At 34.8% G+C, this 64235-nt stretch overlaps 1 protein-coding gene across 1 annotated transcript; it reads left to right on the forward strand.

Moving 5' to 3' along the window:
* The first annotated feature begins 15697 nt into the window (after positions 1-15697).
* ARIA (ARM repeat protein interacting with ABF2) lies at positions 15698-48029 on the forward strand. The gene is made up of 19 exons (XM_089826451.1): positions 15698-16079; positions 26713-26867; positions 27456-27628; positions 27730-27850; positions 27993-28067; positions 29982-30076; positions 31658-31733; positions 32200-32307; positions 32582-32710; positions 32891-32959; positions 33175-33234; positions 35286-35409; positions 35580-35722; positions 45473-45536; positions 45662-45741; positions 46743-46807; positions 46939-47056; positions 47142-47266; positions 47348-48029. The coding sequence occupies exons 1-19, from the start codon at positions 15830-15832 to the stop codon at positions 47436-47438; spliced, it is 2121 nt and encodes a 706-aa protein (XP_089682577.1). The 5' UTR covers positions 15698-15829; the 3' UTR covers positions 47439-48029.
* The last annotated feature ends 16206 nt before the right edge of the window (positions 48030-64235 follow it).

Here is a 64235-nt window from a genome sequence, read left to right on the forward strand (position 1 = left end):
TTCATAGTGGACCAAGTTAAAATGTATCAAGTCAAACTTGATGTCAAAGGAATTGAAGATGATGGGCATAATATGTATAGTAATACATATTTAACAAAGATAAGAAATACCCCTATTAGTTCAGAGCCCTATCAAGATGTTGGGGATGATCTAGATATTATGATGGCCCGAATTGTTTAAAGGACCAAGAAGTGGGTAGAGTGGACTACAACGAGAAGAAGACGAAGTAAGAGCACCCCCACTCAAGCTCCTTCAACATCTCTTCCAACCTCCTCAAAAGCTGACACATTAGGTGTGACCCTGGCCATCACTCAAGGACCAGCTCAACCGGCGGGTGGAGGTGATCAACCTCTAGACAAGAACATTCCTTTGACAAAAACTTGTCAAGATGGCTCTTCTCTAGTGATTGGTGCTCAACTAGAAGTTGAGAAGAAAGCATAGGAGCCCAAAGATAGTGTTGTTACTCCAGCTCCTTAACCTCATAGTAGTCCTATTCCAACTACAAGTGCTACACTTCTCCAACCAAGTAGCCCTCAAGTGCAAGTAGTAGATTTGGGAGATGGAGGAAGCAGCGATAATGAGTCCACCAAGTCAGATGAAGCAACTAAGAAGACTATAGAAATGGAGAAAGGCCAAGAGTCTTCAAAGCTTGTCTCTTAAGCCCAAAAGAATCCATTCTCCTCAACCACAAAAATAATTACTCTAGTCAAGAGGAAAATGTTTAGTATAGATTCACTTGGGACGACTTCCAAAGTGATAGGCACCGATTCCTGGTTGGAGGACACTCTAGAGAGAAAGAGAAAGAGAAAGAGAAAGAGAAAGAGAAAGAGAAAGAGAAAGAGAAAGGATGAAGGGGCTCCCAGTAAGGACACCTTATCTTTTGCGGTTCACTTTGGATCTGCATTGAGTAAGGTCAAGAAGCAGAAGACCTTGTCTATCCTAGGACAAGATCCAGAAACAGGGCACCTAACAATGGAGATTGTGAAATCCACCAAAGACGAGAGAATTGAAGATATGCCTATCAATGACTTTACTCTACATTCAATAGATCTTGGGGAAGCTAGACATGACACCAAGGTTGGCTTGTCAAAGTCGACAAATGAAGTAATTGAAGGATAGTTAGAGAGCCTTAAATTATCAAAGGTTAGGATGAAGGTAGAGATAGAAGAGTTGAACAAATTTATCAGATAATTGGTTAGTCCGTTGGCGAGTATCTCTAGAATGCCCATGACTAGTAATCCTACTGTCATCGATGTTCAAGCACTTATCTCCCAGCTTTAGGAAGATAAGCATTTTGGCCAGATTGGTAAAGAATGGAGTGACAAGCTTAAATCAGAAGGGCTCTCCATTATAGAGAAAATTGGAAATGTTGTCTTAAGACTAGAAACAGAGAAAGATAACATTTCATCTAATAGAAATACCCTTGTTGTGGAGAGGACTAAAAGTGATAATTATGTATCCTTATTGAAGATGATTATTCAAATGAAATCAAGGGAAGTTGTCGAAACTAAGATTTTGCTCAAAGGAGATGAGCCTTTGTTCGAATGGTTACAAAGCATGCAGGTCAAGTCAGAAAAGATCTTGGAGGTAGAGAAAGGTTTAAAGGAGACTAAGGAGAAGGTAAAGAAAGATCAAGACATAGATAATAAAGTTCTAAAAGGACTACACATAGATTCACAGACTAGTGGGCAAGGAAAAGGAGTAATTAGAGTCCCTGTCATGCAAAACAATTTCTCCAATTTTATAGATAGCCTGACAAGCATATCTTCAAGCACCAGAACAGAGTTTTCGAGCTTCAAAAACTTGGCAAATGTATACATGTGACCATGGAGGAATTGCAAGATAGACTAAATGTCGTCAAAGATTTGGCTAAGGAACACTCCAGATGGCTCTTGAGATATACTAATGTTCATGTACAAAGACATGAAGAGCTGATTCTAATTATTGTTGCCACCAAGGCCTATAGGGAAAAATTAGAGAAAGGAAAGAAGGTGAAGTGATTCATATTTCACCCTTTCCATATTTATTTTGTTATCTTTGTAATAGACAAACTAGCTCTTTGTCATTTGCCAGTTTTGAGAAGATGAACCAATTAAACTTCTTTTGTAATGGTCATCTTGGAATCCTATATGTATGATAATGAAAGATAAATAAAAGGTTGACAAATTTTTGGAATGAAAGACTTGATGCTGCAAAGTCAATTGAATGGTATTTTTGTATCAATCATTTTCTATTCCATTTAAAATAGTTGTTATTAGCTTATTGTTTCTCTTGATCTGGAATTGAAGCGGGGAATAAACAAAGTTTTGTTTCCCCTGTTTTAATATAGCAAGTTGAATGTGATAGGAATTGTCACGTAAAACTCAAAGAGATTCTTTAGATGTTTTAATTCAATATAATATTTTTCTACAGATTAATTCCTAGATAGATCAATTGATTTCAGTATGAATTCATAAGATGTGTGAGTTCATTAGATTTGACTAACCCTCAAAACATTACTTCTTGCCTAAGTTGAATTCCTTATATGTTTGACTTAGTTTTGATCTCTTGTTCTTTGGTTAAGAGCATACCCTGTTAGATATAGGAATAAATAAAATTCATTGCAAATTCATAATAGGGAGTTACACCTAACGATTCAGAGGAAAGTAAATCTTCAAGAACCCACTTTCCAAACTGTTGTAATCAGAGTTTGTTCATAAATTAAGGCATTTGTGAGTTAGAGCTGGAGAGAACAAACATGTTTACCAACATGGCCCAAACATTTATCGGTATCTATGCACTATAGTCCCAATATAATGAAATCACTAATTCCAATACAATATTAACATTGTCTTGAATCTAACATATTTTTTATAGCTTTGGTCAACATTCTTATTTGGTATTTGGTATCATATACACATTTTTATAATGAGTAATTATAATTTTAAAATTTCTAATATATAAATTATAAAAAGTTTAAATTCTATAAGATTTCTACAAATTATTAGATTAATTCTTAACTTTTAATTGTTACTAAAAACATATACAACAATATTATAAATAATTATGAGAAAGTATGTGTTAGTCTCGTTTGCTAAATAAATTTTAAATCCAAACTAGATTATATAATATTATAAATTGTAAAGTAATTCTATTTGTATTCTATTGGCATTCATATAGGTTTACTTTTTAGTCTATTATTGTATTAATTTGACTGATATCTGTTTGAGCATTACATTATTCTATAAATTTGGAGATCTATATTTATGAAATTTAGCAAGTTATTTATGAATTATATTACACATATATGTATGCATTTGAAACATATAAAGATGTCATTAAAAAGCAACTAAATGAATAAATATCTGGATAGATTCAAACTATAAATAAAAATAAGACTACAAGAGTAAGAAATAACTTGATCATTTTAGTGGTGATTCTATAAAAAATTATTGAAAAATATATAAAACTGATGAGAATAAGCTTTAATTTCACATATGATGTCATGTCAATATATCCGTAGTTGCTAGATTGAAGAGACTTATCAACTATTTCCACAATAAAGGCAAGTCTATTATATACATCTCGGTAAAGGATCAAGGATACTTAAAAATTACTTACTCACCAAATGATAATTTGTTTTGGACCATCTATCCAACCTTTGTACTTTTGTCATGATGGTTTGAAATTGAATTGCCTTCCTTAACCTAAAATATAGAAATGAATAGTTAGAAGCATTTGAGTTGTGAACCATTATGTAAAAAAGGAGTAGGTCTAGGAATGAGAGGAGAATCTTAAAGTGATTGGTGTTGGAAGAAAAAGTAAAATGAAAGCTTGATTGAAAGTACATAGAAAAATCAAGGAATAAGATAATGTTAGAATCCAACATTCAAACAATTGTTATTCGAATTCAATATTCTAAATAAAACATTTCATTCTCCATGTTGTTGTGAACTTAAGTTTTCATTGTGTGATTAATAGTTGTGTGTTCTAGCAATATCCCCAAAGCTTTACTACATAACAGAGCAAGTTTCAAGATTACAGGTGTCAAGAGATACATAGTTTTGAAGGAGATTCTGGGAAATGAGATAATTATTGAAATTGTAGAGAACCTACATATAATGTAACACAGATAATTTGACAGAGGAAGAGGGGTGCAAAGAGAACAAATCCTCCATAATTTTGGAGATGTTGAGAGGAATGGATACTGGGTTTGAATAGATTGAGACAACACAATGTAGAGGAGATCATGTTATGGATCTAATTTCATGATTAGCTATTTAAATTCTTTACACACAAGGTCATGTTATGCTTTAAATATGGAGAGGGGGGGATCTAGATAGAAATAGAAATATGTAAATTTACTGGGAAAAGAGTTAGAGAGAAAGAGGTAAGGACATGGTGATGGAGTGGGAGATAGAGCTGGAAATGGATATGGAGCAAAAGGATGTATAGAGAATAAAAGGAATAGATAAAGAGAGAGGACAAAGGGGTAAATAGACATGGAAGAGATAAATATACATAGAGGAGAAATAAGGAAGGAATGAGAGAGCGAGAAATAGAAAAATGCAGACAGAGATAGGAAGTGATCTATAAAGACAGATAAAGAGGTAGGGGTATAAGGATGAGACAAATACAAAGATAATGTGTTTGTATGTACATGTGTGTGTGTGTGTGCACATGCATGTGTGCGTGTGCGTGTGCATGTTCATGTGCGTGTGTGTGCGTGCATGCGTGCGTGCGTGCGTGCGTGCGTGCGTGTGTGTGTGTGTGTGTGTGTGTGTGTGTGTGTGTGAGAGAGAGAGAGAGAGAGAGAGAGAGAGAGAGAGAGAGAGAGAGAGAGAGAGAGAGAGAGAGAGAGAGAGAGAGAGAGAGAGATGACTTGGGAGAGGGATACGTAGAGAAGAAAAGGATTAAATAAAGATAGAAGAGAAAGGGTCTAGATAGAGATTGTGTGTGTGCGTGGGCCTATGTGTGCATGTGTATGAGACATAAGGAAACAATGTGAAATATAGAGAGAGGGGGGCAGGGAGATATCAAGGAAGACAATGGGCATGGAAGATATAAACATACAAATAAGAAATAATGTGAGAGAGAGAGAGAGAGAGAGAGAGAGAGAGAGAGAGAGAGAGAGAGAGAGAGAGAGAGAGAGAGAGAGAGAGAGAGAGAGAGAGGATTCTAGGGAAATACAAAGAGATACATGTAGAGAGAGATGAAGACATAAAAATCGATATGGATTGATAGAGGCATATGAAAATATATAGAGAGGATGAGAGGGAGGGACAAAAAAAGAGACAAATGCTTAGTTGACCTTCCATGCCTTTATGGTGTACCCATTGCACACTAAGGTGCAATCACTAGTTACCACAGTTTGAGCCACCCTATACCAACTTGTCAATCCTATTACTATATATCATTTTTTATATAGTATAAATATTAATTGGCAGTTGCACACTTTTGTGTTTGCAATGATAAGTTGTTAGGTGCTTAATAATAAAATATATATTTTAAATATAATCTCATACAATAAATTAAATTATAAATATTTTTTAGTTTAAATATTATTTTTTAAATGGCCTATTAATGGGCCTTTAAGGGTTGATCCTAAACAAAAAAGGGAAAAAGGCGTGTTGGCTACCACTAGAGGAAGGATGGGTAAAATCAACTTTGATGGGGCAACTCGAGGAAATCTGGGGGTCTCTGATTGTGTATGTATAGCAAGAGATCATCAGGGAAACACCCTTTCTTTTATGGCCAAATGACTAAGGGACATAATGAATAATGTGGTAGAATGTGAAGCAGCTAAAGAGGCTTTAGTCTTAGGTGTTAAATTGAGCATCTGTCAAGTGCATCTAGAAGGAGATTCAGAGATAATCACTAATGGAATTAAGAAAGGGAAGCTGGAAGTGTGGTATCTCGACAATCACATAAAGCAGATTAGATGCCTGTTACTGGAGTTTGAGGACTTTAAGGTTTCCCATGTATATAGAGAAGCAAATAAGGTGGCAAACAAACTAGCTAACATGGGTGCGAATGCAATTTTGAAAATTCACAACGAACTTTTTGAAGACCTTAGGCTTCTCAACTTGGAATAAAGATTGGAAAAAAATAATGAAAAGGCCAAAAAAGTGCTTTACCCGATTATTATGGGAGTACAACTAAAATCATGAATCAATAGTCCTAGCGGCATTCAGGAAATATCAATTCCTTGCGTGTGACAGAGATTATAATTTTTAAATGGCACCTTAAGATGAGAAAGCTTCCAGATTGTTCAAAGTGTCTAATTTCAAGGAGAAAGGGAAGGGCTTTTCACAGGATTTTCAGTAGAGAGATGGATATGGAGGCTAACTTTGCACTTGAATCAGATAACTAGATGCAATTGTATGAAGGGAAGATTATGGTTAAGCATTTGAAGAATATTTTCTTGTTTGAAGACTAGGAGTTCTTGGATGGCATTCAACAAATGTATGGAGTGGAATATCTGGAATCCTACTAGAGGAGATGCTCCAATTTGGATGTTGCTTTGCTCTTTGTGGTGTTGGCTCTACTAGTTGGCAAGACCAAGGAGGAAGTTCGTAGGGTTGTGGAAGCATGCATTGACCCACAATGGTTGCAAGGACTAGAGGATATTGTGGGTAAAGTTGTTATGGGTGTGGGTTTGAAAATGGGACTAGAACCATGGAGGATGATTAGGGGAAGGGATTCCTCGGTTCAACCCCTAATTGTTTGGTCATTGCCAAATCCACAAGGGGTGCAAGTATCATAGGTAGAGAAAGGGTGGAAGAAGAATGTGAAATCCTTGCAGGAGAAGATATGGGTTTCAAGTGAGGAAAGGTAGGGATTCATGAAGGCGATGCCTCATAAGAGTGTGACAACACCAGGTTTTCCCCTATGACACCAGATTGAGAGGAGAGTTCAGAATGATGCTGGGGATTCCATGATGAAAGTAATGTGGTTGGACATCTCATTGACCAAAGAGACAGGGACAAGTGAAATGGGTGGAAAGCGTCACCAAGGAACCAAGCCTCTCAGCATGCCAAAGTCAGTTCAAGATGACCGTGTCATTCCAAATTTCATGAGGGAGGAGACAACATAATGGTTTAAGGATTTATCACAGATTGTTGTTGTTGGTTTACTATGTCATTGCCTTTGGCATCTACCACTTCTCTTTTTTGTGGGATAGGGTGTTGTTTCCTTTTGAGTGGGTGTTAATGCCCTTTTCTTTTAATATCTATTTATTTACGTGGGGTAGGGAAGATAGAAGTTTGTAAAGCTTTTGGCCAACTTATGCTAATGGCAATCCAATGTAATACCTCTTTTAATCAATGAAAAATAAAAATGTTACCTATAAAAAATAAACTAATAATAATAATAAGAATAAGAAATATTATTTCTTTATAGTCAATTTATCATATATGAATAAAATAATATTTAAAAAAAATCTTCACTAAAATAATATGTTGTGAAAAAGTAATAGGAGGAAAAACATATTACAAAAAGTAACAACCCAAAAAATTACATCCTCCCATAAATATTCTATTGGCTAAATAAAAACTATAAAATAATATTAAAATTGAAAAACTTAGGCAAGAGCTTACAACAAAATGGTAAACTGTGAGCCTCTTATTTGGGAGGTATTGGGTTCGAGTCTATCCAAACTTAATAAATAATAATAATAATTAATCACAACACATAATAATAATAATAATAAATCTTGGCTTCGACTTCTTACCTAAAAAATAAAAAGATTAAAAGTGTAAAATTAAACTAATTTTAAGAATATATTTATAATAATTAAAAACTAAAACTTAAAGCAATTTAAGCCTACAACACAAGGTGAATTATGAGTCTCTTATCTGGGAGGTCTTCATTTCAAATTTTCTCGAGTCGAATAAATAAATAATAACAATCCATTAAAATCACATAATAGGCTAGGGTTTCATGTGATCTTTGAGTTTCCTTGTGTACGACTCTCTGTTTGAGCTCTCCTTATGTGTTTACCACCTATCAAACCACATTTACAATGGGAGTTTTTAGGCTAGTTTATAATGGCCCCAGCTAGCGGTGACCCAATTGTTGATATTGGTGTTCGTGCTATTGCTTCGAAAAGCTATGGTGCCTCCATTGAACAAATGTTCTTGCAAATTCTCCTGAAGATCTTTCACAAGGTAATCCTGATATTATCCTTCCTTTACAAGAATTTGAAGTTGCTTGTGATTGGTTAGAACAACGTACCTTGATGAGGTATTTTGTGGGTAGGACTCTTCCTAAAGCTATGCTTCGAGAATGGATTAACAAGAGTTGGACTCCTCATGGAGTTCGCCTTGACGCTATGCAAAACCTTACAAAAGGTTTTTTAATTTCGTTTTGCCAACCTGTCTTAGGCATACATGGTTTTTATCAATGGTCCTTGGTCAGTGCATTCCTCCCTGTTAGTTTTTCAAAGATAGTCGAGAGATTTCATTGTCTCTGATGACAAAAAGCTTAGGGTTCCTGTACGGGTTGAGTTCTTGGGTTTACCCTAGCTATGTTGGCCTTTTATTGAGTCTATTACCAACACTCTTGGCAAAGTTATTACAAAGGAACATGAAAAGTTTTTCAATGCTCATCCTCATAAACACATATGGGTTGAGGTTGATCTCTCCAAGGATCTAAAGGATTATGTGGAGATACAGATTGGTTCTCAAACCTTCTCTCAAAAGGTGCTTTATTTGAACCTACCCAACACTTGTTATAGGTGTTAGTCAATGGAACACAATATTACGGATTGCCCTTTAGCTGTGCCCAAGGTTAAACCCCTGTCTAAAGAGGCCTCTATCAAACCAACAAAAGGGATGCAAAAAGAAGAATGGACCACTTTTGGGTGCAAGGGCAAGGCTCCCTCGACTCTTGAACAATCATATGCGACGGTTGTTTTGGTTCCTCCTATTTCAATAAGAGCACAAACCCCAGCCATTGTAGGGTTGACAATGGTTTTGTCGGAACCAAACCCTAGTGTTTCATAGGTTTTGAACCCTGGTAGTTCCTAGGGGATCAAGGTGACCGCAAGGGCTAACACCTCGGTTGTAATTCACACCCTTTTTTTGCTTCTTCCATTGCAACTCAGAATGTGTGACATTCTCACAGTCCTTTGGGACATGCTAAGAAACCAGAGGAGAAACGAAAGGCTATCAATCTAGAGGATTTTCCTTCTAGTTTTAAGCAAGTTTGAACTTTCTTGCATAATAGTTACTCCTCTCTCAAGGACGAGGAAGACATGGAAGGATTCTCATTTTTTTTTTTAATCATGGAATGTGCGAGGTCTTACAGACCTCTCCATAAAGTACCATGTCAAAGATACCCATCATAGACTTGGTAATTTAGATTTTCTCTGTATGCAAGAGGTTAAAATCTCTAGTTTCATGCTTTCTACTATATGTCACGTCATTTGGTCGAAAGACATTATGTTTTCCTTTCAGCACGAATCTAGTAGAGGTGGTGCAGTTACTCTTCTATCACCTTGTCTTCATTCTGCTATTATTTCACATGGTTCTGACCCCATGCATAGAATAATTTGTCTTTTGCTTTCTATCAACAATCATTCTCTTGGAGTAGTTAGTGTTTATGCTTCCATTGATGCTATGGAAAGATCTCAATCGTGGAGATGGATGGCTAACAACTTGCCTCCAGCTACTTGGGTTATGTGTGGTGACTTCAATATGGTTGTGCTGGCCTCTGACAAAGATGACATTTTGACTTTTTCACTGGACAACTAGGGAAAAGGAAGCCTAGTACTACATACATAATAAATTGGGCCTTTTTGATCCCAATACTAATCATCGCCAACATAGTGGGGTCTAGCACACTTGGTCCAACTTTTGAGCTGGCTCTTACCACATTTTAAAATGTCTCGATTGTGCCATGGTTACTGCATAATCATTATTTTTTGCTTTTCTGAGAATCAAGATTTACTTATCATTCCTTTTCCATATGTGATGTTATCATACCACTATCCCATTTATTTTACCATTTCATGGCACACAACTGTCCAATGGGTTGTTAGGACTCTATTTTTCCTCAATATGTCGGTATTGATGCATGCTTCCACTATTGCTCATATCCTACGTGTCTGGAATTTGGAACCACATTCGCATTCTTAGATAGGGTGGATTCGTGTTGGAATGATGCTATTATCAAAACTACTAGTGATTTAAGACCTATAGCCCTTTGAAACACTGTATATAAAATCATTTCTAAAGCATTGGCTAATGTACTCAAGAAATTACTACCAAAACTAATATCAAAAGAACAAACATGCTTTCTCCCAAATAGATCCATCTTACACGGGATAATTATAATTCAAAAAGCCATCCATTCAGCTTACAAAAACAAAGAACCATGCATGATAACAAAATTAGATGTACAAAAGGCATATTACAAAGTTGTTTGGCATTTTCTATGCAAAACATTAAAAGCATCTGGATTCTCTCACCAATGGATAAACCTAATTTTCAATTGTATCTCTACCCCAAAAATCTTACTCCTGATAAATGGAATGCTAGAAAGTTACTTTAGAATCACTAGAGGCATCAAAAAATGGGACCCTGTTTCATCATTTTAGTTTATCATAATGGTTGAAGCCTTTGGAAGAGAAATAAAGAAGCCTATAGGGGAGGAAGAATTAAAGGCATCTATGTATAAAAGGATGTTCCCAAAGTAACCCATCAACAATTCACAAATGACACAATCATTCTAGAAGAAATCACAATTGAGAAAGTCTGACAATATAAGAAAATTATAAGAACTTATATGAAAGCATCTAGACAAAAACTAAATGCAAATAAATAAAAATAATTCTTCCTAAACACTCCCCCTAATATAGAAAACAATATATGTAATCTAATGGGTTGTAAGAAAGGTACATTCACATGTAAGTACCTAGGAATCCTAATAGATAAAGGAGGCAAAGAAGGTAAATTATGGAAAACAATTATAGATAAGATAAACAAAAAAATGAAGAGCTAGAAAGGCAAAAGACTCAACAAAGCAGGGAGAACTACTATGATCAAATTAGTCCTATTAGTTGTTCCCACATACCAAATGTTTTGTCTCCCACTCCCAAAATGGATTAAAAAAGGCCTAGATAGTAAACTAAAAAAAATCTTCTAACAAGGGAAGTCAAAAAAAAAAAAAACAAGTGTTCATAAAATGGGATAATATATGCAAACCAAAAGAATTAGGAGGACTCATAATAAAATATCTTTACTGACAAAATGGAGCCTTAGGACCCAAATTAGTATAGAGAATGTATTAAGAAAAAGAAAGTAAATTAGCCAAAATTTTATACTCTAAAACAATCTCGATCTCATATCTCTATTTAGAACCAACAACCTTCCAAAAGGATCAAGAGTATGAAATTTTATTATACAATGTCAACCTTTAATAAAGAACAACCTAACTTGGGACATAGGGACAAGAGAGAACACCTTATTTTGGGAAGACTCGTGGGATGGACATCCCCACTTAGATTCTCAACCTTTTAATGAACATCAAAACCTCTTTAACAAGCCTATGGGGAGCAAGAGTCAGTGACTATCAAACCAAATTAAACAATAACCCTTACAAGGGTTGGCAGTGGAAATCACTATAGAACACTTGATTATCACAACAAAAATATGTTGTCGAACAAATTCTTAGCAAAATATTAGCCAATCACAAAGAAAGAAATTACATGCTAATCTAGGGATCCTTGAAAGATGGAAAATACAATGTTAAAGGAGGATATGAAAGGATGATCAATTCCAATCAGTGACACATTATTGTCATCCCCCTTAACTTATGTTGGAGCTCGACATGTTTTCCCAAAGTTAATATCTTTCTTTGGGCACCTTTATATAATAAAACACTAACTTTAGATCAATTCACTAAGATGGATTTTGAAGGACCCACTAGATGTCCTCTTTGCAAACAAGCATCATAAACGAAAGAGTACTTATTATTCAACTATTCCTTTTCGAGAGAATGTTGGATATGCTTATGCAACAAACTTAATTTGCAATCTGCATTCCCAGATACTCTTTTAGAGCATCTTAACAATTGGCCCAAACATAGAAATTCAAACATATATGATAAGCTATGGCTTATATCCCCCTCTATCATTCTATGGGAAATATGGAAGGAAAGAAACAAATGAATATTTTGCAATAAATCTATAGAAATATCTTCTCTTATCAACAAAATGGAAGATTGCATAGTAGAAGTAAAAAACAATAATATTAGGAATACACATAAAGAAGAAGGAACATTTTCATTATGGGACATGAAGATGCACGAAATTGGACTAACTCATAAACCCCCTTTATTGTAGTCAAAATAAAACAAGTTAATGAGAGCCAAATGTAAATAAACTCCACTGCCACTTGGATGGGTGAAACTCAACTTTGACAGGGTATCAAGAGGAAACTCAGGAACATTAGGATTAGGATGCATTATACACTCTAATAAGGGATCCCGTTTGGCATCACGAGCTAAACCATTAAGGGTGCTATCAAACAATCTAGTGGAAATGGTAGCTCTCATAGAAGGAATAAGCTTATGTAAGGAAATGAAAATAACAAAACTTATCATAGAAGGTGATTCACGAGTAATCCTAAATGCCGTAAGGAAGTAGAGATCACACCCAATTGGCATCTCAAATCCAAATTAGAATACACAATTGTGATACTAAAATTGTTTGAAGAAATGATAGTAAAATACATATATAGGGAAGACAACAAAGAAGAAAACATCCTAGCAAAAAAGGGACCTAATGAAGAGGATGAATTGACAAAGAATTAATCAACAACTCTAAATCAAAGCACAAAAGGAAACCAATACTACATCCCAAAAAAACCTAGTCTTAAGGGATAAATACCATTTAATCAAATCTCAAAGTCTTTAGACTAGAATAGGATGTCTTGGACTCTAATCAAATAAATCCTTGCATAACAATATTATCTAATTCTTATAGATTCATTGCAATAGTTGATAATAGTAAAAACTATAACTTATTATAAGATTATAGGAAAGAACACTTATATGGGTTTCACTATCAAATCTTTAAAAAGTAACTCCAACATATACCCTGTTATGATTTAAGCTAGTTAACTTTGAATAAAATAAACTTGGATTAATAAATCTAGTTATAGTTATTCAAGGATCATAATAAAATGTACAATAAAATCCAAGGGGTTACATCACATTACTTTTTAAACTAATTCAATCGAACACAAATATTGTTATAAAATTAAGCTACCTATCGCACTCAAACAAAGTTAAGAATAGTTAAACCTAGAGGGTTAGAAGATGAAAATAACAAAATTCCTTCAAGAAAATACAATTGAAAACCAACAACTCAAAAAAACAACATCAATATTTGGTATCCAATTAAATTAGTACGCTAACAAATTTCAGTTGAGAATATAATATGCTTGATTAACCTTAGTAGGAGTCAGAAAGGGATTAGGAAGCCAAAATCCTAACACCAAGAAGACAAATTGATAAGACAAAATACCAGACCAGAGCGAAGCATTGGTGTGTTGTCAATGAAGTTCAATGCATGAAATTATTTCTATATTCCATCCAATAAATCTGAAATAGTTTCTTCTCAATGTATTAGCATATACTTTGTAAAGGAAGGTATGTCTTCCCAAAAATGAAAGGGAAGAAATGATGCAAGGGAGGGTATGCCCTATCAAAAACCTTTCACTAGTAACATAGGCAAATGTACCAACAAACATACATGCCATTAAATGTCTCAAGCAATACTGGGGGTTTTCTTCCTTGTTCTTTTCCCCCCATTGTTTGCACTTTGAATGTGATAAAAATATTTGTAAATCATTTTAAAATATAATATATAGTGCATTATGCCTTTTACTGATAATTTTAAAAAAAAAATGTTCACTAAAAAAATTCTATTATGAAAAATTAATAGGATAAAAGAATTATTATGAAAAGTAACAACACAAAAAATTACATTCTCCCATAAATATCCTTCTGGCTAAATAAATTATAAAACAAAAAACCAACTTAAAACAATTACAAAATCAAACTAAAATTAAAAACAAGATCATAAATGATATTAAGCTAACTAAATAGAGAAAAAAGCAAGAGTAAAAAGTGGAGCGAGAGCACTCGTAACAACTAATTAAGCTAAATAAATAGCAAAAGAACTAATTAAGCTAAATAAACAGAGAAAAAAAGAGAGAGTTAATAGTGGAGTGAAAAAAAAAACCGTGGAGCCTATCAACTAAATATATATTTTCTTAAGATATATTTATATTTATATTTTATTTTTTTAAGAGTAATAATTTTAAAAGTCAAAATAGAAATTTCTGACAAAAATAATATTATTTTGTTGATTGTCTTTTCCCCTAGGTACTCCCATGCCCACCCTCATCAAAATGCACTTATCAAGGAAATTTCCATGAACTAGTATAGTAAACAAACACAAGTGAAATAATAAATATAGTACTATCGTACAAAAGTAATAATAATGAATGATTTGACTTATTATAACATAAAATATCCTACAATACACAATAGCTCGAATGCTTTATGATTTAATAAATTTAGAACTTTCGATGCATTGCAAACTTAATGATTATGTTCGTAATAAGCCATTTTTCTTAATATTTCAACAATTTTGATTTTTTTAACCATCATATTTTCTATGAAAATTTCATTGCATTACACCCTCTCTCAAATCTGTCAATCTACCTTCGATATCCCTCTCTTCCATTTGAATCTCTATTTTATTCTCGATCTCTATCTTCTTACCTTCCTCCACCTTCCATATTCCTCTCTACATCCATCTCCATCTGTATTTTATTATCGAACTCTATTTTCTTACCTTCCTTCCTTTTACTCTTTTCCAATTTTGTTTATCACTCTCCTCTCTTTCTTTGTTGCAAAAATAATATAATGAGATTGGTAATGAAACTTGATTATCCTTTCAAATCATATTTAAATTCTTATAAATAGACACATAATTAAATTTCTTTGAAGACATCACTTCTACATTAATAGCTTTGTTCTACAAAGATCATCCCTTTCTTAAAGATCTTCAAATTGACCCATATAGTAATACAAAATGTTCCCAATAAACCTTTGAAACGCCTTCTAATCCATGTAGACACTAAAATACAATGGCTAGTTAGTGAAAAATCCACTCCATACCATGACAAGGCCCATTGGAAAGCTCCACTAACCTTCAAAATCTAAAAAGGCAAGGCACACTGCCACGTAGCACAACCAATAAGTTGAGATTTTCCCTATTTAGACCGGTACAACATAACAGGGGACCCACAGAGAGATTTAATTTGAAAATCTTTGTCCAGTGCGCATCCAACGGTGGATTCTCTCTCCAGCAAGATGGGTATCCATTCTCTGCCGCACATCCGCATACCCCAAAAACTAATACATTCAAATTAAGGTGGAGCCCACCCACTGGCGGGTGAGCCTGTTATCTTCCTCCCAAACTGCCTATAAATCAATGGTCCAAATCCAGTGCTTGACATCCACGCTCTCAGCCCTCGATGCTCGTACAAAGTGCAAGCCAGTGATACTTCTCTGACAAGTATCACTGTGCGGGTGGTTTCAGCAAAACCGCGCATTTTTTCATTCGGCGGTAAATACATCCCCAATTTGATCGAGGAGGCCGGGTACTATAAGACCATCTTGGCGGAATTTCTTTCATTTTCCCTCCTTGAAGATCAGCGGAAGAATTTTTTCATTCACAGGTCTCTTGTTCACAACGCTCTTCTCCCATACCCTGGGAGCGAGCCTACCAAACCCTGGGAAGCTTCTTCCGGATAGCGCTTTTGATGCAGTAATGGAACGCGGGGATCCGAAGATTGTCGTGGGAGGCGAAAGGAAGGGCCACAAGCGAAAACTGGCAGAGACATCTGCGGGACAGGAGAAGGACAAGGAGAAGGAGAATGAGGAGGAGTGCCCCACCAGTCTGCTGCCGCAGGATGTGAATATTCAGGTCGGAAGGCTCAATTCCAGCTTTTCATGGCGGGAGGCCGATCGCTTCACTGCCAGACGCGCTGCTCATTCTATTGCAGAATTCGCCAAACACGGTTAGTCTTTAACGTTGCGTGTTCTTTCTTTTGGGCTTCTGGAGATCTCTGCTGTGCATTTTGTGGTTCAGTTGATGGAAATCTTATGTTTTAAAAGACGTAACTTCGTTGAAGTGTTACGTTTTGGAATTTTGCAGCGCATTGTCCTTTTTAATATATCTTTTGAATTGGACTTCTTTATAGATTTTCAATTGGATTTTTTAAATAATTAATAGGGTACTATTGAGGTCTGCGCCTTCCAGAAAATAAAGAGTACTTCTACAGCTGCCTTTTTACGCAATAATGGAAATGTTAAAAGCAGTCTGAACTATACAATCATTATACAGGGAGAGCTGAAAATATGCCATGACCTGTTTCAGTCATCGTGACAACTGTTTCCATAAGTCCGCTCAGCTGCAGACGAACTTCTCCACCTGCAGGAAATTCCTGCGCTTCAGCTGATGTAAACTCATTTTCCGATACCCTAACCACTAAAATTAATAAATACTACTAGCTAGATGATGTGGGGAAAAAGTTTGGAGGAAAAGTGGTTATAGAGTTAGATGTTTCTCTACCATGGATCTTTTGGTCCACTTATAATAGTCTTCTCTTGTCTTTAACGAGAATAGGCTTTTGATCAGTCCATTTTCAGCTAGGTAGTCAGTTACACTGTTCACTTAATGTAAACAATGCGTGTATTTCACCCTCTTTAATCCTGTTTCTACAAATTTTAATCTCATTCACTACGATCTGAAGTTCCTAATCTGCTGATGGATGCTTTTCGTAGGGAATATCCTTCTACATCTAAATAGTCACTGCTGGAAGCACTGGGGCCTTTGCTTGAATTGGAAAATAATCTAAATCAGAAGAGGCTCAAATTTTCTTTACAAAAATTGTCAAATTTTATGAAATCCCATCAATCTGCTCTGATACCATGTTATGGTAAATCAATGTTGTTGTATTAAACAGAGGAGCTGAAAGCTCTTTAGATAGATTATAAAAGACAATGCTTCTATTATGCAACAATCGTGAACTAAAGACAAAAATATAAACTAACTGATAAACTAAAGACTAACTAAGAGGATTCAATTCGAATTCACTCAAAATTCTGCTCCAATTAGGTAAATTCTCTCAAAATGGTGATTGATCATTGAGATTAGGGCAGGTGACTTTAACTAAGGAAAAGTCATTACATTTTGTGAATAGTGATGATTGTGTCTCTAACATATCTATTGACAACCCATAGTCTTGTAACAAGTGCTCAATATATATTCCACGGTTGAGTCATTTCAGTTTGAATATAGTGTGGATGAATGATGGATGAGAGGTTACGACAAACATTATTCATGCTACAATATTGAGAACATCTTGGATTTGTGTTTCCTTATTGAGCTGAGAGTTGATGTCTCATCTTCCATATATGATCTCTGGCGGATTCATTTTAGTAGGAGTATTATGCCAAAGGAAAATGTGACTATTCTTTCTAAGAATTTACACAATTTCTGAGTGTACATTTTGTAGTTTTTCAAAGCATGAATAATTCATTTTTCTTTTGTAAAAATGCATCATCTTTGCTATAGGATTACATTGATTTAGAAAGTGTATTTCATACCACAAAATTGCCTTGTGTATGATCGTATATGATTATTGAATGTGGAAAGATATTCTTATTGATTTAGGTATTTGTGAGATAATTATTGTATTGATATTGATCAAATAGTAAAAGGGCTTATTGATTGACTAATAATGATGAGTAATCCTAAGCATGAAGATCATCGTAATTATTTTGAGCTTACGATAAAGGATCTATATTTTTGCGGGCTAGGTTTTTCACCCTCAAGTGGAGGGTTTTCCCAAGGTAAGTTTTGTGTCCTTAGTTCTTTGACGTTTTGAATTTAAGTTTATTGCTTCAGAATATATTTTGGTTCAAAATTTAACATGCATATGTCATATTTTGCTTCTAATTTGTAACAATAGAATGATGATGATTTGTTTGAGAGTTTTTGATGATATTTGATTAGTGATGGCTGATTATTAATGTTGACATTTTTGGTTTTGAGCTGAAACATTAATATGGAGGTGTATTTTGGCATTTTGTAATATCATTTGGACTAAAACATTAATATAAGTGGTGGTATATTTTGCTATGTTGTTTTAGCCTTGGATGAAGAGTTTGATTTATTGAGGAATTTGAGAAAGACAAAGATATTAAACAATGAAATCCTTATCATTGTGATCAGCTACTTCTAAAAAGAAGATATGACAATTAAGAAGAGCTTGAGCAACAAAGGGAGAGTGCCAAATCCTTTAACCAGAGGATCAACAAGCTCGTGTAGTAGTGTGATTGCTAAATCTTTTTGCTTGGTCAACATTGGAATCAACTTCATTTTGTTATGGCAATCAAAGTAGTGAGAATGTTGCCCTTGCTGAGAGGTAGTCTCCATTCAGAGGGAGTTTGACTATCCATCTCGAACAACCTTGGATGAGGAAGTCAAAAGGTTGAAATCAGATTCAGAGGGAGATTGACTTGGATAAGGAGGTCAAAAGGTTGATATCTGTCTCTAAGAGAGCTATGACATCATGAATATATGTTAATAAGTTCTTCTCCATGAGGCAAAAGTTAGAAGTGCGATCCCTTGGTAATGAGTTCTTTGTGAGGGAAAAGTTCGAGGTGCAATCTCTTCTTAATGAGTTCTTCTATGTGAGGGAGAAGTCCGAGGTGTAACTTCTTGTTAACAAGTTCTTCTCTTTGAGGGAGAAGTTTGAGGTGCCATCCCTTGTTAATAAGTTCTTTTCAGCGAGGGAGAAGTTCAAGGTGCAATCCTTTGTCAATGCATTCTTCTTTGCAAAAGAAGTTTGAGGTGCAAACCCTTGTAAATGCATTCTTCTCTGCGAGGAAGTTTGAGGTGAAAGTCCTTGTTCCATCCTCTGGGAGTAGCCATGTCAGAGAATTCATGACTTAATTTTATGTTCTGTATATACTTGTGTGATCAACTAAGTTTTTCTTAGTATATATTTCCAATGATGGATTGTGTTCTTCATTCTTTGGACCGTTTATTTGTATGAATGCTCATCTCATTCTTGTTTCTTTGTTATGCTTCTTCGAGAGTTGCTTTTGTACTTGATGCTGATTGTGAATGCCTTCTTTTAGTCTTTGCTAGAAGAGACCTGAATGTGAACAGACTCCTTGCCATTATTGTTTCCGCATGACTTCATGATGTTATAGTGCTCGAATTTGAGTTGTTTTATTCATATATATGTTTATATCTATATGTCATTGGTTATTCTTCTCCCTACCATTACAGGAGTTGCTTGATATTCCCTCCTCATATCAGGTTTGGACTACTTTGTGTTGCGTTTTCCTCTGGACTCCCTTTGCACAATTGTCAATGGCTTATGATTATTATGTTTTATGCTAATCTAGTTCAAAACATTAACATTATCTTCTGCAAGGAAGTTAGATGATGACGATTAAGAGAGGGTATTAAGGTATTGTATTGTTTATTTAATGGTCATCTTAGTTAGTCTTTAGTTTACTAGGTAGTTTCTATTTTCGTCTTTATTTTATGATTGTTTCATAATAGAAACATCATCATTGTAAATCTATACAAGGAGCTTTCATCTCTTCTATTTAATACAACATCGATTTAGTATAATAAATTCTACTTTGCAATGAACTGAATCTTGAATTCCATCTTCTAGGAGTGAATATGGTAACTTAGGTTATTTTATGCTTAGATTAGGTTTTGGTATTGTTAAATGTGGTTTGGGTATCGTTGTGGGACAGCCAACCTTTTTTTTCAAATTGCAAAATGGCTTTTTTTTAAACATTGGTAGACCAAAAATGGCTTGAACCTAGTAAAAAGTTCCAGAGATGGGTAGGGGACTTCTAGCCATCCCCTAGCCATCCTGAGGACTTCTAGGGGTATCCTTGTGCCTTGTTACTTTAAAAGTGATGTTTTAGGGATGGTACTTGTTTAGCAAAAATGAGACACCTTTAGGGATGATATTCTCCCCTTGTCCCTGTACCATCCTTGAGACAGGTGTAGGTGGAATTTCATAGGGGACATGTCCTTGTGGAACATAGGAAAAAACATTGCAAAAACCAATGAAATCAGAAAGAACTCAAAAGTAGGGTTGATTCTAGGATGAAAGTGAAGTTAATACAAAATTGGCATGGGAAAAAAATTCTAAATTTGTCCCTTTAGTTTTTCTTTGATCTTTGGAAAACCCTAAACAAAGGAGTATGAGGAGCAATGACTACCATCAACAAAATTTGAAAAGGCCTCAACTACTAAGTTGTGGTGGAATATGAGAGTGTCAAAGCAACTAATGAATTTCTTCTAAATCACGGTTTGTCAATGAAAAATTCCGCAATATTCTGTGCACAAGACACATAGGGTGGAAAAAAACTTATTACATTAAAGAATTTAATCCCACTTCTAGTCATGATGAAAAGGCCTATATAAGAGCACCTATTAACTGGAAAGCAAAAATGTTGATGGCACAACTTAGAACTAGTTCACATCAGCTGCGATGTGAAACTAGTAGATGGCAAGTTCCAAAGGAAGAGTGGGTAGACAAAACATGTTTATTCTGTAATATGGGAACAGTTGAGACAGAGCAACACTTTGTCAAGGAGTGCTTGGCTTACAATGACATCAGATTTAGTTATACAAAAATGTTGCAGAACAAGGACTTCAACTATTTATTTGAGGAAGATCAAGTGAAGAGAACAACAGATTTGATTATCAAGCTTTAGAGAAGGAGAGCCAAGTTAACCAAATCTTTGCAATTGACTAGTTTCGCTCCTGACTCGGGAGGGTGACTACATGGGTCCCATAGACTACTTTAGTCTCGTGGACGTCATTAAAATCTATCATATCATATCATATCATATCATATCATTATGACCCAAGCTCTTTGCACCCCTCCTCCCATGGATTATGATGAGATCAAATATATAATGAAGGGTGTACACTAATTTTAAAATTATAAACAGTGTTCCACGGGGATGCGTCCCTTGTAGTTTATAGCTGTACTTGATTTGGAAATGAAAAGAGGATGTGGGGACAACTGGTCGTTCCCTTTTTGCCAGCAAGTGAGCCAAAGGTAAAACACCCCCCAAAAAACCATTTTTATAATTTTTTTTTTGTTCGCACGGACCCCTAGTAAGCGGACCCGAGTTGTCTTACTAATATGATATGAATACCCAAGGTGAATATTTTATCAATGTTATGATATGCATGTTTGAATTTTGTCTCTCTATATAAGATAATCCCCTATGTTCATAATCACCATCCTTTGAGGTCTCATCCCCTAAAATTTGGCTTCGACTTGTACCTGTACTAGAAACATGCCCCCGTCCCCTAAAACATCACCTTCCTAGAGACTCCGTGGAGCATAGATTATAAGTATTATGCGCAATTACAGATGGCCTTTTATCAGGGAAGCAATGAACCCCTATAGTTTATAATTAACATTATAAAGTAGTTCTAAAAGTTAATTATTGACTATTTATACATATGAATAGCATAGAAGCAAAAAATGAGTATTAATTAGGTGTCAATATGTGAAACAATTTATTCCCCCAAAAATTGTGACTTTTTGGTCAACAAATTTTAACACTTTTTTGTCAACTATTAGACAATTAATTGGCTAAAAGTGATAGTTAATCGGCAAAAAATGTAGAAAACTAGCAAAAACTCTAAAAGCGATATTGAGGGGAAAAGTGATAGTTAATTGACAAAATTGATGAGCAATGCAATTGATTAAGTTGGTTTGAAAGTGTTGCACAGTCAGGAATTACAATGGGACACAATCAATTACAAACAAAATTTTCTTCTCTAAATTGAATGTATTGTATAGCTTGATTCTAAGTTGCGGAGTTTGCTAAATTTTCGGCTTCAAGCTTGAAATTCAGCAAACCTGTAAAAATGAGAAATATTTGCTAAAATTTGGTATAAAGTTAGTGCGACGGCAGTTTGGTGTTTTTTTTTTTGGGAACGTTGGCAAAACAAACCTTTTTTTGCTGAAAATGCATCAATTTTGAAAGGCATTTGACGTTTGCACCTCACATTTGTGATCATTGTTTATGTTGGTTGTCTGTGCATCTCACATCCTTGTTCATCGTCTCTACTGGTCATTACCAGCGGTAGTGGCCAACACCAACTCTTGGCAACCTCCCATCGAGAGCGGCCATTAGCAAATTCCTGGTAGAGGAATCTTCCATTTCATTTTTACGTTTTGTTAGTACATATCATATGTATGTTTATCAAAAAAGATAAATAATAATAAGTATATTTAATATATCCAAGTTTTTCTTAAATCTATTAGGTCTATTTATTTACTATATTTATTAATTTATTATTTATTATTATTTTAAATGAAATAATAAGTAAAATAATTGTTCATTTATAGAAAAATTTAAATAAAAAGTATAATTTTTTTATTAGAAAAACTTTAGTATTTTATGTATATTTTATTTATTTTTTAGTGGTAAAATATTAATAATTGGTATGTTTATTTATTATTATTAATTTATTATTTATTTTCTTAGTTACCTTGTTCTTCCCTTGACCCATTGAACCAAGCGAATTTCAAACTGGTTCTTGGTCCTGGTCTTGGTTCCCTTTTGGGTTTCACTTGGGTTCAAACCCAAGCAGGTTGGTTCCTCTAGGTCAAACCAAGGCAGGCCCAAGTAGCTTGAGTGCGAACAAGGTACAGTCCCATTGGGGACATTCTATAATTTAGTGCGGAAAACAATTATCACAGAATTTGAATAAAGATTTTTAACATTACAAAACAAAATTTCTTGAAGTTCAAATATTTATTGCATGAAATTAAACTAGCCCTCAAGATTTCTTCCAGTGAAATTTTTATATCCAATTGCTGATAATGACCCCTGTTTGAAGAATTGGAAGCTTTGTATAGTGATAAATCATATTTGAAACATTAAAGAACATCTTCAATAGGTGAAGGGAGTTGCAAGCTACTTATATATTATTTTTCAATTAGGATGTTAATTACAAACAGACAAGTTCTTAGTACAAAGAAAAAGTAATAAGCATTGGACAACTTGGAAGGCAGTAATGTTATTAGTCCAGTTGATCCCAATAACATTGACAATGTTTTTGAACCAACTATTGCCTTTGACTAGGAAGAAGAAGAAGATAAAGATTTAGATAATCCATGAGATGATTGATACTTAGCATAAAGTTATAATTGTTGAAAGTCTAAAGAATGATAATTGAACTTGATATTATTTTAATAGTTTGATGTTGATAATAGATATGATGCTAAGATTACAAGTTTATACTATGCAGCATTCTAATCTGAATTCAATTTTATACACACACACACACCAAGTTTATAGTGTTTTTGTTGTTTTTATGATATTATGTAGCATTCTAATCTGAATTCAATTTTTCAGATACGCACACACACACACAAAGTTTTTGTACTAACGAACCCAAACCTACCCACACCCCATTTCAACACACACACACACACACACACACACACACACACCTTGTTTTTGCACTAATGGACCCAAACCTACCCACACCCCATTTCAACACACAAACACACACAAAACCTGCTTTTTGTTCTAATTAACCCAAACCTACCCACACCCCATTCCAAGATTTTGCTGTACCAGCGAATCAGTGTTCCAAACCCAAACTTGAACCAGTAACTTAGTTTAATTATTTTTTTAATTTTCAATTTTGTTCGGACCTTGCCAAAATTTATCCGAACTTCATAGTTGTTGAACTCGAACTCAAACTCGAACTTGAACCTTGTGACTTAGGCTTGATTGATACAATTTCTTTCTTAACATTGATTTCTTTTCTATAAATTTCAAATATTTAAATTGCTGCAATATGAAACAGAAGAAGACTGTAATAAAGATTGCCTGATTTGTTGCGATATGATTTAAAAAAGCAAGGTAAAAAAGTTTTGGCTTATTTATATTTGTGAAAGCAAAGAACCCTACAGTGATCATTATAATCATTTTAGGCTTGTCTGTTATAAGTTCTTACAATTACTCAAATCGCTAGATATTTTAAACTTGATTCAAAATTAAACTGAATAATTCACGCAATCTGATCTCTAAGTTGAACATATATAAAGTTGTTTTCGTAATCACATGTGTGTATATCATGCCAACTTTGTATGTAATTGTTTGTTGAGTATATATAATAAAAGGAACTTGCAAAATTCTATAAAATAAAATCCTATTTATATGCATTTGAAGATTTTCTTTTGTTGACAATTTTTAACATTGCTCTGTTTTTTTCCACTTCCTATATATATTTTTACTGAGTTTTTATCATCAAAACCCTGCTCTTAAAGATAAAACATAGCAAAGAATATTGATATATTTACATATTAAGTTTCATAGAAAGCAGAAAATAAGGGCGCTAGTTTCACTTAAATAATTTAATCTCAAAGTTTGGAGGTCATTGCTTAGTTTTATAAAGAAGATAAGAATATTAAACATTAGTGTTTTATTCAGCAGTCAGGAATGTCGCCTTAATATAAATGTGAATATTTATTCAGCATACAAGAAAATTGCTAAATATGTTCGGGAATATTTATTCTATGAATGGGAATATCAGTTAAACATAAAGGTTTTATGTTATAGACATGATTGTGACAGAATATGATTTGTGTTGGATATTTGCCCAGAATTTAGATAAACAGCAGTAAGGAATAACCAAGATTGATACAAGAGACACACAGAAATACCCTAGGAAAAACCCTTCTAAAATGAAGGGAAAAACCCAGCTACACGACAAAAGATCACTTTATTGATAATAAAAATTCGTGTGTACAATGTCTTAAGCTTGATACAATATATATAACATATAGAGAGACTCTTCACATTACAACCAAAGGTCTCTTCAATTTCCCAAAACATGACTCTTCGTATTTCCATGCCTCCATGCATGTTGTATGAGACATGTTTTAAAATTTAATATTACAATTTATCATAAATGTCCTTTTCAGCTGAAGTTGACCATAACAGTATTAACACCTAGAGATTAAGATCTCTATCGCAGCTACAATCTCCAACAATTTGGATGCATTTTTTGCTTAGTTTTTGACTCTTTGCCCTAAACAGAAGTTTTCATTTAGCTTGTTTTGTGGGATGTGAAAAATGTTTGGGAGAGACTTGGAGTTGTTGGGAGACCATTAGAGCCTACACAGCTGAGCAACCCAACAGCCTTCTGAGATGTCTTGGAGGTGGGATACATACTCAGTCTTGAGGAAGCATGTCCTGGTAAGTATGAAAATAATAAAATAAAATCAGCAATACATACAATATTAACAGATTAAGTTGCTGAATTGGAATTAGATATGGGCATTTTTTGGGAAATCCATACCAAAAATATATAAAATCATAAATATATACATATTTGTATCCTAAAAATTAATACAAAGGTGTACTATATTAAATTTATTTAAAAAAATGTTAAATTATAGAAATAACATTGCAATAATCAAAACATGATAGAAATATTATATTAAATATGGATAAATACCATTTCAAAATTTTGTAATATAGATAACATTTGATATGACATTCATAAAATAGTTTTTCTGAGGAAAAGAGGTAAACATTTGTTGAATCTAAAAGAACAGTACAAATTAGCCCTTAGTACCTGCTTGTTTCGATAAGATATCTGCCAAAATTGTTGATAAAATTCTACAGGAAAACCATAGGACCAGGAGCTTTACTCTTCTTCATTACGAACACCATTACTCAAGCTTCATCTATAGATATAGGTCTGTTGAGATTCTCAATCATTTCAGTAGACACAAGAGAAGGAATACAATCAAGAGCTAAACTGTCTTCCATATTGGCAGGAAGGGAATTCTCGGCAAACTAAGGCCCCAAAGAATCTAGCGGCCTCTTGAGCAAACTTACTAAAGCATGACAAGGGATTCTCTTAGAGGAATTCGGATTAGGTATATTATTACCAAGTCTCCTATCATTCACTGAGTTGTGAAGGAACTTTGGGTTCCTGTCACCTTTGGAAGCCAATCAACCTGTGCCTTTTACTTTCAATAAATTTCTTTTGAAGCTCCCATTCCTTCAACTCTTTTACTGCAACTGACTCCCTTTGACACAGCTCCTTTGAAAGGCCTTTGAGTTGAAATGTAATGGCATCCGATTGAGATCGTGCCCGAGTCTTTGCTGATATTATGTTGCCAAAACACAACCCGTTCCAACTTTTCATCTAATATCTAATGAATTGAATTTGCTTGACAAAGGAGTACATTGCAGTGCCATAAGTAGGCTTCCTTCCTGCCACCGAACCAGCATAAGGTCCTGAAGGGAAGAATCCCGAAACCACATAAGAAGAATGATTTATGCCTACTGTGGTTAAAACTTCTTGATCATCTAGGTTGCCTCTAGTTGTACCAGTACATCTGATGATTACTTTTACAGTAGAGAGCATAGGTAATAGTATTTTGATATTACAAATCCCATTTTCTTTTTGCTGTAGTAGAGAGTGATTCTAGATGCCACCATCTTATTCTTTGCTCGCATTCTAACCCAATAATGCTCAGGAACAAGTTTTACTTCTATGATTTAGCAACCTATGCATTCTTTAAACTTAGTTCCATGGTTTCTCTTTTGCAGAAGAACATGTGGACCTTATAGTAGGAGAAGGGGCTATCCCAGCTTTAGTTCAACACCTTCAAGCACCTCCAGTTGGTGAAGGGGAGGGGCCTATTGCCTATGAACATGAAGTCGAAAAGGAGGCTGCATTTGCACTGGGGCTTCTTGCAGTGAAGGTAAGGTCTTTGATTGACATATAATCTAGTTAATGTCATGATTGTGATATAATCTAGTTAATGTCATGATTGTGTAGAAAATGTTGAAAGGATACAAAATGCTAAATTTTTTGGGTCATCTTTTCTTGCCTTCTGCATTTAGTAGGTAAAATAAAGAAGACTTTGCATTTTTATTTCATTTATTATTTGATGAGGAACTTTTAACCATGTTTATAATATAGTTTTCAGTGTTATTCTGGAGAATTTTTCTTTAACAAACATTCATTGTTTATTTATGAAAACACTTTTTGATGCCTATGCATTGGAATTTCTAATGATTGTAAAAGATTCTATAGTTGAGAATTTGTTGAATACTAGAAGCTGCATTTCATATTCCTTCTGGATGATGTTACACTTACTGTTGCGTTGTGATTTGCCCTACATTCCTCGGAGTTTAATAGTGCATTACAAAGAGACTGTGCTTGTAAGCACACAATTATTCTAGAAGTGGGTATATCAGAATTTATGGCTTAGATAATTTGATGGGCTTTTCTTTTGGTTTTCTCTTAAACTGTGCTAAAAATCTCACATTGGTTTAATTATGAGCAGCCAGAGCATCAACGACTCATTGCAGATGCAGGTGCCCTTTCTGGTCTTGTTTCTTTACTAAAAAGGCATGGAAATGGCTCCAATAGTCGTATTTTGAATGGCGTCCTTCGAAGAGCTGCTGATGCTATCACAAATCTGGCCCATGAAAATGGTGCTATCAAAACTCTTGTTAGGTTTGTATGATTGGAGTAGTTTATTGTTGATTTGAAGACACAAATGCAGTAAGGATTTCTAAGTAGACATCTGAAAGAAATAAATTTAAATGTGTTTACAGAACAGAAGAAGGAATTCCTCCTCTTGTTGATTTGCTTGAGTCGACTGACACCAAGGTGCAGCGAGCAGCAGCTGGTGCTTTGCGAACTTTGGCATTTAAAAATGAACCCAACAAGAACCAGGTCAGAGATTATGCTTGTGGCAATCTCAAATATCTTTTAATATGCTTCAGTTTATAGTCTGTTTTTGCTAAGTTTAATCGTTGGGAAGTATTGCATTTCAATTATTATCTTTCTCAAATTGGAACAATGTTTTCTGCATCAGATTGTAGAATGCAATGCACTTCCAACTCTTATTCTAATGCTGCGCTCTGAAGATGTTGGCATCCACTATGAAGCGGTATGCATTTTATTTTCACATATTGCAGTTGTCTCGTTTCTATTGCAGTTCACATGACCTTGTACTTCAGCTATATTACACGTTATCTGGGAATGCACTGAGCTCATTTATTAATACTGACTGACTGGCATTGTATTTGATTGGGTAATACTTATGCACAAGTCCTGAAATAATGCCAAGTGTATGGGAATGTGATACTGATCTAATTTAGAAGCTCAAGCAAAATCTTGAATATGGGTTGTGGAAATCTGATAGCAAAGTTCTAGTTGAATGTTGATATTGTATGTTTGTAATTGTTGATTTCATTTGTTTATTGTAATTGCATTGCACATTATGTGGGAGTACACTGAGCACATTTTTTTGTAGTAACTATCAGTCCATATGTCTGATTAGATAATACTCAAATATCAGATAATGGTGAGTGTATACAAATAGGATAACAGTTTGTTGATGCCATATGTTTTTATCTGTTGAGTGCATTTGTTCATGGTTATTCAGAGAGCGCATTTGTTCATGGTTATTCAGAGAGCATACATGTGATCATAATTTAAGTATAGTATATTGGTTGATTGTTGACATCATTTGTCATCTATATAAGAAGGTGAAAATAATTTTTGAGTCTTGAAAAATTTATCAAAATATCTATATGGGAAATATCTAAAATTATGCTGAGCATAGTTTAAATGAGTAGATAATTTAATATGCTGAGAATCCTTGATGCCTTCATAGGATTTATAAGGTAGATGGTTTCTTAATCCTTACAAACAATCGTTTGAGTAGTCAGTAGCTTCCACTTTTAAAATACAAAGTAATGTCATGAACAGTTGATCATATTTTCTGTTTGTGTATGTAGTTTGTGTATCAAATATATTTTTTCATATCATAATTGATAATAATCCTCCTGATTTTCTGACACCTCCTTTTATTAGGGAACAGCTTGGCACAAAATAATAAGAATTTAGATTTTAGTATCCATTTATGAAACTGTCCAGGTTTGCTTGATTTTATTTCCTGTACAAAGTTATATCTTAGAAAGCTAACTACAAGTTTAATACCAAAGTAGCATTCCATTTACACGATTCAGTTAACTGAAATTATAAATCTGATTCAATAGTTTGGAATTAAAACAGGAAAATTTGGGGAGAAAAGTCAGCAAACACAAAAGTGCAGGAATGTTCATTAAATGGGGACAATTTTTTTTTTGTTGATTAAACAAAAAAACCACCAATAAATATCCAAAAGTTCTACTGCATTTGAAAGAATTATAAATAAAATGAGAAAAATATGTACAAAAGGAGCAATTGCCAATTAATTATGATTGATTTAATAGGTTATAAATAAAGTGGGGTTTATAAGTTAATGTTTAAATAAGTTGCAAAGTTTTACTGAAACATGATTTACTTTAGAAGTATTTGTATGATTATCTGAATTGGTACAACAAATTATCATGGTTGGAAGTAAATTAGGATTCCTTTTGAATTATTTGGAAATATCTGCCACTATGATCTTCTGTGTATAGCACTGCCATGATAACCACAGGTATATGATTCAATTCCTCACATCTATTGGTAATTAGCAAGACTTTGTAATAGCACTCAAGTTCTTTAGTTATTGTTGAGAATAGATTTTTTTTATATAAATGGCATATATGAATCTATTCACATTTGTATCCTTTTACCAAAAGTGGAACTGGTTTCATGATCTTTATTTGTTATGAGTGATTTAGAGGGAAAAATACACTCATTGGTCCATATATGACATTTTTCTGGTTCTAGACTTCTAAGTTTTTGTCTTTACTCTTACATTCCTCCTTGCAATGTAAAGAATTTGGTCAATAATATATATAGGATGATGCTTTGAGAGTTTATTTTTGTATAATTTGTGTTCTTGTTTTGCCATTTAATCTTGCTGTAGGTTGGTGTGATTGGGAATTTGGTGCACTCATCTATTAACATAAAGAAGGAGGTTCTTCTTGCTGGAGCCTTGCAACCTGTAATTGGTCTTTTGAGGTATTTCCAATGCTTTTATGTGCATAATGGAGTTTATGTTTATGCATTTAGTTGAACTGACTCATTATTGACGAGCCTTCTGGTCTCTGCGGTATGGAATTCAACACACTCTTTACATATTTTAAATAACAAGTTATCATAATAAAAATTTAAAATTCCAAGGGCTTATCTACATTTAAAGCCCTTCAATTAATATATATTGCATTAGTCACATTACAAGTCTTTCTAATTTTTTCCCATTTTTTTGTTTCTTTTAGCTTGATGGCTTTCAGCTTGTACCAATGTGATCCATGTTGCCTCTACTGTGAAGCCTTAAATGGATAATATAAAAACAATCCAACAACAATTACATTTGCTTTTAACACTTGTATACCTCAATTGTTTTGTCTAGAGAGAAAATACTGTCATTGTAATCAACTTATGGGGTTTCATTATTACAGTATCTCTGTGGCTTTGGTATTCGTGAGGGATTTACTGAATAATGTCTTTGGGGGTTAAATGGCTTAATCCATAGCAATGCATTGTGAACTCTGAGGACTTCGAAATTGACCAATGGCTTGTTGGGTTCAAGGTCAACACTATCACTACCTTGAACAGCTTACTAAATTAGACACATTAAGCACTATTTAGTATTTAGTATTTAGTTTTGAGATGCTGAATATTAACCCTACGATTCTGAGTATGGTCCTTCCATTAATGCATGTAACAAATTGGTTTTTGTGCTTTCCTTACTTCTACCAGAAAATGATGTTCGCAATTGTTGTCCGTTAGCATTCATCAAACTGTCATCCTTCTACTGCCTTTCACCTGTACAATTTTTCCATTCTCTTGAGAAAGTACCTTTATACATAAGTGCCTGGTGAAGATGTAAAATACTTCTATTTCATTTAACTTGAGCTCATATTCCTTTAAGGTCATAGAGTTCACTACTTTTACAATCCAATTATCAATTTTGATTTAGAAAAAAAAATAGTTTCCAACTGAACAAAAGAATTTGCCTTCATATCATTAGCTTAGAACTATTTGTTACAGTCTCCATGATATTATATATTCTATTAGTAAGCCGTGGAAATTTGCTGCCTTGATTTTTTGTTCATTTTGGTATCTATTATGTCATGGCATTTCTGAGTTTAGAAAACAAACTATTCAATAGAATCACATCATAGTGCATTCGATGCAAATGAAGGGTTGTTCTGACAAGGCAAGATGATCTCTCAACCAATGTAAATGTGTCCGATCGTTCTGTTACATATAATCTTAATGTGTCATGGTATTGGTGTTTACTTTTTACAACAAGTATTTAATTTTTTGAGTTTAACTTCACCCAGTTTCTTATATTTCTTCTTCTGAGCTAGTTATAGGTAACTGCCATCCTTACTATGTACTTTTGTCACATATAACACCATTTATAAAAGTGATCCTAATGCATGCTCTACGATGTTTTAGATATCATAAATTTTATAAACAAATTTCTAATATTTGAAATGCTGATGTGAATATAAGATGAAGTGAAAATCCTTTCTTGAAAATTTTGAGTAAGGTTGTGAATTGTAATTGTGAATTAAAAATTTGTGCTCTCAGTTCAAGGTGTCATGAGAGCCAAAGGGAAGCTGCTTTATTGCTGGGGCAATTTGCTACAACGGATCCTGAATGCAAGGTATCTGATGGTTTGTGTTATTTGGTTGTGCCATGCAGTTTTATAGTTGGAAAACAGTATCCAGACATTCTGTTTTTATTTTTTGAGCAGTCCCCCTTTTTTGTTTATTTATTGAACTAATGCGTTTAATTCTGATATCCATTTCAAACATAATAAACTACGCTGGCAGCAAAGGGTTTAAGATTTTTGTTTTAGTTCCTATGAGATTATTTCTTGGATTTACTCCTTCAGTAAATGTGTGGAGCTTGAAGGAATCTACGAAGTTTGTTATAAGTTTCGAATAACATTATGTTGCTACTTGTCTTTTTTGAGTGAAAAGAGACATTTACCAAAATCTGTACTTTCAAGTAGGTATTGTAAGAATACAGAAGAATTTAAAATTTAGGGCTGCAATTAGCATACCAGGTGTTCCTTTTTTGCTCAAGAATTTTTTTAATTCAAATATTTTAGCTTTATCCATAAACAGGTGCACATTGTCCAAAGAGGGGCTGTTCGACCTCTTTCAAATATGCTTCAGATGCCTGATCCCCAACTGAAGGAGATGGCAGCTTTTGCTTTGGGTAGATTAGCACAGGTTTGAATTTATTGTATGTTTTCTGGGTGTGCTTATTTCTTATATTTCAACAGTTCTCTTGATTGGCTGAAGGTTTGAGATAAAAAATCAATTGACAATTTTTCCTTGATTGGTTAATGGTTTGAGATGAAAAACTGAAGTGTTAAATTTTTCTAGCAATGTGATTCCTTTTTAAGAAATGCAACACTGTTCTAAAAAACTATTCCATGTTATATCTACTCTGCTTTACCTTTAATATCTAAATTTTAATTGCATTTGTATTTTCGATGACCAGAATTCACATAACCAAGCGGGCATTGTTCATGATGGTGGATTAACTCCTTTGCTGGAGCTGCTTGATTCTAAAAATGGATCTCTTCAACACAATGCTGCTTTTGCTCTATATGGACTGGCAGATAATGAGGTCTTTTTGGAGCTATTCTTCAGAATCATGCAGTATTTAGAATCTATTATTGCATGCAGCTTTGGTTTATTAAAACTGGTCACTTCTGCTTGCTTGCTATTGCTATTAGATTTTAATTTTATTTGTTTCCGTTTTGCATATATGACTTGACTACTCAGGCACCGTTGATGTGGTTTTCAGGACAATGTTTCTGATATTGTAAAGGAGGGAGGAGTACAAAAGTTGCAAGATGTAGAATTGATTGTTCAGGTGAAACCGATTCACTAATGTGTATATAAATCAGTATTTGTGATTTGTAGGAAAATTTAATTATATAAGTTTTGCTTATAACTTAATGTGGCCCTTTGCGACACTGCTTTGAAGTTTAGGCATGTATCAGTGTTGTTAGATGGCAGAAATAATTGACTACAAATTATGTTTTATGAATCTGATGCGTTTTTTGATATCGTGGATTCATGCTATAGGCTTCAAAGGATTGCGTGGCAAAAACCTTGAAAAGGCTAGAGGAGAAACTTCATGGAAGAGTAAGTTCTTGTTGCAATCTTGCTTTGTATGTTTTCTGAGTTTGTTGCCAGTGATTATTGGCATAATTTTTTGAGTTACTCAGTTATCTGAGGCTCCACAATGACCTTTTGGTATCTGTGTTTGTCAAATGATAAATCATGTATTTAATATGTATCACTCATTGACAAATGCCTAGTCTGATGAGATGTGCTATCTCCGTTCCATCCCCACTTTTCAAAAAAATACAGGACACCACTGGGATGTCCCTATATTCAACTTTTTGGGACTCCTTTTGTATAAAATATGGGACATGCTGAGATTTCCTTGTTTTTAAAGTTTGCATACATAACAAGAGCTCTAATAAAAGTTGTTATATTTTATTTATTCCAGATTTCTATTATCTAATTTGTTAAACTTGGTTAGGGGAACAAAGCTCCACAAAAATGGCAGTAGTACCACATTGCAAATTGCCTCATGAGTCATTTGATTCTCAATTAAAATTTAGAGTCTATCGTCACGCTTAAAAGAAAATAAACCAAGCAAATTCAAACACCTTAATGCCAAGGTGAATTATTCCTCATTATCTTGGAAGGTCTTAGTCATCTGATGATTAGTGTTCCTCTGAATCCTTAGATTGTTCCAAATTATCCCTTACGATCTCCAACATGAAGGTGTCTTAGCATTCAGAATGGAAATGATAGAAATATCTTACTGCAAATTTTGTGAAGGAATTTTTTTTGCCCTTTTAAGTTTTGAAGATATGTTTTCTTAGTAATTTTATCCACTCCCCCCTCTTTCACATGTATAACAGTATAAGCACTTTAATCCTTGTGGTGAACTCAGTCAGTCTTTATAAGCTTTATTCTCCTTTCTTGGGTGAATGACATAGTTGTTCCCCTTTTCTCTTAGTAGCTTGAGAAGAGAGCTTCTTCTTGTAGAACACAATTTTTCTACTGAAAGAGTGGGTGGAGTGGCAAATTAGTACAAGATGTAATTTCAGGTCCTTGCAACTTTAATAAACAGAATTTAAAAGAATACAACAGCACAGAGAAGAAGTAACACATGAAGTATGTGGAAAACCACAGTGAGAATTCTGCTAGGATCTATTGTCCTAATCCAGCCTCACGATTAAAAATTTGTACAACGCTTTAAGGGCACCTACCCTAAGGAATCACCAAATTCCTTGCTTGAGAGCACCAACTGCTATTGAAGTGCCTTGTTCTCAGACTGAGCACCCAGCATCCTTGAGGTGCCAACCTTCTGGAAAACTCTTCACTTATTTGGACTTCTTTAACTTGCACATGTGCAATAATACATTTCTCACAATCTGATGATTGTACTAAAAAAACATTCAGAATAAACTTACTCTCAGATTTTACAATGATATTGTCAGATTTCACAAAATCACAAACTATTACTCTCAGATTTTATAATGCAAAAAGACCATAAAATCACTCACGTTTACTTTCACATTTTGCAATGCAAATAGACTACACAGCATACTTCACATCTGCAATCTTACTACAACACCTTGCTTTGCCTTAATGAAAGTGAGAGATCTTTTGAAAAAATAAGAAGTCAATCTATATAGATGTCTTAAATGTAACATCTTAAATTTTATTTCCTTAAAAAAGAAAAGAGAAGAAAAACAAAAACTAATCGCCTGGAGGAACTTGTCCCATAACTAACTAAGCAGTTTGGGTTCGTCTCTTCAATACTAAAATATAAATTGAGATAGGTGTCACCATTGTCACCATGAAATTCCAGTATTGAGGATGATTGCATTAAGATTCCTGTGCCCTTATCTTCTATAAATATGGTTTTACCCTTATTCATTTACTCATACACCCTGATATCGCTGCTCTCATGCTTCCAATTTGCCAGGTAACTATGAATGTTTTCTATGTAACCTTGATAAATTATTTAGTGTTTCTGATGTTATTTATCCAGTGGTTTAAATAACTTGTCTATATTTTTAAGTGAGACAATATGTGAAACATATAATTGTCAGTTTCTTTTGGCATGGGAATGAAATTAAACTGCTGTTGATGTTTGTTGTTCTCATGGATAGGTATTGAAGCACTTGCTCTATCTGATGCGTGTATCTGAAAAACATGTTCAAAGACGTGTTGCCTTGGCCCTTGCTCATCTCTGTTCTCCCGATGATCAGAGGATGATTTTTGTTGATAACAATGGTAAACAAGTTGGGGTTCTGACATACTGGATGTGTGGCATTTGTGAAAACTTTCATGTTTGGTGCTTTCATGTTATCCTTTCCTTTCCTTTTCCAGCTGAATAGGAAGATGAAGAATTGATAACTTCTCAGCAAATGATTGATGTCATTTCTGATTAATAATGTCTGCAGGTTTGGAAGTACTTCTAGGTCTTCTGTCACCAAGTGCAATCTCAAAACAGCAGCACGATGGTGCTGTTGCATTGCATACTCTGGCAAAGAGGGCTGCTGCACAATCGCCAATAGATGCCGCTCTTCCACCTCCAACACCTCAGGTTTTCTTTAACTATTGTCATTGCTTAGAAGCCATCTTTAAACTCTAGTAGCTATTTTGAACTTCAAGGCTGTACCTACTCAAACAGTGTAGCTATTAGTAAACAAATTTGGAAATGATCAAGATTGTTAGAATATGCTTAGCATAATGATTGAAAGTGCTGTTAAGTTATTGTAAGCAGACAAACAATCTTGTCTGCACTTCCAAGATTATTTGAAAAACTTGTAAATTATATTACAATCTTACAGGATCCATAGTACTTAACTTATTTGTAGTTTTTAGTTTTGCAAAAATATTGCAGCTCAAATCAGTTTGAATGATCTTGATGTTCCACTCTATAATAAGCTAACAGCTAATTTTAATATTTTACCAAAGATTTGAAACTAAATTAAACAACAAACAAAACTAGTCTAACATGGTATTTTTCTTTGAGTAATTAAATAAATCATTCCTGCAACATTTTATGAGATATTTTCCAAGTAGAACCTAAATCTAAATCTAATTTACATTTCTTTACATATCAAATTCCAAGTACAGAGGATGGAGAGAGTCTTACTTTACATCTAGCAACTGACTGTCACTGGAGCATCTTTAATCTCTTTCTGCATTAAGGGAGAAAAGATGTCATCGGGACGTTTATCCACCCAACCATGGATCATAACTCAATCCTCCCTTGCTCACTTATTACCGAAGTGGGCATGGCCCTCGGCAAGGGATGGCATATAGCTATGACAAGTCATATCTTAGTCAGCCATACTTTATAGCTACTGCTATCTTGGTTGATTCCTGACTAGGACTGTATCCCAAACTTTAGAACTGGCAAGCACTAACTCATCAGTATTACACCTTGGCCAAGGATGCATTCTACATGATTGTCATGTCGACCAGTTCTCACCCTTATCTGACATGCACTCCTAGAGACACTATATGTCAATGGTAAGCTCTAGAGTGGGTCGGATTGTATAGAGATTCTGTTGATCTCTATACAATCCGATCCACTGGTCTTCTGTATAAATATTGACAATTTATGTCAGTTCTTGTGCTATTTGCTATGAATAGATTTTAGCCATATTATGCATGTGATCCATTCAGCATGGAACCACACAAATTCACCTCTTGAGCCCATGTACTCCTTTGGGGTCCTCATCAGATCCTAAGGAATACATGTACTGGAGCTGCTGCTCAAATCATGTTGTTCCATGCTAAATGGCTCAAGGAGAAGACCATTTTCATCTTAAGGAGAAAATCCATTTTCATTAAGTTGAGACTTCACAACAGTTCTGTGACTTTCACATAGTTGCAAACAAGAATCATTCACTGTGTTCTTTCACCTCGTTTTGAATAAGGTTGCCAGAATGTTCTTTCATGTCATTTTGAAGAAGGTTGCCAGACTTACTAACTTTTAGTTATGATGAAGTTTAGAGACTAACAGTTGTAGCCCGTGGTTTATTGAATAACAGAAGGTTTGCTTAGTTCCAGTCGCCCATCTTAATTATTCTCTCATGTTTATCAGAACTTAAAACAATATGGACTAGATGTCTGCTATTATCTCCTTAAGAGTACAAGTCTGATACAGTTTCTGCAGCTCCAGTTTTTTTTGCAAGAATGGCAATGCCAACTTTCTATTCAAGAGAAGCTGGTGACAGTAAAAAGAAAAGCAGGAATTTTTTTTATTGTTATGACAGGGAGAGTAATGAGGAATTAAGAATGGTTCACACACGTCCTTACATAGAAGCTCATCCCACGTGAATCACTCCACTCTAAGTCACAAGGTTCAACTTCAAATTCAAGTTCATTGATCATAAAATACAGATTAAAGTAGACAAGGGTAAAAATTTGAAAAAAAATTTGATATTAAGTTTACCTTATATAAATTTATTTATTTTTAAATAGAAGTAATATATTCATAAAATAGTCAAAATAGTTTGACAATGCCAAACAATTAAACTGAATAATTTTAAAATAAAATAAAATAATATTAAATAACAATACTGTATTAAATATCATAAAATTTGGATGAAGTTTGGAAAGGGTAAAAATTGACTGAAATTTAAATTTCATGGAGGAAATTTGACGTATCCCGTGACTTAGAAATTTCCAGGAAAAAGTTTCTGGACAAAAGATTTGCAAAAAGAAATAATGAAAGGTCATTTGTGGTTTAGTTTTCTTAAACTGGTTGCCCTGTTAACTATGGACTTTTGACCTAAGGAAGAGTCACACTATAGAGAACCTTCGTTTCTTTATTTCTTTACAGCAATTAATTGTGCAACTAAACCCTTTTCAGATACACAGTTTATGCAGCTAAGACTCTTCATTGCTCCCTGCAATCAACGCCGAGCTATGAATTTCTTAAGCTACAAAAGATTTCATGTTCAAGGTTCTTCATTCCTTAATAGTAATTAAGAACTATTTACTTCTTTACGTTTTTATATTGTAACTACAAATATTTCAAGCACAAAGAGGAGAATAATTCTCAGTTCTTTCCTAACATGCAAGTTAGAGAAACTTAGTGAACCTAACGTGCCTGGAGTGCTTTTTTTCCAACTTGTTTCCTTTCCTTTTGAGTATGTAGCTTCACTTGCTCTAGAATCCTTCCAACTTCTATCAAGCTTTCTCAGAACAGTGACAGCCTTCAGATGTAGATGTTTTGTATACCCTTAGAGAAACAAAAAGAAAAATATCTGCTAGAACTGCTGTGAGTGCTAGAATGAAAGGTGGCAACCAGAATATGAAATAACCATCCTTTTTGTCCGAACATTTTACCTAAGACTTCCATCTATGCTCCTCATTTCTTACTTGGAGCCATCTTTCAACTCATTATTAAAGAGAAAGCCATCTTTCAACTCATTATTAAAGAGAAAATTTGCTTCTAAACCATGTTCAGTTGTGTATACACAAATTTTTTATTCAAACAGAGGAGACGCTTGCTTCAAAACATATGGTTCAGTGCAGATCAGTCAGTCATTTAGTAGCTCTCTTGATTAATTGAACTCAAGATGCCTTGAATATAATGTAATTGTCAAAATTTCACTTATGAACCTTTCAGAACTTTTATCCTATTCGAGTTAAAGAACAATAAAATTCCTTAGTTGCTGATTCATGACGTGAATCTGGTTCGGGCACGTGAATCAGATCTGTGGGTTCGGGATTTTTTTTTTCCCAATTATGATTCATGGAGGATTCGTGCACACACACACACACACACACACACACACACACACAAAAAAAAAGAAAAAAAAAGAGATATATACATAATTCTAAAACTAAATCATTTCATAGTATGCATCTATGAATCTAGAGATTAGTATACTTGACCAATGACATTGATAATTAATCTATTTTCATGATTATAAAGAAAATCAACACATTCACATTGAATTACTGAAAGTGAAAGTTTGTAACATTCAAAATATAGATCATTAAACTTAAAGTTTGTAACATGAGTTACTCATTAAAGAGTCAAGAGTCGAGACTAAAGTTTTTGATTTAATCATCAAATGGATTTTCAAGAAAATCCACATCAAAGGGGTTCTGATGAGCTGCAAGTGCTGCATCTGTATCAGTAGAGGAACCCAAACCACTAGTAGTACTAGTAGAGGGGATTGTTAACTCATAATCCTCCTCCTCATCATCCACATCAATCAAAGTGGATCTAGCAAGATCTCGGATGGTCATATCTAAATCAGGAGTCTCGAGTGCTACATCCCAAAACTTTTTGGGCCCCTTCTTGTACTTAGGATCCTTCTGTGACAACAAGTGCAAATTGTCGCGAATGAACACAAGGCCTTTTGATTTTTTTGGAGCCAACCGGCTACGTTTGACTGAGTGGATAAAGGAGTAACTATTCCAATTCCGCTCAGCTGCAGAAGAGCTGGCTACCTAAAGAGAAATTAAAAATTATCAATACAACAATCAAGATAAATAAATTAAATAATAAATTCAAGGAATTGAGAGTGTTAACCTTAAGTTTAATTTTACAAACTTACTTGGGATAGGACCTTTATGGCAAGAGGTTGGAGGTACGTGAAGGCTTGCCCATGAAGGTACCACCATTTGATGGCAGCCATCTTGCTTTGGTCTGCTATGGCAATAGGGTGGAAATCTTCACCTGAGTTGAAGGCAGCAAATTCACTCCTCACAATTGCCCCAATCTCTGGTATAGTGGAATATCTTAGCTAGTGCCCTTTTATACCCATTTGCAACCTTTGCATCTCTAAATGGTGGCACTCTACCTGGAAGGCGAAGTACCTCTGCACTATAGTACCTAGGGATAACAAAAAACAATTGAAGTTTGAACACTATCAAATATCAATAGCACAAACGTTGGATAAAATAAGCACAAGCATTTGATAAGAACTACAGTACCTTGGGGATAGAGCATATGCAAGGAGGTACAAAGGTGTGGTCATCTTGTTCCATCGATGATGAACAATTTTTTCCACCTTCTTGTAAAGGGTGTCCTCAGGATCATTCTCCCTCCTTTGTATGACCTAGGATATGAAATATGAATAATAATTATAATTAGTGAATATTTCAATTTAAACATTAGAATCTAGATTTCTCTCAAATAAATAATTGTTGTAAAAGAGCGTAAAACTTACCATTTTAATTTTTTCCAGCATACTATCCATGGAATCATAAATATCCCCAAGGCATGGCTCATCACTGTCTGTGAAGCGAAGCATTGCCATTATTGGATCGGTGATTTCCAACACATAACTCACAAGACTCCACCAATTCTCATCTAGTATCATTCTTCTCACATTTATGGCCCTTGCCCTTGCTGTATTGGAATTCTTCCAAACGCTCCATTGGGGGCTAATGACCATATGTTTCAATGCTTCTTTTACCTTCACAAGTTGTCTCAAGACGACTGTGTGAGAGGCAAAGCGGGTTTCAGCAACTTAAGAACATGTTAAACTCAAGTTAGTAATACATTTAAAAATTAAAACATGTTAATGTAAACAACAACAAAAATTAATAATTATGGAATCCAATAATATTCAATTATATACTAAATATACAAATTTACCTTCAATAACTCCAAGCCCGAGAAACTCCTAAAAATTGCTCGTGACATGTGGTGATTTGTCACAAACATTTGAATCTCTTCAGCTTCCTCATATATCCTTTTCAACCAATCTATTTCGGTGCCAATTGCTTTCGTCACTAAATTGAGAGGGTGGACAGTGCATGGTGTCCAAAAGATATGATCATATCTAGACTCTACAATTATCTCTGCAGCCCTACAAACTTTTGCATTGTCCGTGACCACTTCGACAACATTATCAAGACCCACTGACTCTATGGCCTCAATGAGAATGTGTGAAATAAATTCTGCATCTTTCACTTGCCCTTCACAATCAACTGCCTTCAAGAACATTGCCCCCTTAGGGCATACAGCAATAACATTGATCAATGGACGGTTTCTACAATCTTTCCACCCATCCGAAATAATAGGCACACCCGATTGAACCCAAAAATCTCTTATTGGTTGAAGTTGAGCCCCTACATGTTTCCTCTCATCATGTAATATGGTAGTGCGCAACTTCTCATACCCAGGCGGTTTGTAACCATGGGGTGCATCATTTATTGCTTCCACCATCTCCTTAAAATAAGGTGATCTCACAAAATTAAATGAAATACCATTTGCAATTAAACAACGTCCAATTTTGTCATCAGCAATGTCTCTCTTTTCATTTTGGAATGCCCTATCTAGTGGGCCTCTCTTGCAGGTGAGTGGAGATGGGTCTTCATCTTCATCATTTGTAGTTGGCATAGGCAAAAAAGGATGTGTTCTTGTTTTTGTTTGATCGGATGATGGTGTTGGTGTATTTGTTTTTTTGGAAGCACCACGTTTTGTTTTTGCAACTGCTCTACTAGCATCCTCTTGCTCTTTTGCTAATGTTGCTATTTGTGCAGCTCGTAATCCCTTCTTATGACTACCTTGATACATGTTGATTCCTTCACCCTCAGGGCCCAAAAAATGTAGTTTCACTTGAGCTTCTATATTGTACGTTGCAATAATTACATCTCCATATGTATGCTCCACCCCCAAGACATTGTGCAACTCTTGTTGTGTGTCTCCATAAAGGAGACCCCTTATCAATTTTGAAGCTTGGTGAGGCAGCCCCACCCCCACCCAGTGAGCCTTGACTACTCATTGTTCTATTCTTGCAATCTAGAAAAAGAATGAAAGAAAACCATGCTTTACACTTACACAAAATCCTGAAAATTTGGAAAAATAAAAAATAAATCAATAATCTTATGAAAGAACTCAAGAATATGGTTGAAATGTACCTTAAACACTTCTTGCAAGGTATTTGGAGCTCCACAACCGATCTCCTTCGAATTCAAGCACTTTACTTCAAATTAGCAACTAAGAGAGAGCAAAATAGAGAGTAAATGAACTTGCATTGTGATTTAGAGAGTTGTTTTTAGGGTTTAGGGCTTTTAGGGAAAAAAAATAAAATTAAAAATTGAAGTTGGGCCCACTTTTTTGCAACTCTATTTGGGCCAATCCTCGAGGATCCGGGCTGACAGATCCATAGGCAGGATTACAGATCTTGCTTGAATCCTCACGGATCCATACGCAGATCCGGATCCGAATCGGACCCGAATCCAAATCCGTGGCTGTCTAGGCGAATCCGGTAACTAAGTAAAATTCAAATGAAGTTCGACAAAGGAATTTTTTTGAAAGAAATCAACATTATTTTGGCCTTGTACAATTTGTTTTTTTTAATTTGATGATTTGCAATTTTTTTGTTTTTGAAGATCTAGTTTATTATATGTAATTTGAAAAATAAAAATCATACAAATAAAAATTAATATTAAATTCAATTAAAAAGCCAATATTATTAAGTTTATAATTTAAATTTAGATATTTAAATGTAATATTTTTAAAATTAAATCATATCATATTAAATACTTTAGATGTTTTAAATTTAATGTATAGATAGTTTAAAATCTAAATTGATTATCTTTAATTATGACAATTTGATTAAATAAATATTGTTTAGCATCAGTAATAAATGATATTTAATGATTTGATGGATGAAAATGGCATAAAAAGAAAATAAGTAATCCAAAAAGACAGTAAAACACTCATGACACAGGTACAAACAGGTCCTGACTTGCATGGAACTGGAAGAAAACACTGGTAGTGCAACTGCAAAGATTAGGAATGGTGCAACAGAAATGGAAGGAATCACACAGCAAATGCAGCTTACAATTCTTTGCTGTCAAATGATGGCTGAAAATCAGTGCAAATGTTGCTTCAAAAGATTTGAAGTATGCTGTATCTATTATTTTTTCAGCCAGGTAGGTGTCAAACAAGTTCAAACAAACATCAAATGCACAGAAAGAATCTTTAATAATCACATTTATATATGCTTCAGACAAATGCGTATAAACCTAGCTTGAAAACTCTAAGGTGTTTTACCAAAAGCATAAAAATATTTTCTGACATTTTCCGTATGAATCACATGGCGAATTTAAATGAATTTTGTTTAAATTTTTAATGTTCACCAAAATTCATACTTCATGTAAGAATTTCCCTGAACCTCGTGACAGCTTTTATCTATACAATGTTCGTGCCTTGCACGTCCAAGGGGTTCAACCTGAAATAAGATTGTTTCCATTAGCAGTTGTTAGGTTCACATTTGGGCAGCTTCTTAAAAGATCAAAGAATGACAAAAAACTTGACTTTTATTTATGCACCATCCAGCTTCACTGATTGTGGTGACAAGTGAGTTACTTGGCTTGTATTTATACACCAGCTTTACTGGTTCAAAGACGAACTAAACTCATGAGCACTTCTCAAACATGATTTCATTGGTCATTCTCAATGCTTTTTTATTGAATTCTTGCTGCCATTTCTTGCAGCGCACTTAAAGTACATCCGACTATCTATGGAGTTTTCCAAAATAAATACTTTTACCACATTTGAACACCATAAAATTCAAAGTTTTCACCTCCCATTAGAACCGTATAATTATTCTAGTCTTCAGTTTTTGAAAACTTGAACATAAATAAGCAAGCAGCCTTCAGCTATAATATATTTATGGAAAATTTTATGACCCCAGAATATGATATTATGTAGATTTGTTACTTCAAGAATATAGAAGCATTGAAATTTAAGAAAAGCATATGAAAACAAACATATCTTAAGAAGCAATGTGGAAAAGTTGAGACAGCATTTGGACTATATCTTAAACATTTTTTCATAACAAATTTTCATTGCCATCATCTCAATATTGATATGCAGTATACGTGTTAATAGTGAAATATTAACGGATAGCAGTCATTAATCCAACTTGGAAACAATTGCCTTCTCTAGATTATTATAAGTATCAACATAAATAGGTTATTTATATATGCTAACTTGATAATGAGTCCAGTAAATTTAATAGAGGTTGCATATAGTCACACTTTCTATCTACCATAAAATAGTGAAGTCATTTGTAAATGTTGGCAAGAATTAGATATACTTGTGAATCTCCATTGAAATCACATTAGACCAATGCAAATTGCAAAAAATTCTTTGCGATCACTGACTCTTTTGCTACCTGAAAGAATCTAGGTAGCAACTAGGGTGAGCGAGTGATTTAAGATCATGTATTACAATGGATACTGCAAATATACAGCCTTTGATATGCAATACCTTAGGATTTCATCCAGATGTAGCACATTTGTAGTGTTATTAACTGGTTGTGGGGATTTTTGGAATAGATTCTACATTTCCATGGTATCTCCTCAACTGAATTTATAATGGTTATGTTAGATACAATCAACAGGAAAGTCCTGGAGGATTTTGTAATTTTTTTAAACAACCTAGAGGCATTTATAAGATAAAAGCCTGAAATAAGAGTGTTTCCCATGGATCATATTGAATGACAGAGGGTATAAAGATTGGAACATACAAAAATATAGAGGTATTTTTCAAGAAATCGTGTCCTGTAGGATATCTTTTAGGGTGATATGCTTGAGTAAATATGGAACAACGTGCAGGATTGGTTTTCTCTCTTCATCCTCCTGGTTTTCATGAAATGAACTTCTTTGAGATGTAATTTTTCTGTTATGTTTACCCTATGAGACAGTTGGCGAAGTCTATTGTTGACATCACAAAAGCATTCTGTGACTTGTCTCTAGCATCTTTTTTGTTGCACTCTAACTGCTTTGAATCCAATAAGAAATTCCCCTTTTCAAGAGCCATCCAAAAAATCCATTACCCATGAAATATGGGTCAATGAGTTCGATTCATGAACTACACAGTTGCATCCTGATGACAGTATGACGACTTGCCGTGGAAAATATCTTATACCCGTTAAATCCAGCACAGTCAATTTTGTAATGACCATAGCTGGCTTCCTGCAACTATTTGCTGTAGAATGCTGGAAATAACTCTTGAAGGAAAGGATTCTGTTGTGTTACAGATTTTTGATGGTGGTGGTGTTTAGTGATACAGTGATACTTGAAGGTTTATCATTGGGGAAATGCTGTGATGTTTCATTGTTTTGATAAGCTAGCACCGTGCTTGACTAGTTGTAAAGTGCAGATAGTTCTAGATTTGCTGGTAATAAGTTCACATAATACTAGTTCAGTACCTAGTATTATCTTTCCTAAGTAAAGATGCACAGTGATTTAGTTTCTAAATTTTATCTTTGACTTGCTTTCATACTGTTAATTTTTAATTTTTCTTGGCACCATGGTTGTATGAACTAAAGATATTACCAAATGAAAACCTTTGCAGGTCTACTTGGGGGAGAAATATGTAAACAGTAACACATTATCAGATGTTACCTTTTTAGTGGAGGGTGAGTATTTATTGAAATGTCAGTAGCTATCGTAAAAATGTTATTAGCTCCATTGAAAAGCTTAAAGGAAAGACTTCTATAGTTATTTTCTCTGACAAATTTGAATGAATTGAGATGAAACACAGGTAGGCGGTTCTATGCACACAGGATTGCACTACTGGCATCATCAGATACATTCCGTGCCATGTTTGATGGAGGCTACAGGGTAAGTATTTCTTTAATTGAAAGTTTTAAGGATGGTTATTTTTCTATTTGCCTTCATGCCAGTGTTTCTCTGAGTTTCCAGGGCCTAGGGCACAGGGAAAATGTTTTGGTGATGACAGCTATTTAAATAAGTTAAAGAAATTAACACCAACATTATATAATCTACCTTTTTAGGGGGTTTTCCTTGAAAGTTACTCTTCTTATTTTTATGCTCCAGAAGTAGGATGTTCCTGTGGCTTTATGTAGTCATTTTTGGAAGGGTTTGTTCTTTAATATAGTGACACTTACTGTTGTTATTGACTGCACTAGCATAGATATTTTATATACATATAACTAAAAGGCATTGAGAGCTAGTCAAGCATACCCGAGAACCCATTCTGCTCAATTTGACTTTTCCCGGGAGCAGAGACATGCCCGGGACACAATGACACCTAGGGGATGTCCCTTGACTTTACTAATTCAGTAATCAGTACTTGAGTTTTGATAATTCTTTATAGTTTGATTCTCATGTGTACTCTCAATTTAAATTATTTAACACAAGTGTTAAAGGTTCTATAATGTATTTATGCATGTTATATCCATATTCATGTTCATATTTAAAATTTCATTCTATATATACATATTTTAACATTTTATATACCTGCCTCCTGACCATCCCCTAAAATGTCCCAGAATCGGTGTCTTGGAAACACTCCCCTGTCCCAGTCTTGGAATTTTTTTTTTTAGACACTTAAATTGCATTTGTGACATCGGTGCCTTGAGAGTAACATGTGTCTTTTGGTGGATGTATTTATTTATGATATCTATGATAGTTTATTAGGATTGATGTGTAAATGGTTGTTAAACTTTTGTTACTAGTTTTGTCATCCATTCATATTACAAGTCCTTGCTGCAGTTGTACTTGGACCTCCTGGAATAATTACTGGCACTGTAGATTATTATTAGTTTATGATGAATGGCATAGATGATGATTTTTGGGGTACTTTTGGAAAACTTTGACAGGAGAAAGAGGCAAAGGATATTGAAATTCCAAATATAAGCTGGGGAGTTTTTGAACTAATGATGAGGTGATTTCTTCTGTTTATTGTACTTGTACTTGAAGGTGCATCGCCATGTTATGGGTCAATGCTGACACAGTAGAAATTCAGTTGCTATGTTATTGCAAATATTACTGTTCTGATGAGAATATTTGTTTCAGATTTATTTACACAGGCACAGTCGATGTTATGGCAGATATAGCACAGGATCTTCTCAGGGCTGCTGATCAGTATCTCTTAGAAGGACTTAAACTTTTATGTGAATGTGCAATTGCACAGGTATTTGTTTGTTTTATTGCATTTTTCATTTTTAGTTTTGAGCTTTTGTCAATGTCAATGATGGAGAGTTTTTGAATATGTTCAGGACCTCAATGTGGAAAATTTTGCAAATGTGTATGATCTTGCTGAAGCCTATCATGCAACATCACTAAGACATACCTGTGTTTTGTTTTTTCTTGAGCAACATGAACATATGTCTACAATGCTTGGGTAAGGAATCTGACAAACTTGAAGTTCAGTAGAAGACATTTATTCAAGAATTCTTACAAATATTGATCATTTTCTGTGCAGCTATCCCTCTCTTGTAGAACGCATACTTCCAGACATACGTGAGTACTTGCTTCGAATATTACGGCCACAGCCTCAAGTTCCATCACAATAGAATTATTTCATGATTATTTTCAGTAATTGAGGGCTTGGGCATCTCATCAAATGAATCACTTCAACGGACATCCTGCACGTGACCACGCTTGGATGTAGTTTCATGAAATTTAATCAAGAGATGAGCTTTCAGTTGATCTTCGATGATCTCTCGATAGAGCTTTGTTTTTTGTCCCATCATTCCATTTTTTTAACAGACTCAAATTTTCTAAGCCCTTTGTGTTCAATGAAATGGTTAATACTGAGGATCAATTCAAAGGGTGGAAAATAGAGGGCCATTCTACATTTAGTGATGTAAATTCTTCAACTTGACCAGAGAAGATAGTGCTACCTTTCTGAGTACCATCTTTTAGCTAACAGGGATTTTCTGCATGTGTACTGGAATTTGAACTTGTGCTTAATGTGAACTATCAATCAGTGCACGGAATTTGCTACATGCCAGAGTCAGGGATGCTGATATGGTTTTAGATGATGATACTAAATGTCATTTTATCTGGACCTGTAGCTTATGTATTTGAAGAACTTATAAAACTAAGTTTTATGAGTTTCACTCAATGATGATGCCATAATTCGGGCACTGGATGTTACCATATTCTTCTGTTCTTGCTATTAGGGATCTGAAGTCTTCCAGCATTTTTTTTCTGCTATTTTCCACTTTTATACACAAATCGATCAGATGCATGTTAACAACACTAGCTTTGCTTATTATCACTGGGTTATTATATTTCAATCTGTCCCCTGATTCCCCGTTTTCTTTATCCATGTTTTCATTTATATAAAGAAGCATTTACATAGAGTTATCTTTGAAAAATGTGGAACCTGTCTATTTCTTCAAGCAGGAACTTGAGTCGACTCAGGTGTGTATCTGAGAAAAATTTTCAGCTGATTTTAGGAAATTATGTGTAGAGTTGAGGTCAGGACACTTCAGCTTTTTCTTATGTGTAGAGTTGAGTAAATTCATGCATTATTTACAAGCATATCCAAAATCCAGTAAAAGGCTGAGATCAGGAACATTAAAAAATAATGTTATTATGCTAGATACTTGGGAATCATTTATAGTTCTTCCAATGACAAATTTAGGACTAAAATGCTTGCTTGTAGGTGTGTAAAGTTTCCATGCGTCTTAAGATACTTTTAACATATAGGACACATTTCGTCCAGATTGCTTTTCATCTATGTTTTGAGAAATATCTAATTAATAATCGAAACTGCTAATCCAAAACTCTGGTCAGACGACGTAGAAAATTGCTAATGACAACTTGTATATTATGCAATTGAATGCAACCTATCACATTGAGAGGACAGTTATTACAAATCTTCAGACAGCTGAGTACACAATGTTAGTTACCTTGAGGTAACATTGGACTTGCAAGGATGTTTGGTCTGCAACTTAGACAATGTGGAGAATTCGTTAGTCATAAGTTTTGTGGTTGTATTGAGTGCATTGTTATATCATAATGGTTACTTCTTGATGTTTGGTAGCTTCTATCGAACAAACCTATATATATATATATATATAACAATGATTAACTTTTTATTATATTAATTATCTAAGTAATGAATAGGCATGTTCCATTCATGGGATATGTCTCTTCATGGCTTCTTCTCAATTTAAATAAGAGGTTGCTGCAATTTGGAAAAGACATGTCAAATACATGACAGTGCTTAGTACATTTGCAATGATCTTGCAAGATCAACATGGTATCAGAGCCATGTTGCAAAGTGTGCGAGATGATCTGGTCAATCTAAATACTATAGAAGATTTGTCATTTATTTTTCAATTTCGGAGCAAACACTATTTTCTGTAGCAAAATTGCAATTGTGAGCATCTAGCTTGTTCGACTGCTTTGGAGTACGAGTCTGCTTTCATTTTCGTGGCCCATTGGAGCCCAACATCACAGAAATGGACGAGCTTGGATTGTGCAGTCCTTGTGTGTCAATATCGATTTGAGAAAATGCAGAGTTGGGAGCAAGCTCGATTATCCATTTATGGGAGCAAAGACATGTAATCACCAAAAAGGGCACACAAACTTATAAAAGCATTTTGCAAGAAATATGATAACACAGATAATAAGTCCAAACCGGCCGTTGTTATAATCGTCGGTGGTTGAGCACGTGCCAATAATTAGGGTTCAATATAGGGGCCTACATATCAACTTATCATGTTTTCAATTACACCAAAGCAATTATATATATATATATATATATATATATATATATATATATATATATAACATTTTTGCGACCAAATTGGAAGACTGTTTAGATGTTTTAGATGACGAAGGGATAAATTGATGAGACCTCGTGATGTCCTGCAGATGGGCATTTGTTTGGTTGCGGTTTCGCAGTGATCAATTTGACGCAACTCTTATGCGTTTGTAGTATGGCTTACATAGACAATTGTAATAGTTTTTCTAATTTTTGTTTTTTTCTTCTTCTTGAATCATGTTCCATGTTATTGAATATTGGAGAGCACTTGGGTCTTGATTGCGTAACATAGACCTTGACTGCTGAACGTCTTTAAACTTAAATTGGACTATTGGTTCAACCTCTTTCTATTGGGACAGCAAAAAGAAAGATAGTATCAACGATGAAATGTTCGGCTTCAACACCAAACAATATGAGATTGGGGCATATTTATATATTCAAAACCAACTAAGAACAATTTTAGTCCGTTCATCATTTTTATGGCTCGACATCCTCTGTTAAATGGAAATGTCTGACTTCCTCTGTTATTCATGCCACCCGGGGTTGATCAACCCCGTCTCTTGAATAATCGGTCCACTGGTTTCGGTTCCAATTCCATCATACTTCTGACTAAACTGATCACTTGTCACTCCCATTGCCTATTACGGTTGTTTGGTATGATGGTTCTTTTTCCGTTTTACCAATGGTTGATCCCCACGAGTCTTCCACTTAGGCCGACTAACTTGTTCCTCGTGTTATATTGACTTTATCAACTATGTCGATTTACTAGTCACACTGTACTTCCAAATGATTACGAGTCACTGTCTTTTCTATACTTGGGGATGTTGGCGGCTCTAGTGAGTCCGACCCGCTGACTGTACTAATTATATCCAACTGTCTATTGAACATTTGTTTGAAGGTTAAAATTGGTAGATACGATATGCATGCAAGCATTATGTATTAGAGAAGAGTGGAATTGCAATGATTGCATAGCGTTGGTTCCCAAATCCGCAGATTGGAAATTTAAGAGCTTGCCACTTCTCCGGTAGGATCTCTCAATCAAATTTGGCCAACGAATGAGAATACTTCTCGATTCTCTTGCACTTCGGGCTTCCCTACACCCAGACGAGTAAACCTTCACCTTGAACACTGACTACCCGGTTCAAGGTTTTTCTATAGTGAACTTAAACTTTGCGAGTTCTTCGGCTGGCAAGGTCTTTGAACTCGATCAAAATGAAACTGAAATGTTAAATAATGGTTAAATGTTTTGAACAATTGAATAATAATTAATTTGATGCTTGCAAGACGAATATATAGATTTTTTGACTTCAATAAAAAGACCAGTGCCTTTGCTCATCCGGGCGATAGAGTCAACTTCGGTGAACTTTTACATACAACTTCATAATGTTCAATGCATTTGTACTGCCAATAATTTTGATAATCCAGATGTGACAGACCAATTATAATGTAATCTTTAAATTAGTCCAGATTGAATTTTAACTCCACTGAGACAAATTGGACACAGTTGCAGAAACAATTAAATATTTCACAACATTTATGATGATCAAATTTAAAATGTTAATTGATCATGTCCACTTATCCGATAACAAAATCATATACAAAATTTTAAAATATAATTATGAAAGACGATATGCCTGTGGTTTAAATCTCCATGCCATTAAAGGTAAACAAAAGACATTTTTATTTTATTTAAAAATAAAATAATCGACTTTATTACAAGATCATAATATTGCCCTTATCTCTCTATACAATAAATATAAAATACTTCTCTTGAATTGAATAAAAATGTTCGGATATCAATTGTTACAATATCTTCCTTGTATATATATCTTTCTCTTCTAAAGATGCAACCTTTCAAATAGAAAAGTTACTCTCTTTCAATACTTAAGATCGCATCCATTATTTATTAATACTTTGCTTTAGATTATTTTAATTGCACCCTTTTTAATATAATCCCCTATTAGCTTTATGATTATTGAGCTTTTCTTCTTTGCCGGCAAATCTCCAAAATATTTCCTTTAATTAAATTTTATCGGGCTTTCATATAGTTTCCATTTATTAATTCATTGAGGTATTGTTTCAGGCGACCCTTTATGTTGGCATATAGGAGAATTTATTTTATCTTTGATGGAGCCTATGTGGTGGCTTCTTCCATTAATCCCATGCTCGGTTTGAATCTCGACGGCTCCCCTAATCATTTTAAGGCATGAGTTTCTTCGTGACTCCTGTGTCTTCAATGCAGGCAAGCATCCAGACAAGGCTTTTTACACTTGGCATCAATGTCTTCCTCAAGCGATGCAAACTTTTACTCGGGCGTACGGGTTAGACGTCCATCAGTCACCTACAGATTCTAGTTGCTCCTGTCACTCTAAGAATTCATTTTTGTGTTCATATTTATCAATGAAGATTGGATATAATTCATCTTTGTGAAGGGCACAAAGTAGCATTCTCTGTCTCTGCTATTGCGCTATTATTTCCTTCAGTTATCTTTCAGACTTATACTAGAGTCTGTTCATCAATTAATCATCTGTTAGAATAAGCATACTGACATGCGTCTCTATAATTCAACAGAAAACTCTAGTTATGTGTTTCAACCCGTTTAAAATTATATCTTCCTTTCTTGGTTTTGACGTAAGCCTTCTTTCGTATCTACATGGATGACACAACTCCCTTTCAGTTACTTTATTATTTTAGCTTTGTCTCATCACTCTAATCACCGTGGTTTGTTTGTCGAGAGCTGAGCACACTAGAATAAGTTTGTGGACTGGGTATTTTTTACTCGAATCCTTTGTTTTATTCCTCCTACACACTGTCAATAGTATTTATGGAAGAACCTCTGTCTTCTGAATAATCGCCTTCTTCAACTGGTTCACGCTTAAGGTTGATCATTTCCAACTTTCTAGAGAGATCTACGTAACACTCCGGAAACTTGTGTGCATTTGCTGATGGAGAACCTGATTTGACTGAGCCTGGCACCAACGATTAGAACAGATGCTCTATCATCAAATATTCTTAGCACTTTTATGAGATAAAATATAGGATAGAAAGCTTAGAAAAATCACTTAAATGGAGGCCCAAAACCTTCGAAATTTGGGCTCCATCACATAGATGTATAAAATTGAGCATCCCAGACAACCTACAAAAATAGTAAAGTGCTAATGCCTTAACAATACTGTACTTAAACGAAGTCTTGTTTGATAAATTGCTCCATAGAAATGAGGTCTTAAAGAAGGCACGGTATCTAGTTTTGTAGATTGACACTCAAGTTTTCAATGAATATAAATATCATATATTTAAGGTTGATTTGAATGATAGAAATTGTTATAGATGCTCAATAAATGGGAATAGACATATTTTGCTACTATTGATAGTCTCTTTGGATGTTTAATTGGAAAGGACGAAACTAGATCTTGGAAGAAGACTAATACTTAAATAAGAAAGAAGTAGATTGCAAGGATGTTAATTTGCATTTTGAGATAAGTACTTATTATTTTTGAATATTGCATTTATTTACTCAATATAGTCTCTTTCTTATTTGTATTCCTATACAAATTATAAAGAGCTATTTGCCTTGATCTTTTTTGATAAAGTTATTGCAGAAAAAGGGAGATTGATTTCATAATTAGAGGGAGTTTGATACTTATTCAAAGGTAAAGGAGCTCAAAAGATTAATGTTTAGAGGGAGTTTGACACATTCATTTGAAGGAGCAGATAGATAATACGATTTAGTCAACTTTCCGTGATCTTGGTCATATTGATTTAGAGGGAGCAAACCATGTTGAGATGGATTCTCCAGTGAACATTTGTAGCAGTCAAGAGGACTATGCTTCATGAATATACCTCATGATTATGTGATTTTAATGGGACTACCCTTGTGTACATCATGAGGAAGTGACAACTTCAAAATGATGTCACTTATATTTGCAGAAGTTATTGAAAGGTGACGATCTTGATGGGGACACAACCCAAGAACAGAATCGACACAACAGAAAAGGAAAAATTATATTAACTGAAAAAATAAGCTAGTACAAACAGAACAGAGAAAATAAACTTCAAAACATGCCCTAAGGGCTTACAATAGCATAAATCTGGAGATAATTTCTCCTGTCAGTACCTCCTCTCAAACTCCACTCCGAACTGCCTTTTACAATGCCAGAAATTTCCTTAAATTGACCCCGAAGGGTTAAGGACTAGGAGTACATTCTAGAAAGTACTAGTAGGCATCCACCGACCAAATAGAAGGTTCCAGAAGCTGCGTTAGAAGTCGGCACAAATCTAGAAGAATTCAGAAACGGTAACCAAACTTTCGGGAGGCATAACTTTTGAACCGTAGCTCCGATTGACGAACCGTTTACATTTTCGAAAAGCTCTCGAAGCGATCTATAGCCCTATGGACCAGCTTTGCTCGTCCCCCACTTTTCAGCCCTTTTTGAGGTCATTTAATGCCCCTAACCTGACTTTGAAGCATTCTTAGGAGGTCTCCAAAACCCGAAAAACTGCAATAACTTTCAAACCGTGGGGCCTTTTGACCTGATTCTTTTTTTGGAATGCTCTAAATCACAATTACATTCATCTGGCCAATTCACACCTTCTAGTTTACCAAAATGATGGCCCAATTACATGCTCCTATTTTTTCGGGATTTTCTAGCACACTGATAGTGGAACTGTGAGAGTTGGAACCTTTATTTGACCCAAATGGGTGTCCAAAAATAAAAACACATGAAACAGAAATTAAGTCTAAGTACATTTTTTTTGGTGACACAGGATTGCCCTTATACCTCTGGATGCTCCTGCATCAGACACCTAGGGTAGATTGAAAAGTGACCCTGTCACTTTATGAATGGTAGAGGAAATCCCAAATGGGAAACCTCAGCTGCTGAAATCCAAGTTGAGTCCTCGATCAGTCGTCCTTTCCATTTGACCAAATACTCTTCATACTGTCTGTTTCTGGTACTCCTACCCACACGATGATCTAGAATGTCTTCTGTCTCCTCCTTCTTAGAAGCAGGAATTGGATATGGCTCTAACACCAGCTCCTCATCTGCACCATCATCATGATACTCTGTTAAATCTGCAATGTTGAAAATGGGAGAAATGTGAATACCATCTGGCAGCTCCACTTCATATGCATTTCCTGAGTCACGTTTCTTCAAAATTTTGCAGGGGCCAAATTTCTTCATTTTTAGCTTGTTGTAAGTACCGGCTGGAAATCTTTCTTTTCGTAAGTGCACCATGACTAGATCCCCTACTTGGAATTCCTTATGTCTTCTCATTTGATCAGCCCTAGCTTTATACTCTTGATTCATCTTGGTAATGTGTGCTTGAACCTCCTCATGTAGACGGTTGATATGTTCAGCAAATTCTTCCGCTTCAACACTTGTCCTCTCCCCTTGCTCTATCTTCCTCAATTCTGGTGCAGTCCTTGGGCTATTCCCATATACAATTTGGAATGGTGATTTTTCAGTACTCCTATTTATAGAGTTATTGTAAGCAAACTTTGCTTGTGGTAGAATCAAATCCCATCCCTTGGGCTTATCCCCAACTAAACATCTAAGCAAATTGCCCAGACTTCTGTTTACCACTTCTGTTTGGCCGTCAGTCTATGGGTGATGCGTGGAACTGAATTTTAGGTCTGTTCTCAACTTCTTCCACAATGTCCTCCAGAAATACTCCACAAATTTAGTATCTCTATCAGAAACTATACTCCTTGGAAGACCATGTAGTCTTACCACCTCTTTGAAAAACAAGTCTGCAATATGGACAACATCATGAGTTTTGTGGCATGGAATGAAATGTGCCATTTTGGAGAACCTATCAACCACCACGAATACTGAGTCATTACCCCTTTGTGTCCTTGGCAATCCAAGAACAAAATCCATACTTATGTCCTCCCATGACCTTGATGGAACAGGCAATGGCTGATATAGGCCAGTATTGTGACTAAACCCCTTGGCAACTTGACAAACCTGGAAACTCTGTACAAACTTCTTCACATCCTGTGAAATTTGAGGCCAAAAATAATGTTCTCTAAGAATGGCAATGGTCTTATCTCGACCAAAATGTCCTGCCATCCCTCCACTGTGTTTCTCCTTAATCAGATTTTCCCTCATGGAACTCCTTGGAATGCACAATTGACTACCTTTGAACAACATGCCATCCTGAATCAAATACCTTTGAAGAACATCAACAGGTTCTTTACAAGCTTTCCATGTTTCAGCAAAATCAAGATCCTCGGGGTACAAATTCTTGAGTTCATCAAACCCAACTACTTCCACCTGCATTACTTCTTGGCTTAATACAACCCTAATAGCGCTGCCACTGGCATCACAATCCACCTGGAAAACCTTTCTAAAATCTAGAAGTGCCAACACAGGTTGTTCTGTTACCTTCTTCTTCAGCAATTCAAAACTTCTCGCAGCTGCTGCAGTCCATTTGAACTCTTTTCTATCCCCTCTTATTGTATCAGTTAGGGGTGCACATATGCCACTGAAATTCCTAATAAAATTCCTGTAAAAACTAACCAGACCATGAAATGATCTTACCTCAGTAGCAGACCTTGGAGTAGGCCATTCCAAGATGGCTTTTACCTTCTCTGGATCCATTTTGAGACCTTCAGGTGATATAACAAACCCCAAATAGACTAACTCCCTTTTTGCAAAGATACACTTCTTCAGATTAATTAACAGTTTCTCTTCCCTTAGCCTTTCAAGGACACTACGAATATGCAGTAAATGTTCTTCCAAAGTCTTGCTGAAAATTAAAATATCATCCAAATAGACAATAACAAATTTTCCCAAGAACTTCTTAAGTACCTCATTCATGAGCCGCATGAAGGTGCTTGGGGCGTTTGTCAATCCAAAGGGCATGACTAACCACTCATAAAGACCCTCTTTGGTCTTGAAGGCTGTTTTCCACTCATCTCCTTCTCAAATCCGTATCTGATGATACCCACTCTTCAGATCTATCTTTGTGAAGTACTGAGCTCCACTCAAGCAGTCCATAAGATCATCCATCCTTGGCAAAGGAAACCGGTACTTGATGGTTATTCTATTTATAGCTCGAGAATCTGTACACATCCTCCACTCTCCATCCTTCTTTGGTGCGAGTACTGCAGGTACTGCACATGGACTCAGGCTCTCTCGAATCAAGCCCTTCCTCAACAGCTCCTGAACCTGTCTGTTTAGCTCCTCTGTTTCAGTAGGAGTCATCTTGTGAGCAGCCTTGTTAGGAAAACTAGCTCCTGGAATAAGATCTATCTGATGACTGATTTGCCTTACTGGTGGCAATCCATCTAGAACATTATCATAGATAATATCTCCAGACTCCCCTAGTAAATTTGAAACTTCAAGTGGTATTTCACTACTACCTTCTTTATCTTTCCTAGGAATCAAAGCATAACACATATGCTGATGTCTCATGCCATCTAAAAACTTCCTTTCATCAACAAGACAAATCCTAGCACTGCTACATACCTTTTCACCTTCATTTTTCATGGGCTTCAATTTGTGGCGAACTCCATCCTTTGTCAGAGAGTATGTGTTTGCATGCCCATCATGTACTGCATGTCTATCAAACTGCCATGGTCTACCCAACAATAGATGGCAAACATCCATCGAAATAACATCACAGAGAACTTCATCATGGTAACTCCCAATTTTGAATTTCACTAAACATTGTTCACTTACCAGGACCTTATGATCATCTTTTACCCAAACAATCCGATAGGGCTAGGGATGTTTCTCTCTCTTGAGCTTCAGCTTAGAGACCATCTCTTCTGATACCAAGTTATCAGTGCTACCACCATCAATGATCACGTCACAACATTTATCCTCACACTTGCATCTGGTACAGAACAAACTCCTCCGTTGTCCTGGTTCAATCTCACCACTTAGTAGGACTCTTTCATTTACCAAGGTCTCTCCTCTTTCTGCATCCTCTCAATGTGATGATTGTGCATCCTCATCCACATGAGCAACCCTAGCTTGGCCCTCAGCTCTCCTATCTATCCTTCCTTGTCGTTGAGGGCATTCAAAGGCACGATGACCTTCTTCATTGCAATGGAAACAGGTACCACGAAAGCCTCCTCTTCCTTGTCCATGTCCTCTACCTCTTCCTCTTTGATTTGCAAAGTCTTGATCATGGGAGCGGTTGAAACCCTCATTCCTCTAGTTCCTGCTAGTACCCACATCTTCATTTTTCTTTTGGGTTTCATTGCGGCCTCCAGATGATCTACCGCTTCCCCTTCCTCCTTGACCACGCCCTCTTTGTCTTCCTTCAAACCTTTTATTCAACTTCTCTTCAACTCGTAGGGCAAACTAGTATGCCTCTTCAACGCTAGTCATTCTTACCAGACTTAATTCCTCCTGGATGCTAGGTCGCAACCCATTGATATAACGAGCAACCTTCTCCTTATTTGCTTCTACATGCCCCACTCTAGTCAAGAGTCGGTAAAATTCCTCTGTATATTCTTGGACTGATCTTCCTGCTTGCTTTAACCCATGCATCTTCTTAAACAAATCAAGCTCGTAGTCCACAAGAATGAACTGCTTCTTCAATTTGTCCACCATGAGATCCCACCTTGTGATCTTCTCCTTTCCTCTTCTATTTCTTTCCAATTAGACCTCTTGCCACCAGATTTTGGCATGGCCTTTTAGTTTGGCCTTTGCAAACTTAACCCTATCTGGGTCCTTGATATCCTCATACTCAAAGTATTCTTCCAGTTCATTGATCCAATCGATCAACTCATCTGGTTTCAGATTTCCTGAAAATACACCCACTTCAATTGTGGGTCTTTTCCCAAACTTAGTAATGGCCCTAAAAAGCCTTTCCTCTGCATGATTTAGAACTTCCCCGTCAAATTCCCCTTCTGGTCCCATTACTTCTTCATTATCATCCTCACTGTCGTCACCTGCGGCAACATTTGCTCCTCTACGAAGCTCCTCTTGCAATGCCTGTACTTGCCTTTGGAGGGCTATAACCTCCTCAAGATTAATAGCTCTGGCCCTTCCGCCACGATCTCTTCGTGGAGGTATCTTCTAACTCGAACCCACAACCACACAGTCCTGGTGCAAATTGCCTCACAGTCAGCGCTCTGTCTACACACTCAGGAAAACCCGCTCTGATACCACTTGATGGGGACACAACCCAAGAACAGAATGGACACAATAGAAAAGGGAAAATTATATTAACTGAAAAAATAAGCTAGTACAAACAGTACAGAGAAAATAAACTTCAAAACATGCCCTAAGGGCTTACAATAGCATAAATCTAGAGATAATTTCTCTTGTCAGTACCTCCTCTCAAACTCCACTCCGAACTGCCTTTTACAATGCCAAAAATCTTCTTAAATTGACCCCGGAGGGTTAAGGACTAGGAGTACATTCTAGAAAGTACTAGTAGGCATCCACTGACCAAATAGAAGGTTCCAGAAGCTGCGTTAGAAGTTGGCACAAATCTAGAAGAATCTAGAAACGGTAACCAAACTTTCGGGAGGCATAACTTTTGAATCGTAGCTCTGATTGACGAACCGTTTACATTTTTGAAAAGCTCTCAAAGCACTCTATATCCCTATGGACCGACTTCGCTCATCCCCCACTTTTCATCCCTTTTTGAGGTCATTTAATGCCCCTAACCTGACTTTGAAGCATTCTTAGGAGGTCTCCAAAATTCAAAAAACTGCAATAACTTTCAAACCGTGGGGCCTTTTGATCGGATTCTTTTTCTGGAATGCTCTAAATCACAATTACATTCATTTGGCCAATTCACACCTTCTAGTTTACCAAAATGATGGCCCAATTACATGCTCCTATTTTTTTGGGATTTTCTAGCACACTGATAGTGGAACTGTGAGAGTTGGAACCTTTATTTGACCCAAATGGGTGTCCAAAAATGAAAACACATGAAACAGAAACTAAGTCTAAGTACATTTTTTTTGGTGACACAGGATTGCCCTTATACCTTTGGATGCTCCTGCATCAGATCTTAAAATAACTTAATTTTCTATTATGCTGGGTATCTTACGATGTCTATGCAGATCATGATCAACTTGATGTTCTGGAGACCATTACTTATAGTGCTTGGTGATATCTTGCATCTTGACATGCTAAAGACCATTACTCAAAGAGTATTTGGTGAATATCATACATTGATTTTCTATAGACCAATACTCAAATGTGATATAAAAAGTGGTGAATATCATATGTTGATATTTGGTAGATCATTACCTTATTGAGTACAAGGTGAGTATCAAGTGTTGATACTTTGGAAACCATTACTCAGAGTATTCGGTGAATATCATATATTCTAAAGGTCAATACTCATAATATGTGATATCAAAATGACAAATATCTTTTGATCAAAGATATCCATAATCTTGCTGACTTGATATTACTTTGCGGTAATATGTGTGTTTATCCTCCCTAGCTAAGAGGGAGTGTTGATGTTTGGTAGCTTCAATCAAATAAACCTACACACACACACACACACACACACACAAAAGACAATGTTTAATTTTTTATTATATTAATTAACTAACTAATGAATAGACATGTCCCATTCATGGGACATGTCTCTTCATGACTTGTTCTCAATTTAAATAAGAGGTTGTTACCATTTGGAAAAGACATACCAAATACATGGCAGTGCTTACTACATTTGTAGCAACCCTTGATAATCAATAGTACCTAATAGAAAATTAGAACAATTACAGTTTTCAACTTCTATTTCTTATTCTTGGAAGGTTTTTAAGTAATACATTTAACAAAATGTTTACTTGATTGGTATTTGAAATATATCATAAAGTCAAGTTCATCTTTTTAGGTAACCACCAATTGGAACACTGATATGGTGTATGACGTTATTTTCATAAGGGCACTAGTCAACAACTTCTTGATGGCTGTTTAATGAGATTCTCTTAGAAGGATATGTCACCACCTTGATGGAGTGCCCATGCGGTCACCTCACATGATGTATCTGTAATTAACAATTATGAGTTTACTCTGGATGTAAAGACCTTTAGTATGGAGCATTGGCAATATTGTATGCACTGAAGACTTATTGATGCATGCTTGATGTTAGATAAGATTGATTATAGATGATAGTTGATGTGATTTTGTAGACAAACAAATTTTCCGGTATTGTGGACTATAATGGATCCATTTCCATTTCCATTTTTGCTTGTTTAGCATTTTAGATTAAGTCCAGTAAAAAAGATGGTTAAGTTCTATATGTGCATTGCAATTTAATTAAATCTAGTATTATTTAATACCAATTGTGGCACCAATATCCTTCGAATCTCGCACAAAATAGAATAATGGGTCCTTGTAGGGTAGTGTAGTTTTTAAAAAAAATTGGTAAAAGTTTGAAGCCTAATTTTTTATTAATAATTAAAATTTATAATACAACTTCGTTCCTGGGGCATCAAAAACCTCTAGTCTTGCTTGAGAGTTAGTTGAACCTTGAAAGGTTACACATCACAACATAATATTGTGGGGTTGTCATATGAGTACAATGCTCTCATTTATAATTTTATTTATACTTTTATACTTAATACAATCTATCTTCTAACATATGCTTTTCAAAGACAAATTAAATGCATGTCTTTTAGTCCTAGAACCCTTAGCATTTTTCCATGGGATTACAATTATAATTATGATTACAATACTAATCACAATTTTTAACATTTTGGATCCATTTCCAAAATTTAATTTCTGTAGTCCATTATTCCTTATACATTATCCCATCCTTGACACCTTGACTCATGAATAAATAATCTATTATGATTCAAATTTTTACCAACTTATAAATAAAGATCAACAAAAAAACTTATCTAACCACTTTAACATTCACCACATGCATCCAATGTTAACTTATGGCATAATAAGTAAGACAACTCATAGAAACATCCACACAAGTAACAAAAAGAAACAAATATTTTTCATGTGGAAACCCTTTATCAGAGGGAAATATAACAATGGGATTAGTACCCACAAATATTATTACTCTTTTGAAACACACCATTTTAAAGGCCAAGCCTTATTAGGAGCTTACAATAATGCCTTGTTAGGAGTTGAGCTTGTTAGGAGTCATCTGGTTAAGGGATTATCCTTTATCCCTGTTAGGATCTTTATCTTGTTAGGATTAAACTCAGAGGAGGATTTCTAACACAAGCTAATGAGACACCCGATCAAGGGCATTAAACTTCATACTTGTTAGGATCTTTTTCACCTTGTTAAGAGTGATCCAATTAAGAGATTTAGACATGGAGAACTTGTTATGGTTCAAAAAGAAAAGTGATATGGGTATGCCACTTCTCAATTGCTTGTAAAAATCCAATTTAACTCAATATTTTCTTCTATTTAAAAGAATCCAATTGCCATCTTGATTGCATACACCGTTCACGATCAACAAACTTACAACTACAACATTGTGTCATATAAATACACACTTCAATCTCTTAAGGTGGCCACCACCTTGCCCAAATGTATTACACTTAAATTTCATCTTAGGGCCACTAAAAGTTATTAATAAATTGTATTCCATCATTTACCATATTCACTTGATCAATAATTTGAACTACACATTGATTCAACAAAAAACATTTGCCCTTTTTTGCTTTTTTCCAATGAACATGCATAGCTCCAAGAAATTTAATCAAAACACTTATTGTGTGACAAATTCATTAAAACCCATCGATACTACATCACCAAACAAGTTTACATCGTGAACTATCTATGAAAGTCGCCCCAAACATTATAGGTCAAGGATAACACATAAACTATTCTAAGTGTTCTTTAACTTTTTCCTAAACATACTTCAATCAATCTAAAACATGTCTTCTTGTAAACAAAATCATATGTGATTTCAAAATCATGTGTGATTTTAACATTGATCACATAACCAAGTATGGATAATAAATACTAAATTACAACATATGAAAGATCATCGATTTGATTGACCAATCAAATCATTCGTTGTCTTTCATTAACTACTCAATTGAGTTGCTTTGTCACACTTAAATCCAAAATAATTTTTGATTGACTTATTTTCAGCTTACACGATGGTAGATAATGTATCATGAGATATCCCCAATCACCCATAGCTATCATACACTTAGTTCCTACTACACGATCACTTTTAAACTAATTTCCACTCTTTACATACTATAACAATGCTCTTAGTAAATAGTTAACAAATAACCAAGTCAAGTTGACATTAATGCTAACACAATAACTGATCAATTGTACATCAAACATGTGTTGTAACGTCTCTTCAACATAATATGCATTAGTTATGCCAAAAAAATATTTTAAGAAAATAAATCACTTAAATTTCAAAAAGAAAAATACTTTTAAAAAGAACAAAGCTTGATATGTTGACTTCACAGATAGTAATTCAGATGAACCATTTAATTAAGAAAAATTGTTCATGGTTGTCGTATCTACAATATTTCTCAAGAAAGAAAGTTATTTGAGATAGTTGAATCTGAAATTGACTTTAAGGAAGAACTAAAGGTTGTCAAGAACTTAACAAATTAAAAAGGGAAGCAATTTTGTAAAAAAGAAAAAGAAAAAAAAGACATAGAGCTTGTCTCTTCTCGAAAACTGAAAGTTAAAGAACAAACTCAAGAAAAGACAAAATGAAAAGAACATGATTGCCACACTTTAGAAGCTAAAGTGGTTGATTTTATAAAATAACTTTTCTCTAACAAGAAACTGTCAAGTGTATTTGACAAACAAGGTGGAAAAGGTAAAATTAACTCTTAGTTTTTTGGATATTGTTTAATTGAAAAACTTTAGGGAACAAGACTAATGCATATAAATTTGTATATAGAAGAAATGCAAGTCTAGTAAACAAATTTTGTTATCAATTTTTTCATAAAAAACTTAAATGTTTTTAGTTTAGAAAACTAGGACATGTGTAACAAGATTTTGTAAATATTCTATGGTTAATAAATGAAATCGGTTTGGAAACCTAAAGAGGTTTCTATGACTGCTCAATTAGTAAACCTTTCTATGATATAAGTCTAAATATTGGACACTAGTTGTTCTCACCATATGAATGGTGACAAGAACATATGAATTGCTTCCCTTGTTATTTTGGACACTAGTTGTTCTCACCATTTTCTATCTCCTTCAACTCTTCTCATCCTAATGATGGATCATGAGCGTGATTCAAAATTTTGATGCAAAATTATATCACACAATCTAATCCATAATTGCATCTCTCATATACGTTTATAATACTTCAAAGTTTTAATAGTAGGTTAGTTAGAGTTGGTGATAATTAATATTTCCATATCAAAGGGTGAAGTAATATCTTTCTTGATAGTTGTACATGGCTAACTAATATCTATCATGTTGAGGGCATGGCTCAATTTTTTAAAGTGTTAATTAGATTTGTAAATAGAGTATCACAATTATCTTTATTGCATTATATTATGAAATGGTATAGTCATTGTTGGAGGAGTTAAGATAAAAGTAGATGTACATAGTTTGCAAGATGTGTTAACTAAAATAAATAATGAAATTTGTCTAATAAGTGAAATTGAATAATGTTTAGAAAGAGTTATCATAGTTGATTATGAAGGTTA

The sequence above is a fragment of the Cupressus sempervirens genome, chromosome 4, assembly GCF_028749045.1.
Source record: "Cupressus sempervirens isolate cs-2001-9-10 chromosome 4, ASM2874904v1, whole genome shotgun sequence".
Taxonomy (NCBI): domain Eukaryota; kingdom Viridiplantae; phylum Streptophyta; class Pinopsida; order Cupressales; family Cupressaceae; genus Cupressus; species Cupressus sempervirens.

Excerpts from the sequence above, each read along its gene's own strand:
- ARIA (XM_089826451.1), top strand. The coding sequence starts at position 15,830 with ATGGAACGCGGGGATCCGAAGATTGTCGTGGGAGGCGAAAGGAAGGGC. Across the intron at positions 27,851-27,992 it reads ATGAACCCAACAAGAACCAG|ATTGTAGAATGCAATGCACT; the intron begins GTCAGAGATTAT and ends TTTCTGCATCAG. Across the intron at positions 32,308-32,581 it reads CTTTGGGTAGATTAGCACAG|AATTCACATAACCAAGCGGG; the intron begins GTTTGAATTTAT and ends TTCGATGACCAG.